Here is a 62869-nt window from a genome sequence, read left to right as displayed (position 1 = left end):
ACCGTGGATGAGGAAGATATATTGATAGTTCATGGCTAGGTGGGGACATGGAAAACTGGAGACAATAGGCCAAATCCTGTTCATGGAGGAGAGCCATTGCCCTCCTCTCATGGGACCAGGTGAAAAAGAGATGAATAAGACCATGCACCCACTGCAACAGAGAGGCTCTTTCTACTGCAGTGTCCAAAATACAAGGGAGTACACCATATTTCCTCAAATAACCACCAATTCAGAGAGACATTGAAGAGCAATGGGAAAAGCTCTGCTTGACCCTGGGAGAAAGGAGATGGCACTACATTATGTACCAACGGACCACTTGATCAAATATAAGCAGTCGTGACAGACAGACAGGATCAAACCCCAAATCCAGTGTATCCATCCTGGGCAGGTCATAACCACATCTGACAACACAGGGGGCTGATGTTCTTATTCTTTTACCCTATGTGAAGCTGGTCAAGCCACAGTTTAATTAAATTGAAAACTGAGTTGGTGCTCTGGCTCTCCCCTCCCCACCCACCTTTTCTACGCCACAAAAGAATCCAGCATCTGCAGAGTGAAGTGCTTTCAACAATATTATGCCCATGATTGTTGCTCACAACTCATGTGGATGGCACTGGGAGCTGCATGACCGGATCATGATAGACTGTGGCCTCATGTTTGGAAGTGAGGCAGCAAATATGAATAAAACCAAATAACTTTTGTGGTTGGCCAATGGAAGTCTCCAGTTCAGCCACCTGGCTGCCCTCTGAAAGGAGAAAATATTTCCCTATGAGGTCACAGAGCTCTGCTGTCTTTCCCTGAAACATATGTCTACTCCATATTCATCATCCTCCAAATGTTGTGCAGCCTTTGGAGCAGTTCCAGACTAATCACAGAGTCAGAATTTCCCTTTTCCTTGCACTGCTTTAGTCACACATGGCTGTCACAGTTTCCAAGAAGCTATTTTCCAGGATTATCATGCTAAAAATTTAAGCCAGTGTTTCAGCTGCTGCTTTTCCATATTCCAAGTTTCTCTGGCTTGAAGAACTTCCAGAATTGTTGCTGCTGCTGCCGCCAAAGCTCAAATATGGGACAGAAGCCAAAAATAAGGTTGAGGAGGAATTACTGGAAGGAAGCTTAAAGTCAAGTTCAATTAATCTTTCGCATACATTTCTGGCAGAGTGATGTATTTGAGATAAATTCCCAATACAAGCAGATCAATGAGATGGAAGCAATGATGAATCAATGGCTAGGATGGGAAAGAACTGACACTCCCCATGCAATGACAGCGCCACAGCCCGAGGAGCCCACTGGCACAGAATGTTTTCATTCAAGACCTTGCTGTTTAAGAATTAAAATGAGGGGCTTTTTAGGCGGTGGGGTACACAGCAGGTTAACTTTGGTTACTCTGGCTCATTCCAGTGGCGAGAACAAGTTTAAAAAACAACACCTCCCCCCCTTTTCTAAACTATTCCCAGAGGGAATGAAGAAATGCCCACATACAACTGAAGGCAGTCTGCAAGGGTATGAGAGTGACCTGACTTTTCTGAAGAACTAACCTGGGGCTCACTCCCCTCAGTCACTTTTTGGCCTACAGCTTTTTAACCACTTGCCAGCATCACCTGCAGCTGTGGCTCTCAACCAGAGGGACGCAGAAGTCTCCCAGGGGGTACATCAACTCATCTAGATATTTGCCTAGTTTTATAACAGGCTACATAAAAAGCACTAGTGAAGTCAGTACAAAATAAAACGTCATACAGTGACTTGTTTATACGGCTCTACGTACTAGACACTGAAAAAATGTAAGTGCAATTGATTCATTTTATAATCGTACGGGAAAATGAGAAAGTCAGCAATTTTCCAGTAACAGTGTGCTGTGACACTTTTGTATTTTTAGGTCTGATTTTCTAAGCAAATAATTTTCAGGTGAGGTGAAACATGGGGGTATGCAAGAAATCAGACTCCTGAAAGGGGTACAGTAGTCAGGAAAAGTAGACAGGCATTGATCATTTACACATACGTTATTTTTAATGCAGCACTAGCATCCTTCAATGCTCCTGCACCTTTTCCCTTCTCAAAACTAGGCCCAAGGTTTCCCAAGGGAGTTGTATGAGAAGAGTGGTTTCCAAACTGGGGTTCGCACAACATTACAGGGGGTTCGCCAGAAAAATTTCACTCATGGCAGCCAGAGGACTCCGGGCATTGGAGGCAGCAGGTGGGACCTGGTTGCAGGGCAGGCAGCCCGAGCCCCAGGGAGAGTGAAGCAGGGCAGTTGGCGCTGGCAGCCCGAGCCCCTCCGTCCGCGGGAGAGCCAGCTGCCCGAACCCTAGCACTCCACACAGGACTGGCAGCCTGAGCCCCCGGCTGACTGGGGCCAGGCAGTTGGGGCTGGGAGCCTGAGCTCCTCCGTCAGCGGGGGAGCCGGCCGCCTGAACCCCAGCGCTCTGCGCGGGGCTGGCAGCCCGAGCCCCAGGGAGAGCAGGGCCGGGCAGTTGGGGCTGGCAGCCTGAGCCCCGGCAGTCAGCGGGACCTGCAGCCCAAGCTCAGTTGACTGGAGCAGTCAACGGGGTCCAGCAGCAGAAGCCCCACGGAGTGCGGAGGAAATTTAAACTTAAATCCCTGGAAATATTCATTTTTAGGAGGGGGTTCATGAGATTTCACAATTTAGTGAAAGGGGTTCGTGGGCTGTTAACGTTTGGGAACCACTGTACTAGACTGGTTTTTCCTGCTTTGGTACCTACTTTGCTTTGGTAGAAAGTATGTTCTGCTCTGTGCCTCAGACGATATGATGTACTGAGCTCTTTTCTGCTGATTCATTGCAAAAGGAAATTGTCAGCTCATACCCTCATTCCACCAAGTTCCTTTTGGTTCCAGTCTCTCCTCTTGACAGGGGCCAGCTCCTCCAATTTTGAAGCTGCATGCAAGTTCCATTACCTCCTTTGGTCAGTTTTGCACAAAAAGTTCATGGGAGCATACCGTATGTATCAACTGATGTTTGCTAGTGGCTGTTATAGGGAAGTACTAGACTGGAGGTACCAGTTCATCAGCTGAAGCATAGCACAGGCAGAGGCTTCTAGAGGCCAGAATGACGTACATTACACAGAAGTCACCAGTTTAGGCCTCCCTCCCAAAATTACTCTGCTAGTTGGATATTGCCCTTGATGGGTTCGTAACCTTTGCACTTACTCATTTAGATTTCTAAGTATAAATTCAGGACCAAAAATTCACGTAATTTGTTTCCCAATGGAAAGCTTTATTGACAAATTTCCCCAACATTCACCTGTAGAGAGAAACAGTTCAATATTTAAGCTCCAGCAGTCCCCCATTTAACTGACACTGTTTTCCCCACATTGCGGGTAATTTCAGCCACAAACAATAAAACCTGGTAAATGACACTCTACACTCCACCTATTTCCTATCACATCTGCCTTCTAATTTTTCATAGTATGCTTCCCCCCAACACCTGCAAAATGGGGGAACAAGCGTGGTTATTGAGGTTTATGATCAGCAGATTCAAATGTCAAAACTTGCTTCTCTAAAGGGCAAAAAAAAACTTATCCTAGAGGAACTCAAACCACAGAAACGAATTTGATATGTATGTAAGCAAACCTAAAGACCTGAGTAAGTCCCACTTAGCCTCTAAGGCACAGAATTGCTCACTCTAGGTTTTTATGTGGAGACACCTTTGCCTAGAATAAGATCAGGCCGTCGGGTAACCTTTCATTCTACGGCTCCTGAGTGATAGTGTCGGACAGCAGAATAGCAAAACATCCAGATGCTTGAGGAATAAGTTAGTCTCCAGGATTCTCTGCAAGTACTGGAAACAAAGATTATGGGTGGAGATATTAGCCAAGAGAATGTACCATCAGATTTAGGACCCTCCAAACTGAACCACCTACACAATGGCAGGGTAGAGACAGGATTCTCCAGTACAGTGCCCACATTGCTAGAGACAGAGTTTTGTCCTTTTCTAATCTGGCCACACTGCTAGCTGCCTTCAGAGCTTCTTCCTTAAAGGACGATGAAGGCATACACCCAAGAACAGAGAAGCAAGTTTTATACACTCAGGCAACAGAGTGCACCACTGAAATGAACACAATAACTGGCACATAGGCATGCTGCTACTATTGTATGATGCAAAACTCCAGTGCTCCAACCCCACTTTGTAACCCTCACATTTCTCTATATATAAAAAGATTATAAACAAATAAAGCATAAGGTGATGTAAGGCTTGCGATTCAACTTCAGCGTCCAAGGTATTATTTCCCTATATGATGCTAAAGCTCTCTCACTTAGCTTTTATTTTTGAAGTTCATTGCATTTAAAAATAAAGATTTTAGTTCTGTTAAAGCTAGAGCATTAGTGTAACAACTAGGCAGTTATTTCCTTTTTGGGAGTCCAGAGAAAATGACTGTTTACCCCATTCCCATCTTAATGGGAGAGAAGATTTCCAATGCCTCTCAGGCCCTGCACCTCTGTGGTAGTGGGAGAGAGCAGTGATGGGAGACTGGGAACTACTTCTCTTCATAAATAATTTAGAACAGAGGGCTGCTGCCAGAAATTGAAGATTTGTGTTTCCCATGCAGTTGGCTTCTTCCATATTTGCTCGTCCCACCCTGCCTAAAGAGACAAATCTTGCCTACTCAAACAACTTATCACTGAGTGAGAAATGCACGTGTTTGGCACCAGAAATGCTATTTCTGGACTAGGCTGAGTAAACTCCATTTTACCTGCTCTCCCAAAAGGACAGCACAGTGATACATTTCATCTACAAACTTTAGTGTAAAATATTTGTGTACAAAACATTTTTATTTTACTTGACTCCAGCAGCAATGTCTGTGTATGGATGTATGGATACTTCTCTTCAGAATGGGAACTGCCCCCTTCCTGTATTTGCACGCTGTTGCTGTTGTGAAGAACTAGTGGGGCTCCTGCAGTTGTGCACAGCCGTGCAAAAAGCCACACTGAGGGGTTAGAAAGGAGCGTTGTCCTGGGGGGACTTGTCACCAGAGCCTGTGGGGGAGTGTGGGTCAGTGCTGTTCTCCCTGCTGCCCACCACTTTGGACTGCAAAGGGAAGAAAAGTTGTTGAAGATGACAAGAGAAGGACACTGGTCTTGTGTCCTCAGTGCAGACAGTTAGCACTTCTCCAAGGGGTGTACTGACATACAGTAAAGTTATTCTTCCCCCCATAATCTATTACCAATTGTTAGCCTTAGAGACTGTACACTCTTAAGAACAGGGGCCCCAAAGTGCTATTTACTGCGGAAGTTCTCTGTAAGCACTAGAGCCCCTTTGACAGTTTTAAGCTAGTTTCACACAGACTGTCTTGCATGGGGATTTGCTTATCATGGGAGTTTAGCAACAGGAGAACAGACAGTTACCTTTATGGTTCCAACTCGGTCTTCAAATGACTTGAAGGTCGTAGAGTTCCTTGAAGGAAAAAAGGCAATGTAAAATCAAAAGGGGTAAGCTACTGGAGCAACTGGTTTTTAGTTTGAATTGAGCAGGCTGAGAATATCAAGCCTGTGAAAGTTCCTTAGCCATTCAAATGCAAGAGCACCACCACCCACAACACACCTAAGGCAGTTATCACTCCAGTCATCTTGCCATCTCCCTGCAAGTTAGGGTTCACTATCTCTAACTAGCCAACTGCATTAGACATGCTATACTTGGCATACAGCAAGATCTGGAAGGCAGATATTTATACCACATTGTATTTTTCCCATTGTTTGAATAAAGGCCACTCAAGCTAAAAACCTAAAATGGCTGAGTTCCATTATGAGTCAACGGATTACAGATTAGGTAAGAGGGGAAAGCCTCATAGACAAAGGAGTGGTTTCTCGTTTATGTAAGAAAGCCATGTTTTTAGTCCAAAGGGGAAGCTGAACATTTTAGACAGGCTTGAAAAAAAGTCTTTCAGCTTTCTACATTACCTACCATTAGGCTGAAAAGGAAGGGCTTCTCCGGAGCAAGAGAGATTAACGGAACATTGAGAGTTATAACCCAACAAGAATACACGGGACTCTATTCTCTGACCACATGACAGAAGTAGTCACTTATGTCAGCGGGAGAGATTTGTGTCCTTTGGTATGAGAACTCAACTTTAGAGGTAAGCAAATAATTTTAATTCACTGTTTGATAAATGTACCCTTTCTGCTTACAGAACGATCACAAATGTTTCAGGAGTAGTAGTCTGTATTGAAGAGTTATGATTTAGCACATATATCATGGGGAATTGTTCCCTCGATGGACTGCAGTGCACAAGCTCTTCTAGCAAGAACATTCACGAGAACAGAATTCAGTTTCTGTTCCTAGACATTGCATACAAGACTCATTTTGAATATTTGCACTCATGCAACAAACTTACCTGCTTTAGTATGCCAGAAATGCAAAAGGTGCGAGTACAACCAAAGCAAAACTCATCTAAGAATCTGAACAAGTGAAAAGGGTCTGCACTCTTTGCCCAGCTCTACTCCCATCATACAGTTCATTCATCCCCATGTGTGGGAATGGAGATTACAGTTTATACCAGATTCTGCTAAATTCTGAAATTTAGCTAAAGTTTTTACTAGAAAATGAGCAGCTTTAAGGATAGTTTTGACTTGTAAGATACAGGATTAAGCTTCTCAACTTTGTGGAGATTACTTAAGAGTGGAAAGAATTTGTATTGCTAACTCCTATGAAGATGAAAACACAAAGGCACATTTCTGTTCAGGGAAATTATACTGTCCCAAACAAAAGTAAACTCATGCAAAGGAGGACTAAGGGAACATTTTTCTTACATGTTAAAACCAGAGCTTCCAATTAAACATTTTCTTGTCAAGAGAAACCAGGCTTTTTAATTAGTTTGTAATTTCTTCAGTAGCTAGTGATCATAAGGGTAGTTAAATTTTGGAAGAGGTTACATGGGGAAGTTGTGAAATCTCTTGCATTGGGGGTTTTTAACAGGTGAGCAAACACTTGTCAGTGATGGTGTACATACACCTGGTCCTGTCTTAGCACAGAGGGATGGACTAGGTGACCTTTTGAGGTCCCTTCCAGCTCTATACTTTTATGATTTTACCACATAAGGAAGACATTGTTCTACTGCAGAAGTCAGGGTATTTTGGCCTGCTGGACCATTAGCTTGTAAACCAAAGATACAGCGGGAGGTCAGAGAGATGTCATCTGCACTACTAGTTACAACTGTATTGAAATTCTAAAAAAAGGATCATAATTCTCTTTAGGGACCTTTGAAAGCCATAAAATTGCAATTTGAGTTTTGGCAGGATTACAACACTTCACTTGACTCCTCATTAAGAGAGAGTCTAACATAGCCACTAATAAACCTATGCAACAGGCCTCAAAGCCCTGAACTAGAGGGGCTGCAGGAGACATTACCCCACAGTGCACATTAGACGTCAACTGAAGGAAACAGTCCCAATACACAAAATGAAAGTTGAATTTAAAGGCCCTAGAAGTGGGTTGGAATTAACTACGTCTCCCACTCATCCCACTTTTATAGACATTTCGTACGTTACCTCATCGCTGGCATACTTATCGAATGGCGAATGGAATAACTGCTACTCGGAAGCATTAAAAGTGGAGAAGGAAGAGTTAGACAATTCAAACAGACATTGGGAGCATATGAGGTTAGGTCTTGCACAATTTCCAGACACGTACTGTACCCAACAACATTAAGGCTGCTGCAAATAGCTGAGGCAATAGAAGTAACCCACAAAAGCCCTTCTCTCCTGCCCTTTGACACACTGTAGTCCAAACTAGTTTTGTAACTATAGACTAGTTAGCCTGAATATCTCTAACTCAAGAATGCAAGATATGGACAGAGTGAATGGTGTTTAGAGGCTTTATGCTTCAACTGCTGACAGATTTGCTTATGTCAGTACAAAGAGCCAAACCTCCCACAGAAAAAAGTTTAATTTAGGAAAAGCTTTTTAAACACCACACTATGCCCAAGAATATCCAGAAAAGGCATCTGGCCCAAGATCCAGGACTAGATTATTTTTATTTGAGAGAGAAGAGATGTTGCAGAGGCACCACACAAAAAAAGAGCTGACAGGGTCTATGACTAGCTTTCTTGCACCAAGTTACTCTGTTAATCAGGGTTTAATTTTAAGAGGCAGGATATTCCCAGAATTTAGGAACAGCAGCAAGAGGTACAAGACGTATGCAGCGAGCCTGAGAATGGAACTGCACTGAGCTGTCAGCTTTCAAATAAAAAAGCTGCTGTAAACTGCCTACAGCCCCATCTACACTACAAATATGACCAAGTCAAGGGACTCAATTACAGCACTGCAATTATTTATGTTCAACCCTCTACCAATGGCAATCTCATTGTAAAGCCAGTCCTGGGGCATCTGTTGCAACCAAGTTCCCTAACTCATCTGTATTACCAGTGCAGATGGCCCCACAGGTCAGCTCTAAGTCTGCAGTGCCTCCTGGAAAGATTAGCAAAAAAATAAATAAGCCTCCTCTTTTAGCACCCCTGGAAAGCATCTTACCTAAAGGAATGCGAGAAGGGATGAGCCCTGGAAGAACCCAATGGCAGCAGCAGGAGAGAAAAGTGAAATGTTAGTTAGGCCCCAGTGTCCAGCTGACTGCCCGACTTAGCTGCCCATAAATCTTGCATACAAATGCCTTAGACAGAAAGCCCACCTATCTACAACAAAATTTGCCTCAAGAGGGATTAAGAAAAGCTGCCCAAGACGTATTTCTTACCCTATGATCTTATATTATGTGAACTGAGGTATGAAGTTTTGCAAAGATCAATAATGGTACTGTCTGCAGTAAGAAGTTAGAGCCAGATCACTGCATATTCCAGCACTACTGAATCTAGCCCCTGCCACAGAGCTGTGTTCACATGCTCAAGCCTTGTCTTCATTAGAAAAAAAAGGTTTTAAATCCACAAGTTGTCAACACTTGGATTTTACCAAGGGTTAGCAAACAATGGAAAACCCACCTCTACCCCCTACAGTGGCCACATTCTAAGCTTTCATTTAAAAAGCTTTGCTAGCCTTGCTGTTGTGAATACTCCTTACAGGAAACAAATGAAAGCCAGGGCACTGTTTTCTTCCTGAGTCTGCAGACATGGCTGGTGAGGGCATGATAACAAGAACTGTTCATCCTTACTATAATTTATGCCATAATCCCAAACTGCCTTCCACCCATTCTTGGGTGCCAAGTCACAACTACTCCACCCCCCAAGACTAAACTATCCTATCCAGGCCCGTGACAGCTTCTACAATGGTTACATGTTACCAATACAAAAGAGTCTAAGGCATGATGAGAACACTGAGATGGCGTAAAATGAATTTACAAAGAAACAGCACTGCGGCTACTCTGATTTCTCTTTCCACTTTATATTATTTAAATGTGGCTGTCAGAGCTTCATCCTTTGCAGCCGGTGCAGTAGAAACTAAGTAGTCTCGCCACGCACTTCAGACAAAAACTTTCCATGGAGAACAAGGGGCTCTGATTACACCAAAGCCCAAGAAGTTAGTCATGCTTTGTGGTTTTGCCCCCAACATATATTAAGGCCATCTCTTCAACAGCTAGAGCCAGAAGCAAAGCCAAAGCCAAAACATTGGTATGTTTGAAAGTCAGAGTTTCTACAACTCATTCCTGTGAAAAGATTAACAGCTTGGACAATATACACAAACATGCACCGCTCCCAACACCGTATGTATTACCACAAGCCCAGCTCAGCCTATTTAGCACCTAAAGCGGAACTTTTGAAGATATATTTGTGCTTTTTGTAGCCCTTTTCCTTCTTTGATAAAATGTCTCCAGATTACATAAATTCAGGAGCTGTCCTGCAGCCAATCATCAGCTCAAAATAATATTTAACAATCAGTATGCTTGTAGTAGTAGTTACAGTAGCAGACTCCTTCAAACATTGAAGTGAAATGTATATTAGAAAACATACATTCTGAAAATTATCCTCTAATGAGGAAGATGGCATTCCCTTAAGATTAGTTTACTGAAATTATACACTACAGTAAAAAGCTGAAAGTAAGAATGCCTGAGACCTGCATCAACGGAGAATGCAGAGATAACAGAGAAAGCTAAACTGGCTAAGACTTTTGTAGCTTTAATAGCAATGCTGTACACTACTTGCAGAACACCCATTCCCATTAATTAAGCTAGCCACCATATGGACTCGTCTCAGAGATTAGGCGGCTGGGGAAGATGTAATAGAGTAACTAGCAACATCAGTCCTCTTATACATAGACAACTTCAAGTACCACAGGTTAACTATTGAACATGATGAATTCTAAAGCTATTAGATTTCAGACAATCCAGCAATGCATGGCAACTAACTGATGTACTGAAGATGTCTCCCAACACAAAAATTATTTTGATTCTATAGTGGCAACGTTTTATACAAGGGAATTGTGACCAAGCATTCTGCATATTTATGTTGTCATTACCCCCTTTCTAGCATTTTTCAGTAGCTAACGAAGGCTGACAAACAGTCTGCAGTATCCCCTTCCATTACCTCAATCCTTCCAGCAGATGGGAAAATAAATGTCTGGATCCTTTTCTTATAACAAATGCAGGATGAAGGGACAATCAGAGATAAAGCCCCAGGAGAATTCTAACAACCAATTACAGTTAAAGGCTAGCACCGAGATTCACTGAAAACAAGTAACATCTCACCCATTCAGAGGAAAACTGCTCACTACAAGAAACCAACCTCACTCACTGTAATCTCTGATCACGTTTCGACTACCAACAGTTTACAGTTCTATTTCAAGGGAACGTTGCTATTGAAGACTTTGCTCCAAAAAAAAAAAGAAAAAGAAAAAAAAAAATCAATTGAATCTGTGTTGAAAGTCTCAGGACCGTATTTTTTCCCTGAAGACAGCAGAGAAGTACAGACAGAGAGCAATATAGGTGTACACACACAACAGAGGAAGACTGGAAGAAGTGTTATTAAATCTTCACAGGAAAGCAGCAAAGGTTACTTTCATCTGTTTTCCACTATAGGACCATAAATCCACAGCAAATCCTGCTGAGTTATTTGGTAATGCTTTGACTGATGTTACATATTTCTGACAGAGAAGCTGCCCACAGACCCACCACTTTGTCTTCCAAGAAGGAAGTGCTAACGGCACTAATGTAGGGTGTTTCCACAACCTTAGTACTGCATGTTTAGACAGGAAATTCAGGAGTTTCTTCAATGTAAATTACAATGAACATGTGCCTTTTTCTATTCACTTTTTCTTGCTGAACTCATACTACACAGCCTATGGATTCTGATGGGGACACTGGCATTGCTCTAGGAAACGTAAGGTTACAGAGTTAAATAGAGAACTAACAAGTTCACACTGCTGAACAAACAATATTTGTGCATGGTTTAGTCATACCAGGTTCGTGGTAGCACAAATGCTCCCAATCAGACTCTGAAGGGATTGTGCTTGGAGGGGACAGAATTCACACACTTCTGCCACAGCTACCACGTTTGGTAGGTAGACCCCCACATTTATTATGCACTTATGACATTGGCAAAAGGAACCACATTTTGCCCATTTCAGTCTGCTACAGCATTAAAATAAATGGGAGAAAGAAAAGAGTTATACAAATTGCGGTGTCATTAGTAGGAAAGAGGAGTCAAATGCACACTAGAAAGGTTAGAAACTGGACTAGTTCTCTGCCCAATTCACACAAGCTGGGTGCTACTGAAGATGTGCACCAATATCTGCTAGTCCAGGAATGCCATGGACAACTCAGTGAGAGTAAATTTGGAATATCCAGTACTATGATCAGAGATTACATCAAATGCTTACCACCTGGGTACTCCCAGCCACAGAGGAAAAGGAGAATCTCTGTGAAGAATGAGAGCTGTGATGAAGCAACTGCCCAATCTGAATTTTGTCAAATGTCATGTTTAAAGACAGTTTTATTTTTGAACCAAAAAAGTTATTCTAATAAACTAGGCAGCTGTGTATGCAGAGTCCAGGGAAGAGCTGATATCCTGCAAAAAAACTCTAGAGAAAAAGTTAAATATTGTATTTTACAAGGTATCTTTTCTGTACACTGTCATTAACTGTCTGGAAGACTTCTAACATCATCTTTCCCCATTACGTTTGGCCCATGCAAGACAGTTCTGGCACAGAATGGAGTAAGTGGGTTTCTGCTGTTCTAACACCTTAGTGCAAACACTTTGATCACAATGCTTTTGCACTGACCCTGTATGCAAAGTACAGCTTTACAAAAAACACACCATATAACTCCCTTAGGACTAATACACATGTAACAGAGTTTAAGAGCAATGGCTGAAGTCATCCCGAGACTCTTTTCCCCCATCCCCCCCAGAGGGGATTACACTCTACAATTACTAGATACTAGTTTTGCATGAAGGTTCTGGACTACATATGGCAGGTTTCAGAGTAACAGCCATGTTAGTCTGTATTAGCAAAAAGAAAAGGAGTACTTGTGGCACACCTTAAAGACTAACAAATTTATCTGAGCATAAGCTTTCTTGAGCTACAGCATTCAGCATCCGATGAAGTGAGCTGTAGCTCACAAAAGCTTATGCTCAAACAAATTTGTTAGTCTCTAAGGTGCCACAAGGACTAAATATGATCACATTTAGTAATCAGCCTTGCAAGACCGAGGCAACTAATACTCAAGCACAGGCAATAATAATATTTAGAGATGAGCTAAAACTGCAGTTGTTCATCTGAAGACCATTGAATTATTTCCACTTGAACCACTGACTCAAATCTGCCCTTATGGTTTGGTTTCCCTGTTAGACACCATACTGATGGGTGCAATATGGGCACTTAAATCAGAGCAAGCACCGCACCTAAAGCCAAACAGATAATTTTTCAGTTAAAGTGTGGCTAAAATCTAATGGGTTTTTTTTAAAACCCGTCTGAACCCTAGTTCTAAGCTGACCTTGAACCTGAAGGGAAGGCTAAACCTTATACAGATTTGAACACTACCTCTTTGATGCATCTGAGTTAGAGATATTGTCAACTTAAGTTACCTAGGAATTCTCTTAGTTCAGTGAAGACTTAACTTGGAACTTCCCTTTGCATAGCTACGAATGCAAAAAGCACTGGGCTAGTACAAGACAACTAGAAACTGACTAGTTTAGCCATCCAAGCCAAGTGAAATGTTAGAAAAGATTCAGCAGAAAGTGAATCACCAGAGTTTCATAGCTCAGTTGAAGGAATTCATAAAGAAATTAAATTACTTTGTCAGTATCCCTTTGAGATAGGTGTTTTATTGACTGATACTTCCTGCCCTCAAAATCAGGTCAAACCAATACTAGATGGCACTTACTGAAATCCTGAGTTGATCGCACATGAATGCCTGGGAATGCCTCATTTCCTAACTTGCATTATTTCATTGATTATAGCAACCTCAAGTCATTAGAGATATTTATGAGGTTAAATATCCCCCATATCTAAGTGAAAGACAGCTGAAATACAGTTGGTTTTGTGCTCCAATGGCTAATATGAACCCTGGCTTATCCATAGTTTCTAAAGCCACCTTCTGCTGTCCCAGGGAGCTACGTCCTCCACTACACGGTGAGACATTAGCAGCCTTCCTGGTACAGTAGCTAATACAAGTGTCTAAAACTTATGCAATAATCTAATATTAGCTTTTACATCTAAAGATGTGAGAATTTTGGGTAAGTGACATTAATTCTAGATCTTTAAACAATTCCTCCTGTTCCCTTTCACCAAATTAGTGGGTTTATAAACCTCTGTAGTTACTGAACAAGGAAAGGAAAAGTTCTAGTCCATATTAGTAACAAACATCTGGACTGAGTCACTTCCCTTATTAAACCCCCCTACCCCCAATACCCATTCCCCACTGTGCTAAGTAGTTGTGCCCATCAGCAAGGAATTTTAATTTTCCATACATCAGAGAACTGATGCATATTATTTTCATTGCATAATATTACATGTCCAGTTTTCTCCATCTTGAGGTTCTCTACATCTCTGATGGAGCCAAAGAGCTAGACTCTATTTTAACGCCAGCATAAGAAGTGAGAAAATGGAGTTCCATCTTTCTGCAGAAGAACAGAAAAGGCTCCCCTCAAATCTTTTCAACACCACTATTCGAAGAAGATGAATGAGCTGCAATGGAACAATATGGTACTTCTTCCCGGTATGGGGGAGACTACAATATTTTATCAGTTTGTGGAACAAGAGAATCAGATATTTAAATGTTCTGGGAACTGTTGAAAATTAAAGCGATAAGTGTTAGCAAAGACAGACCTCTCAGAACACTGCTGGGGAAAGTGATGGAGAAAGGATTCCTGAGAATGAAGCTCTGACCAGAAATAGCTTAGAAAAATATGTATTAAACCCTGAGCGATATATACCGGGTCACAGGGAACAGCTGTATCAGATTCATTTTGCCATTAACTGCAGTGCACAGAACTGAAAATGGAAAAAAACTAGGCATGCATTCCAGATGTTTAAACCTCAACGTTGTGTGAATCCTGGACTCCAGTGCTATAGCAAAAGTGGAACAGAGCTCTTACCTCATGTCACCAAGTTTACGGCTGATAACAGAGCCCACATTGGAAAGGGCAGCTGAAGTCTTCTGTCCTGCCTGGGACAGGGTTTCCTGAGTCTTCTTATAACTAAGCAGAAAGAAGTTGAACAACTGAAGGTTAGTGGGGGAAATATTACAAGCAGCAATGTGAGCAGCACCTGCCAGCATTTTGGAAAAGATGCCGAGGCAAAGAGAGCGGGGCACTAGGTTAGCAAGTTGCACTGACATGGCTGAAAGCTACTCTTCTGGTCTCATATGTACTTACGGCTTTGAATCTTAGCAAGAAAATGCAAGTAGATTTAATTTATTTCTTCATATTTACTCTATTTTTTACGATGTTGATATTTTAGTTTCTCTAATCATTAAATCTGATTAACATCGGATATTTCAGTGAACATTTCGAAATTTCCAGTTTGGGATTTTTTAAAGTGCTTATAGCTCCCCACTCTTCCTTTTCTCCTTTTAAGGAAAAAAACTGCCCCCTTCAGTATTAAGTAAATTGTTCTCATAAATAAACTTTCAGCCCTGAGTGAAGAGAAAGCATTTTTGTTGCAGAATTCAGTATGGAAGAAGAAACTGGTAATACTGACATGTTACAAAATAGATAAGAATTGCAAGAATGAGCACCACCTTTGCAATTGCAGCTTAGAACCAATAGCTAGAAAAGTTTCCAGTCAGTTACCTTTAACCACAGGTAAATGAGAAGTCTTGGACAGCTTTACATCAGTTTGATTTTATACATATTTGAAAAGTTCATAAGAGGGGTCAAGAGAAGAGGCACTTCAGAGCCTTTCTATTTCAAGCCATGCTCTGGGACCACAGGTGAACGAATACATGCTAAGCCACTTGCACAACTGCATCCTATCCAAGTTACTCTTGGATTGGCAATTAGCATCTAGATCTACAGCAACTTCAACTTGTGAGAGAGAGAAAAAAAATTAGCTACATACAACAACAAGAGAATATTAAATTTGGGGTAAATTAAATCTGGGTTTTCTGGCTCCTGAATATTTAAGCCTGAAGTTATCCTTCTTATATAAACTGTGCTAGAGTATTTTGGAACAGGACGTGTAAGAGTCACCCACTACTCTCTCAACCCTCAAATACCAAAGCAAGAAGCAACAAGTTCAAGTAGGCAATTTAGGCTGACAGTTATTTCTCTCTCTCTCACTCTCCAGATGGGAGTGTGGGAGTGAGAACACAGTGGCACTTTGAGCCAGATTCCAAGAAGTCCTCTTAAACTATGCTTTTTTAAGCCCAACAACCCACATTCTGTAACATGAACAGGCCTCTTGACTCAACTACACTAGTTACTGCACATGCCTAGTACTTCACAAAGCTCAGTAATGAACCAGCTTTACTTCTTCACCCCCAGTCCCAACAAAAATAACTATTCATATTGTGTAATCTAGTCATTTGCCAAATTCATGCCCCCCAAATTCAGTCAACAAAGACATAAAATCCGCGGGACACTGGATGTCTAACATCCAAGTCTTCCAGCTTCACTCATGATCCTTCTCCACAGCACAGTTTGTTTTGTAAGAAGTGGTGGTAATTATATGATTTAAGGGTGAGAGATATGTATTGAATGCTGTTAGCTTTAACACAGGCTTTTGGGCATTGTTGCAGCTAATGAATTTACACCTGACCTGCAGAGTCAAAACTTCCTTGGAATACAAGGAATTCAGGCCCATCCCTCCTGGGTACTGGGCATCTCCCTTGACCAGGCTGTCACACTGTTCAGTAGTGCTATCCAACAGAACTGTGACAAGAATTGAATCACACCACACAATTTTTGGACTCCAGTAATGCCCATAAATTGAGAGGCCTTAGGCTCCACTGCAGGTTGCACATATTAATGAAGACCAGTACTATGGCAGTGGACACATATGCAATATTATACAAACTTAAATTGGCCCCATATTTCATTTTTATGAAATTGAGAGCGCTGGGAGCATTCCACATGTTTAAGATGTAATCTTCCTTTTTTAAAGTAATGCTGCAACGTTTGGGTTTCCAACACTGCAGCATTAGGAATCTGAAAATAGATCCAATTAACAAAAGTTAGAGGCATCATTAGTTTCCATTGTCCCAGTTGACAGAAATGCAAGAGTAAACAGTGTAATTAGGAACAGGAACATTTTTACCGTTAACCCTCTAGTCATAATAAAGCTTAACAAACGACTTCAGTAGACTGCCTCCAGTAGGGACAACTCCGTCCTCACTCAAATAAGGGCACGTCTACACTTTAGCTGGGGGCCGAATACCTGTGCTAGCGCTGAACAAGCTCAAGCACTAAAAATAGAGCGTAACCACAGAGGTGCAAGGGGCTACCCATCCCGAGTATGGGCGTGTCCAAGAAGCTAGGCACACATTCAGGGCAGCTGGCCCCTCCTGCTGCAGCTACACTCTTCAAGCTAGTGCGCTAAAATTATCAGAGCTAGTACGGGTATGTCACAAGCTGGGAGTTACAAGCCCTGCTCAAAGGGTAGATGTGCCCAGTTACACCCCACCCCACTTCACACAAGCCAGAGAAAGATGGCCTTGCACTGTACTATAAACAGGTCAAAGTCAGGCACTGTCAGATCAGCAGAGAGGGGAGCAATTCCTAGAAGAGAGGGCAGGCCCTTTAATAAGTACACTGTCATCCCCCTTCCCCACCCCAATCAGTTATTTAAATACGGGAACTACTACCTTGAGAGCCCTTGATGTTCTTAACAGCTGAGGTCAAAGGCAAAAAGAGAGGTAGGTCTCTCAAAGAGCCAGGACTCAACCTATACAGGACTTCAAAGTAAAAATTTTATTGTACCTGGAAGCGATCAGAAAGCAAGAACTATTGAAGAACTGGTCCAATATGTTCCGTGCAACTGACCCTGCTAGGCAGCAGCAAGTTACAGCTAGTGCAGAATGCAAATGGTCTTAAAAGGGAGAACACATCAGATTATTACTATCTGCAAGCCAAAAGCATGAACTACTGTAGTGAGGTATGGATCCTGAAAACAGACTTGCAAATTGATGCTATATGCTGCTAAAGGGAGGTAGTTTTGCATATGTCAGATAGGTATCCAGGAGTATCAAGGATGTAAGAGCACTTTTGAACTGCATACCTCTTGGACAAATCCCTTCAACACAGCGAAGGCTTACATCTAGACCCATAAAATCCTCCCCTCTCCCACTAGCATCACCTCCCCCTTGCTTGCTCCCATCCAGCTACCAGTGTGAAAGACAGAGAAAGCAGAAATCACAGAACGTCTACAGCTGCCACTGACAGTTCTCTCATCTGACTAAATGATTCTGCAATCTCCTCCACCCACCTCATGTACACATTAGGCAAGTGCACCAGCTTCTACCCTCTCTCCACATTGCATGCTTTGATTAGATGGCAAACCACGCTCTGCATCAAGGACTGGAAGCTAAGAGAAGCCTCTCAACAATGCACAAAGGATTTCTCTTCGAAAGTGCTACAAGTGTCATAGGTTAGGTCTTTGTTTTCAGTTCAGTCAGGAAGCTTGTAAGTTATGCTGCCTAGCAGCTCACGCAGTGGTACAACAGAAGATGACTACTTACTCAGCAGAAGAGTCCCAAGAAACCTGGCAGGAAAAACAACCTTGTATTTCTTGAATCTGACTACTGGCATTTATTTAATCCTAGATTGAGGAAATGGGAATTCTGCACTTGTTTCCCAGAATGCCCTAGGAATATCACTTTTCATCCCTTCCACTTTATTTTAAATTTGTGTTTAGCTTGCTAGAGTGAGACAAGGCAGATGAGGTAATATTTTTAATTGGACTAACTTCTGCTGGAGAGAGACAAGCAAAAACTTGTCTCTCACCAACAGTGGTGAGTCCTATAAAAAAATATTACCTCAGTCACCTTCTCTCTCTAATATACTGTGACCAACACGACAACAACATTGTCTAGCTTGCTAGCATTCCAACTGCCAGATAACATTCTTTCCAGTGCCAATCCAAGCAGGAAGACTGGCATGCAAAAACTATTTTAGGTGTAAACAAACAGCTCTTGAACAAGCTACATAGGCAAGGCTTCCTACTGCCGTTTACTGGCAATTTATTATCAATGACTGCAAGGAAACAGATCTAACAGGAAGTTTCTTATTCTATGAGAACACACCCATGGACTGAACTCTGATTAAATGCTATCAGGGAAAGTTATTCAGTGACTTAGGTCATAACTAGCGTTTAAAGAACAGTGCTCAACATCACCAAGTAACAGAACAGCCAGTGTTTACTCTCATTTTGTAATACAAGTGGACAGTCTACTTGGAAAGTAGAACCCCACACTCTGGTAAGTTCTGATGTTTCTCGCCCCCACACACAGTCCACACTGTATTACACAATGAAAAAAATCTTCCATTTGCTCCCATGACAGGAAGCCACCTTTACGCTGACACACACACTGGCAGTTAATATAATTCAAGTTACCAGAAAAGAAACTGAATTCCATACCATGAAGTACAGAAGGGAGTTCAGCTACAAGTGACCCATGACCTACATCTGCCTTTATCTAAGCAAAATTAAGGAGAAAATTAAGGAGATCCTACCTACCTCTCATAATCTACTCAGCTACAGTCCATTACAAATGGAGATCGCATTAAAAATGTAATAAGCAGTTTGAGGGCTAGGGATAATTTTTATATTATATTGGTAGCATTTACTCCAGAGAAAACTTCAGTCAGCTAAGCAGAAAAAAATAAAAAATAAAAAGTAGTCTAATTTAATATTCAGCTCCAACCAAGGAAACAAATTATATAAGAACTCCCGCAGTCAAGCTACTGTGCAAGCAGGCAATTTTGGCCATACTATGACAGGCAGCAAGGCTATTATGCAAGCTAAGCTAAGTTTATCTTCAGAAGACAGTAGTTACTAGGATTCCTGAGGAGTGAGATGTAACAGTCTGCTTAGATATGAGTTAAGCTCACAGGTTAGACCCAGATTTTACTGCAGCACTGTTAACACCCTAAAATTACCATGGAAAGGAGGAACCTCAACCCAAAGAAGGGATTGCTTAACATCAGAAGAGTGATTACAAGGGCTATTTGAGATTGACAGACAGAATACAATAGCTGTGGGGTTCGTAAGCTTTTAACATTTACTCGATGCTCTTAAAATGGTGTACTGAATGCCTTGGAAACTGAAGCCATATTGATTCTGAGATCAGACACCAAATAGGAAAAAGTGCATGCTGCATCACAACGACCCATTACTACCCCTCACCATATCTAGGCATTAGATAGCTCAGTCTGTGTCTTCAATCCATGGCTTGTCAGGTCAGACTGACAAACCCAGTGCCAACTCTGAAGATGGTCAGAGTGATATGGATCCCGTCCACCAAAAACTGGAATGTATCAACTCATTTCTCCCAGGTCAGCAGACAGATGTTGGAGGGTAAAGATGTCACTACTGACCACAGTTGGATTTACATCAGTGACTTGAATATGAAATGTGTATTTACTGCAGGGGCGGGCAAACTTTTTGGCCTGAGGGCCACATCCGGTTTCCAAAATTGTATGGAGGGCCGGTTTGGGGAGGCTGTGACTCCCCAAACAGCCAGGCGTGGCCCGGCCCCCTGACCTCTATCCAACCCCCCCCCCCCGCTTTTCGCCCCCTGATGGCCCCCCCGGGACTCCTACCCCATCCAACCCCCCTGTTCCCTGATGGCCCACCCCCAGGACTCCTGCCCCATCCACCACTCCCTGTCCCTTGACTGCCCCCGGACCTCCTGCCCCTGACTGCCTCCCACTACCCCATCCAACCCCTCCTCTCATTCCTGACTGCCCCCCCGGGACCCCTGCCCCCATTCAACCCCCGTTCCCCACCCTCTGACCACCCCGCCCTCTATCCATCCCCGCCCCCGACCACCACCCCAAACTCCCTTGCCCTCTATCCAACCCCCCCGAGCACCAGTGGCTGGTGGCGCTACAGCCAAGCCGCCCAGATGGAGACAGCCATGCCACCACGCAGCTCAGAGCACCCCGTCAGGCCAGGCTCTGCAGCTACGCTGCCCCAGGAGCTTGCTGCCCTGCCGCCCAGAGCATTGGGCCAGCAGCGCAGTGAGCTGAGGCTGCGGGGGAGGGGCCCGTAGGCCGTAGTTTGCCCACCTCTGATTTATTGGGTAAACATAAAAGGGTTTTGTCGGTAGTACTTTATGGGACTAGTCAAAGCAGAAAATTGTTAGCTTGGGACAGAGTGTGTTAGTGACAAAGTGCTTTTTTGAAAGGTGGTTTACACTAAAGGTTAAAACACTCACGCTTCTGATTGGGTTAATTTTTCATTCCAGTCCTCCAGTGTGCTGCTGGCTGAAAGATATCTACAAATACAACGGAAATTAGAAAAGGTGCCAAAGCTTTCAAGACTGATGCTCTCCTTCCTGGACCTTCCACATAACTAATGCCTCTAGATGTTTAAGGAAACAAGTGCTATTCCCATGTGATAGACGGGGGGAGGGAATGGCTATTAGAGGAAAGAATTATAAAACACTTTGTTCTTTTAGATGTGGGCAAACATCCAAGCCCAGGTTTTCTCTTTATTCAGATAACTGTTGATGGCAAAGAAATTGCACAGATTTAAGCTAGGAATACAGAGGATATCAGGCCAGTTCAAAGTTGTACGGTCTGCCACTTTGCCTCCTGTGGGGAACCACTCCCTCCCCTCCACACACTATATAGCAGCTACACTGCAGCATGGTATAGCACAGAGCATAGGAACCAGGAATTTGAGTTCTGTTTCCAGCTCTGATACTGCCTTGCATGACCCTGTGCAAGTCATGTAACTTTCATCTCCATTTCCTCATCTTTAACAGGAAATTACATAAATCCAAAAACTTACAAGATCTCAATCGCTAGAAGTTCTACTACATGGCATAACCTACATTATTTTAGAACTAAGATCAATGAATGCCTAAGACAGATGACCAAGTAACTAGAAATGCATTGTAAGAACTACTGTCTGCTAGTAATTGAATTTCTACCACACCACACCAACTAAAATTCACAGCATCCTAACCTATACTCGCATCCAACAGATTAACAAAAGGCCCATATTTGTAAACTGTCAAAGTCACACGAACATGGTAGCAGCTACCAGTAGCTGACACATACATGCCCAAGTTTGTTTGGCCCTCATTCCTCCTAGGACTGAACACATCCAATTATCTTGTCTACCTTTGTGGCCAGAAGAATGGAGTCAGTCAGCTGGTCCCCAAAGTGTTTGCTATGATTTTTATGGAGCGAAGGGGAGAAAGTACAGATTAACTTTAAAACAGGAAATGCAATGTTCACTCTGATACAGCATGGGACTTCATTCACGCTTTGCCTAACAAGGGCTAGCTGACATGCAACAGTAATTCTTAACATTTCATGCTTCATTTTATGTAAAGTGTGTCCTGGTAACTGATTGGAATTTTACTTCAGCTATGGCAACAGACAGCTAAAGAGATGACAGCAATATCTTTTGCTTCCATCATCTCTGCAGCCGTTGAAAGTCAGGTACATTGTTAATAAGCAAGAGCTTTGAACAGGACTTCACTGTGCCCCAAGCATACAATCAACCCCTTAATGCCTAAAAGAACAAGAAGCTCCAGTACAAATTGGAGAATAGAGTGAGGAGCAAGTAGGTGGTGCTGATGACCAGAGGAACTCACAGTTCAGACTGTGTCAGTTTCTCATTCCATTCTCCAAGTTTCTCAGATGTTTTCGTATAACTAGAAACAAAAAATCTGATGATTAATCATATTTTAAAGTGGGAACATTTTCATAAGGATAAGTCATCACTTTTGAGATTTAAGTGACATGTTGAAACCAGCCAACGATCAAAGAAATGGGGAGCAAGATGTAGAGCAAGAAAGTCCTTCCCCACATGATGGTATTGTCAGTCAGTTCAGATTCTAGTTATAGTCAACATGAGAACACTTATATTGGATAGGGTTCCTCTGGTTGCAACGCCTCCTTTCCCTCTTGATCATACTCCTAATGGCAGTCAATGGTGGTGCTCTTAACTCACCTCGTTTGCATGTGCTTCGTACTGCCAGACACAGGAAAAAATCTCAGTCTCAACACTAGTAGTACCAGTCAGGGATACAGTCTGGAATGACTCATTAGGCTGTCTAAACCATGACCTCACATCTTTTCGTGAAGTTTAGGTGCCTCACTATATTCTGTTCCTGGGTGCAGTTTGCTATAAGTAGGGCCCTACTAAATTCATGACCTTGCAGCCTCCCACAACTCCTTTTTGGGTCAGGACGCCTACAATTACAGCACCGTGAAATTTCATATTTAAATAGCTGAAATCATTAAATTTACGATTTTTAAAATCCTCTGACCGTGAAATTGACCAAAATGGAGCGTGAATTTGGTAGGGGCCCTAGCTATAGGACTCAAAAATTGGTGACCTGAAGCAGGGATTGAGTAAACTGTGGTTTTCTACGTATTAGAAATGCCTTGTGCCCTTCCCTCTGAACAGTGAGGCTTTCTCTACACTATCACTTTTGTTGGTCAGGGATGTGAAAAAAAGCAAAAAAACCCACCCCAACCAACATAAATTCAACCAGCAAAAGTGATGGTGCGGACAGCGCTATGTTGGCAGGAGACGCTCTCCAAGAGGTATAAAAATGTAAAGAGATTAGACTGTTCTGTTTAATAAAGGAGAGATCTCTGCAAGTTCTTTAATAGCAAAACTATTACGGAATGATTCACCTGAGCTCACAGGAGTGATATTCCATTTAGGATAAAATAACTGGGGCAGTTGTAGCAATGAGATTTAGAGCTCAATTACAGTTTGTTTCTCTTCACCTCTGTGTGTCATCAAGTGAACTCTACTGAGCATTACATGCACTAGGCCATATGCACTATAAAACCAATTCCAATCCCTGCTAAAATATGAAATTAAGAGCATTAAGCTTAACCAATGGAACACAGATCCAAATTGAGCCAACATATTGGTTTACATTACAAATACTGAATAATAGCATTTCAACGTTTAAAAAGAAAATACTTACTCCAGGACCATTCCAAATGATCAAGCCTCTGAACTATGACATGCACTCATTAGAAAATGCTTTACCCAAATCATTTCCCTGACAAGTGATAGATTTCTGGTACTTTTTGCTTGGCAGTCACATTTTACTATGACAAGCAAATATTGTGAGTTTCTTTACCCTCTCTCCACTAAGAAAGTCACAGAGGAACCTCACTGGGAAGAAACTGCTTTTTACAGAGAGTTATATACATATATATGTTTGAAATCTTTGGCACAGGGAACACCTACGCATTGGAGACTTGGACATCATGCCAGCTCTTTGACAGGTTCTGCTTCAGCCCATCAAAAGTGGTCAAACCCAGTTTTCTCTTCAGCTCTCCACAGTGCCTCTCTTTGGCAGCCAATACCTGACGTAAGGTACCAATTTCCTCTTCCACCTGCAGGACAGGTTCCCAGTTAGAAGCATGCCTTAGTGTTACAGAAATTCAGTTTGATCACAACTTTTAATTAAGTGGTTAAACATGGAAAAATAGGCAATAATTTTTCACAGCTCGCTCAATATAAATCTGATATATTTATATACTGAAACTCTGCTAACAAAAATGTGAGAAGAAATCTAAATTCCACAAACACCAATTAAATTTGATTTTAAAATTTTAGACAGTTTAACTTAAGTATGCCACTGGTAAAAAAAAATTGGAGGTTAAGTTAGGAAAATTTCCAGAAAAATAACCCTACTGGGCCACTTAATGTCACAAAAAAGTAACAGAAGCCTTTTCCAGGGCTGGATCCTCAGTTAACAGTAGATTCTATTAACAGATTTAAAAATCTGCAGAATCCTGCATACAAGGAAAATGGTTTGTTTTTATAATTCTGTTCCTTTGTTTTTATTAAGAAACTAAGAGCCATCTTTTCCTGTGGTTTATTTTCTGGTTTCAATCCTGTTTGGCATCAGAACTATAAGTGTCAGAAAATAAGTAGTGGCAGAAGGAAACAAATCTTAACAAGCCACAACTCAGTACCTCTGGACTACTTTGCATTATTGAAATTGCGTTCAAGTCAAACAATCAGACTAGATTTCTACATTGAGTTCAGAAACTACAAGAAAACAGCTGTAGCTCTCACTTCCTGTTTTGTTTCAGGTGCAAGTTATAGACTGACATTTAAAGAGGTCACCTTCATTATTTGCCCATTCACATTTGAGTGTAAATTTGCAAATCCGCAATATCTTAAAAGCTTTTAGATCCAAAGCCATTGCCTATAATGGGAAGGAACATTAAAAGGAACTCCATGTCCTCATAATTCAAGGGTAGTTTCTCCCCCACACTCCACCTGTTTTCTCACTCTGAATGGAGCTTGACATTAAATGGCTTTTTGTTTAGCCTCAGTTTGGGGAAAACCATTTTCCTTGTAACTTTGATGTCAGGAAAACTCTGATAAAGGTGCTAAGTGCTATAGCAAAACCAGAAGGGAGAACATGAAATAAAGCATATTGTTAAAGTCTACAAAGTTAGCAATTAATTTTATTCTTCAGCAGTGAAATGATGGATTTAGATTCCAGAGGAGAGACTAACATTACACCATCGCTGAAGTGTCCCTTAAGCTTTCTTACAGCGGATAGAATTACCACTTGTCTCTCTTACTTCTCTCAGATATAGAGGCACAATCTAAACAGAAATGGTAGCACCATTTTACCTTGGCAAGCTCAGATCTTAACTCCTCTTCCTCAGCTTCAGTCAGCCCCTCTGGTGCAGAGGTCCTTGCACTAGCAGTATTATCCACGGGTACGTCTGTCATGGTATCCGACAACAGACCTTTGTTGGGAGAGTTAAGGTTGATATCTGTCACAGACAAGAAGCAGAGTGTGGAAAAAATAAGCTGCTAGCAAGCAAAGCATATTATGCAAGCAGATGTGCTCCAGAGTACATACAGATGGAGTCCCGGGGAGAAAAAGAGGAAGAGAAACTTCCCATCTAATAAAAGACTTAGCATCTTTCAGAAGTATCAGAAAAAAAATTTATTTGTCAAAAATATTTTAACAGCTCCTTGGCCTAAAGTAACACATTAATAATCACTGAGCACATGCATTGCTAATATACAAGGCAGGGTAAACAAGGTGCATCTCTCTACACAGGAGTGATAAGATCTGGATCAGAAGTTAATCATAAACTGGGCAATCCATCGGAACCTATAACACATCAGAGAGAGACAGTTCTGCAGGGAACATCTGTGCCAGTACGTCCCCTGAACTAGCTTGAAGCATATCTCTCATTTACGGAATGTGTATAAGGGAAGGCAACAATTCAGCTTCCATTTAATTAACCAGTGTCATGACCTCAACGACTAGTTTAGTGATCTACATGCACTACACTGCAGCTGATACTGTTAGCATTGCAGAGGCAAGAAAGCTTTGAAGCCACTCCAGCAAGCGTGCTCTCTAGAGCAGCATGGCATCTACAGATTGACAGAATCAAACCATAATTACTACAAAGAATGGAGTCAGACGCCCTCATTCCTACAATTGCAAATACATTCGTTTACAGCCTCATCCTCCATTTCTCAGTCTATTAAAAATAGGGGTGGCTCCAGCTCCAGGTGAGTTTTCTAATATATGAGAAATCGTAGAAGTTAAGACATTTCCTCTTCCACAGAGAGTTCAGCCGTGATTCTTCCGGTCTAGTGTCTTCTAGATAGTATCTCTTGGGTTTCTGCCTAATGCCAGACAACATAATCAGGGTAATATCAGACACCCCCTCACTCAGCCAGGCAGGGGGATGGGCTTCCCCAGGGGAGGCCTTCTCCCCCGACCATTACTGCCTCGGGCGGGGGCTCATCTCCAGCGGGACCACGACTGTGGCTGCCAGGTTACCGGCGCGGCGTGCTGCGGGCGGAGCAGCCCCCGTACGCGCCCGCGACAGGAACAGGAGCGTCCAGCCCTTCCTCACTCAGCCCCGCCCCGGGCGGCAGGTAGGGAGCCAGGCCGGGCCTCAGCAGCCAGCGCCCGGGCACCCTGACCCGGACAGGGGAGGGGGAGTGGGAGGAGGCGGCGGCGGCGGGGCACCCCCCCCTCTGGTCCCCCCCACCCACCGAGACCCGGCCGAGCCGCTACAACCCTGAGAGCAGGCGCCGCCTCAGCTCAGCCAGGGGCGCCCCAGCTGCAGCCGGCCCCCCCCCGAGCCCGCGAGCCCCCGTCCTCCTGCCCCAACGGGCGCCCCTCCCGTCAGGGCGCGGCGGCCCCGGCGCAGTACCCTGGCTCGCGCTCTCCATCTCGGGCCCAGACCCGCTGAGCGGCTGCTGAAGGGGGAGCTGCGCCGCCGCCGCCACCCAGCACGCAACCCGCCGCGCGACCCCTCAGCCGCCCGCTTCCGGGGAGGCGCGGGCCCAGCACGTCATCAGCTACGCCACGTCCCCGGACCGGAAACGGCCGCTTCGTGGGTGGGGCCACGAAAGGGATGACTCGGGCGTGGTGGGCGGGGCACGGAACAGAGGAGCCGGCAAACGTCATGGGTAGGGGGCGGGGCCAGAAGGCACCCGGTGACGTCAGGACGAGGGAGAGGGGAGCAAAGGTTTAACGGGTCGGTTGGCGAGAGAGGTGGGGGGGCGCTCGGGGTGAGGGGACCTTGGGTAGGTTGAGAGGGGTCTGATGGCCTGATGGGAACTTGGGGGGCCAGGGACTGGGGGGGGGGGCTGAGGGGATAATGGGAACTTGAGGGCAGAGAATTGGGGGCTGGGAACTTGGGGGACTGGAGGGGCTAGGGGTTGTTGGGAACTTGGGGGGCTGGAGGGGCTAGGGGTTGTTGGGAACTTGGGGGGGCTGGAGGGGCTAGGAGTTGTTGGGAACTGGGGGGGCTGGAGGGGCTAGGGGTTGTTGGGAACTTGGGGGGGCTGGAGGGGCTAGGGGTTGTTGGGAACTTGGGGGGGCTGGAGGGGCTAGGGGTTGTTGGGAACTTGGGGGGGCTGGAGGGGCTAGGGGTTGTTGGGAACTTGGGGGACTTGGAGCAAAGGATGCTCCTGCTCCTCTGCCAAGCAAGCGGCTACTTTGTGGCTGTGTTCGTGCCAGCACAGGGGTACCTCTGGATAGTTGACTGCCCTGGGGAGCTTCTTGAGTCCATGTGGGGGCACTGTGCACATCTGTAGCATTTTTCAGCCTCTGCAGGCCATGGCTTTCCTGCATATTAGACCCATTAACTTATCCCACAGTGCAATCGAGTTGGGCTCCAGCCCTGCATGGGCTGCTCCCTTCTGCAGCTGAGTAGGCCACATTGAACCAGAACAATATGCCACTCCAAGCCCCACTGCAGAACTGAACGGGGCAGCAGTGGATGGGGAATCAGCACAGCCCTTGGGTTCTGTTCCTAGCTCTGCATGATCTCTGGCAAGTCTCTTCACCCCTGCGGACCAAATTCAGCCCACTAAAGTCACTTACACTACAGCTGAATCTAGCCATCTTTGCCTCTGTTTCTGCATCTCTGGAATGGTGCTAATGCTTCTCTGCCTCAGCGATAAAGCTTAACTCAGATACATTATGCTCAGAAGTGCCTAGAGGCAAAATATCATCATGTTCTGCTGGCTTGCAACCTGAGCAGTAGCCAATGTAAAGGCCGTGCCATCAGAAATACAGTTAGCTTTCTGTGGGCCTGCAGCTTGTCAGGGTGCTACTGGGAGAGGAGAATTGACAGCTCCCACTATATGCTGTCTGAGTAGTTATACCAATTTCCCAGATTATGAAACAAACCTAACAGCAACAACCCTATAACGCAGTTGGGACACCTAACATTTCAGTTTGCTATTCTATAGCCCCAAACTAGCACTGATTATCAAAAACACCCTATCAAAGAAGTATGAGATGGAAGAGATACATTATGCCATTTAGAAAAGGAGTCCTTGTGGCACCTTAGAGACTAACAAATTTATTTGAGCATAAGCTTTCGTGAGCTACAGCTCACTTCATCGGATGCATTCAATGGAAAATACAATGGGGAGATTTATATACATAGAGAACATGAAACAATGGGTGTTATACACACTGTAACGAGAGACTGTCCAGTTTGATCAATGTACATGGCAGAGGGGCATTGCTGGCACATGATGGCATATATCACTTTGGTAGATGTGCAGGTGAACGAGCCTCTGATAGTGTGGCTGATGTGATTAGGCCCGATGATGGTGTCCCCTGAATAGATATGTGGTCACAGTTGGCAACGGGCTTTGTTGCAAGGGTAGGTTCCTGGGTTAGTGTTTTTGTTGTGTGGTGTGTGGTTGCTGGTGAGTATTTGCTTCAGGTTGGGGGGCTGTCTGTAAGCAAGGAACGCACTGAATGCATCCGATGAAGTGAGCTGTACCCCGCAGGGCAACATACACATTCATTAAAGCTGATACAATAATAAAAAAAATACTCTTCCCAAATCCATTAAACCTTGTTTTTAGGCCCAGTGTGTAATTTTCTTTGCATTTTTAGGAGATACATTTCATACAGAAGACACATTCATCCAGCCCTCCAGCCATGTCTGGCTGAGAATTGGGAGGCGGAGAAGAAAGGGCAAAGCAACAAGAACTGGCCTCGGCTGTTTTTCTTTCAGCCTCTTCCAATTCTTGCTTGCTATGTCCTTGTTTGAAGGGGAGGTGGCAGCACCAGCAAGAGAATCCTCTCTGTCCACTTGCCAGGACAAGTGCTATTTATGTTATTTTTATTATTGTTCCACCCCAGTTGTGACCTAGGTATGAGCCAAAGCCATGATGTGGTTCCGTTTAAAAAATCCCCACCTTGTCCTTCGTCATTGGAAATACCCCTTCTTCCACCACCCGAAAAAGAATTAATAGGAAAATCCATTTTACTCTTATCCATATTTCCTTCTCTGTTTTCAAAGGGCCCCCTTGCACCAGGTTAGTCATTGCATAACTACTGTAAGCCGTCTCTTCCTCTGTAAGAACCCTTCACAAAGGAGTCAGACCCCAGCACCACAGAAAATAGCAAAGCTCTCTTAATCTAGGATTTCACTTGCCACAAGGAGAACCCACAGCTAGCTGTTGGCTTCACATCTTGTGCCTTCATTATCAGCCTTTATGCAGGACCACAAAGGTCATTTCAAGACAACTTTGCCGTTAGCAACCATATGGCTTCCATACCATGTGACCGCAAGGAGACAAACTTCTTCCCTTCCAAGTGGAATTCTACATTTCCTTCCCAAGAGGGAATGAACTCTCAGGGTGGCTCATTAATTCACAATGAAACATTTCCAGTCATCCTGCCCATTAGTCGCCAGAGGATTTGGAACTCCCATAGTGATCAGGACCTCCCTAAGAAATGCAGATCCCTTTGCTAACCCTCCATGTCTTAAGGACACACAAACATCCAACGAGAGAAAAAAATATCTCTGAAAAATGAGGTTTTTGCTCTATGTTTGTATGTGCGTTTGTGTGTGACATGTGCAGAGACTCTATATGTAGGAAATACCCCAGTTACCGAGAAGCAGAGCACAGAATATATAGCAACATGCTCTTCTGTATCATACCAAAAGGCCACTGCCAGGTCAGAAATTTAGGTTTTGTTAAAAAGAATGGCTTTATTAATAATAAATGATAATAATACTTATAGAACTTTCCAGCTGAGCATTTCAGTGCTCTTCACAAACATTAAAGGGGCATCAGTGTCGTGAAAATCCCACTTCTATCTAAAAATGCTCTATTCTGGTTAGAAGTAACACAAAGCTGCAGAGAACTGAAAGGAGTTAGCAGGAAAAGAACACTCTTTTCTATTTTCACTGTATTCCCTTTATGCTGTTGGCAGCACTTTGCTTATACTCGGTTTCATGGTTTCCCTGTCAAACAGGTCGGCTGCAACCCTGCACATGTTTAACTTTGATTTCCGTGGGACTGCTCACAGGCTTAAACTTGAATACGTGCCGAAGTGTTTGCAGGATCAGTGCCTCAGTCAGTTTCTCCTTTGCTGAAAAGAGCCTGATAACAGTTGAGAGGGGATCAGGAAAAGGCTAGTCGGTTGCATTTTTCTTTATTTTTGCCATTTGGTTTGTTGAAATATCTAGTCAGTTGTATTTTTGTTTTTAGTCAGTTTCACGTTCTGATTTTCTGCCACTAGTCTGTTTTCATTGCCCAAGATAAGGCACGTGTAAAAAGGCAAGCAAATAGAAAAGGTGGAAAGTGCATTCGTTCTCCAACATTATTTCCAATAGTAACACATGCAAGGCTACATGATGGTGCAGTGGCGTATAAAAGTTTTCTCAGGATGAGTTTGTAATAACCCCATTATTCACAAGAGGCGAGGTCACCAAGAACTTATGCAGGTCATCCCAAATGAGTGCCCAGAACTCCTTTATGCCACATCAACACACATCCTGCACATGCTGGATAATTTACAGAAAACTTTTTTTAAAAATGTTTTAGGGAGCTTAACATTTTGTATTGGGACTATTTTTTGCATCCCTCCATCGATGTAGGTATGTGCCTGAGTTAGTATGGTCCCGATTTTAAAACAGCCCAGCACCCAAAAGCTCCCAATGAAAACAATGGGAGGGGGCCACTGAGTGCTGAGCCCTGTTGAAAATCTGGCCACTTCATTGAGATGCCTAGTCAGGAACTGAGCTCTTTTGAAAATCTGGCCACATGAACACAGATGTACAGGGCTCAGGAGGAGCCATAAAGCGCCCTACCATTACCTCAGATAACTTTGCTGTACATATATGTACTACTTTAAAGTCCAGTATCTCCAGAGGTAGGAGCAAGAGCTGTGTGTCCCCCACTGGGAAGCTGGGACTCTCTCCCTTTCCAATGGTATAAAGCTTCTGTTTCTAGTTTCACTGGATCTCAGGACATTGGGCCTTAAATCTGTCCCAGGTGCTGCACTGATTAGTCCCTGTTCTGCCCCACTGGACGGTGAACTTTTGAGGGAGGGAAGGTGCAACTCCACATCTGGGGGGGAAGAAGAAACCATTTTTGTGCCAGGCTGATTTTTTTGTATTTGAAATGGCATCTATCTGAAGCCTCTAGATGGGCTGGAAATGAATTTGTGGGCAGAGTGCAGGTGACCCGACCAGGTTGCCTGGTAACTACAGTGTATCCCCTGGCTTTGCTGTCTAACTCATCTCCGCAGGTGGGATGGATATTGATATTGACAGCTAGAGCTGTAACCAGATGAACCTGACAGGGTCCCCTTAAAGCTGGTTCCTAAGAGCACAGTTTACTCCAGCAGCGCCCAAGATGCAGGGCAGCGAGCACTGTGCAGTGTACGTGCCTCCCCTTTGGGATGTGCTCATTTCTAAACTTCCAAACAGCCCTTTTCAGAAGCATTAGCTCACTCTCGCCACCACAGACCGGCTCGCTACAGACCGTCCCGGAGTTCCCTTTTTACTGTGGTGGCGTTTGTCATCTGTGTGGGTTTGTCGCCTTTTCTGCTATTCAACAGCAAACTGTGACATTTGCATCAAGCCTGGACCCTGTTGTCTTTCAGTTCCCTGCGCATGGGGCCATGAGCAGAGAATGTATAATTGATAGATTTATTCCTACGCCCCCACAGGAGCGGTGTGTACTCTCCCCTTCCACACATCTAATCCCCGACACACACATGCACACACAGTGCTTCCCAACTGCGCAGTGCGCTTCAAGAGCAGCTGGGAATGGAGAGGGAGAAGGGGGGGAGGCAAGCCTTGAAGGGCAAAGGGAACATCCCATTGCTTTCTGAGAGGCAGATGGAATCTAGCCCACGTCCCATGGGCCTGCTACATGTCTAGAGAAAGCAGAGGGCACCGCGGGGCAGCACACCTTATGCCAGCCCTGCTCAGCCAGAGTCCAGCCACAAAACTTCCTTCTTCATCAGATATGAGACCTGTTTGTTTTCTAGCTGCACTAGCTGCAGCAAATGAAACCCACAGCCTTAGGAGTAGATGTGCACTGCGCTTCTGCCACCTGCCCCCCATCTCTGAAATCAGAAGCCAGTGTTTGCCCAGGGCTCAGGCTCCTGTTGGCACCAGCTGCTTCCAGACCATGGGACAGACCCAGAATCCATTCCAGGTGGGCACAAGCCTTTCCAGTCTGTCATTTCTCCGCGTCTGTTCTGCGCTCAGACAGACTCTCTCTAGTCTGTTGAGTCCCTTGGAATCAGAAATGAATTGGGCTCAGTGCCCCTCTAAAAGAAAACCCTGACCTAGATTTCACTGCCCATCCAGTACCGCTCTCTCCCATCCTTCCCCCTCTGCTGGAAAGGGCGAGGGCCTGATAAGGGGCCCTATAAAGCCATCTTGGCCTGCACTCATAAAAGCAAATAGAGAAAGTCCTGTCGGCTGATAGGGCCATATCACTGTTACCTAGCACTGCACATTTCCAAAGCATCTAAGAATTAACTCAACATCTCTAAAACACCAGTGTGAGGAGGGGGAGCAAGTGTTATTATCCCACCTGGGATGGGGAAACTGAGGCACACAGTGGTGGATGGCCATATCTTCTCACTAGCACACAGTCCAGGGGAAGGGGTTCCATGCTGGGGAGGTCACAATCTCCCCATCAAGGCAGCAGAGCCACTCCCCAGCCACCACTAAGGCCTCTGTCCCTTTCCCCCAGGATATGGTTTGGCTGGGAGATCTGCACGGTTCATGTTTGCAGCATTCTGGACCTGCTGCAGTCCCTATTTGGGCCACAAGACTTGGCCCTAAGTAATTTTTCCAGCACTAGGAGCGGAACTCAGCAGTCCCTGCCACCAAGGCCTGCTGTACACAATCCTCTCTTCCCTGCGGACTTCCCTGCACCCTGTCCTCCAGCCCGGAACCCCAAATGGCCTCTCCAACCGAAATCACACTCTCTTTACCCTGCTGTCCAGCAGTGCTTCCCTTCTGCTCCACCCACGGGTCTTTAGTGGCCCTGTCCTCTTCCATCCAAAGCCCCAGTCTCTTCGGACACTTACCACGTCTGCTGCTCCTGCTGGTGGCAAGCAATCGCAGCTGCCTGCTACTGCCTAGAGGGGGCAGGGGAGTGATTCCCCACATGAGGAGCTCTTGCTCCCCCAGAAGAGGCCGCAAGATGGGTTGGTGGGTTCCAAAGAGCTGCCAGCCACCTGTACCCACTCCTTGGCTGCAGCACGAGATTCCTGCAGTGAGGGCAAAGATGTGGCAGGCTGCTCTCGGTCCACCCTGCTCTCCCCTCTGGCTACCCCGGCTGCCTCTACCCCACTGTCTCCCCTTGGGGGCCAGCCAGCCCCCATGGAGACTCACCATGCCCTTTGTGACAGCATCAGCTCCTGTAAGGTGCCTCCGATACTCACCCCCTCCCTCAGGCCCTGCAGAGGCTGCCAGGGTGTGGGTCGTGCCTGGGGTGTTCCATCAATTATGTCTAGCATTACGGAGCAGCTTTACATGAATGCGACTTTTAATGTCACCCTGTCTGGTCTTAAAAAGCTACATCCTCCCCACACCTCCCTGAGACCTTCATCCCATTCCCTAGAGAGCCCCAGTTCTCCCCATCTCTCCACTCCTCTCCCTACAGAGATTCTCTAATCCCCCAGGTCATCGCTCTTGCTCCTGTCTCCTAGAGCCCTGTGCTGAGCACTGAAACTCACCCCACATATCAAGTCTTTAAAACTCACCACCCCCATCACTCACATACACCTCCCACAGTCCCACACCAAGGTTGCAGGAGGCGTTAAGCGAATAACAGGCCCTAGCGTGAGGACAAACTCGTCTCTTTCCCATCTATACCAAACGTTGAGTGGTTTATACAAAATCTGGTGCTTCAAATGCAATGTGACAATTAGCTGCGAAATATTCCAACCACAATAGGCGTCCCATCCAGCTTAGACCCCTCCCATGTGATGATGTGGCTCTGCCGTCCCACTCCCAGGAGGCCACATGCCCAGTGGGAGAAGGGACGAGCAGGGGAATGGCAGATGGACGACAGAGTGGGTGGGGTAATTCACCACTGCTGTCCCAGTCCCACCACTCAGCACAGTGATGTCACAATCCCACCTCTCAGGTCTATGAGTCACAACTCTATGCTCAACAACACCCTGTCGCAGGGCAGCAGCTGAGAGGGCGGGAGGTGGACAAGGTGGGTAGTTGGACGGGATGAAAAACCAGTCAGCTCCTCCTCCCCGGCTTGCGACACGTTCCTAGAGACCCGCTAGTAGTTGCTAATCATTTTCAATGTCGTGTAATCTTTTAACCACTTTATTTTGCATCCATCCACTCCCCGCTGGGTGAAATAAAGCCCCTCGGAGCCTGCAGAGCTTGTCACTTCACCTTTACTGGGTGCTCAGATGGGAATAACTGGAAACGCACACAATGAGTATATTGAAGAGGGAAACCCAGCTTGTTAAGTCCCTGTTTCTCTCTCCTGGGAAAATCTCCCCACCACTCCCCAGCTACAGCTTCCAGGGCATCTGGAATTCATTGGGCAGTAAGAGAGACCAGTGTGTGGCCTCCACATTCTTCATGTGCTTCCTGGCCAGAAACAAGGCCAACTGCTGCCTTCTCCTGGGGGTCACATCCTTCCCGACCCTCCAGGGGAAGCTGTCTTCACCTCCGAGACAGGATTTGTAGCCTTGCAACTTGCTGACACACCAGTCATCATCCACCTCGAAGCGCCTGCAGACGGCCTCTTCCTGCCTGGGGTTGGAGGCTCGCAGCCAGTGGCGGACGGCCGCCTCCCCTTCCCAGGACATGACTTCGGGGTAGCGGTACTTCAGCAGCTGCAGGAGCAGCTCATTGCCTCTGTTGGACCTGATGTCAGCGAGCTGGTCCACGGCACTGATGCGGGTGGTGGTGACTTCATCCTCAGTCCTCCGGATCAGCAGCACCGGCCCCGGATAGCGGCAGAGCTGCTCAGCCACGTTGAGGTGGAAGTGCTGCCGGACCGTCCGGACCACCAGCTTGGTCCAGCTCTTGGGCATGACCTTCAGGGCCAGGGGGAGCAGGTCGTCGAAGGTGGCGTCCAGCACCAAGGCCCCCAGCTCCGGGTAGGTCTTGGCAGCCCAGGTGGCTGTGTAGCCCCCCAGGGACCAGCCATAGAGGATGATGTCTTGCACCCGAAAACCCAGGCGGCAGATGGCATACTGGATCACCACGTCCACAGCGTTGGCATCATTCTGTGGGAAGGGCAGGCCCGTGCTCCCAGCATAGCCAGGGTGGTTCCACCCCAGGGCCGAGTAGCCAGCCTCCAGTGGGGTGGAGAGACACCCCACTTCATAGAAACCAACATTCCCCTCGCAGCAGATCACCAGCTGCTTCCCTCGCTGCTCCTCCTCCATCCCCGAGCTCTTTCTCCTGTCCACAAACATGGTGTCGATCTCGTTCCCATCGCGAGCCACCAGCTTGGCCCGCTTCCCGTGAAACTCCTCCAGCAGGCGAGCCTGCCCCTTCACCAGTAAAGGCAGCAGGGCTTTCTGCATGAGGTACAGGGAGCCTGGGTAAAGCAGCCACCGGCCTAAGGAGTGAGCCACCATATAACAGACCAACTGGCCAGGCAACTGCTTCATCTTGCGGAGGTAGTTACACTGGGTTGTTCTAGGCCCTCCATGCAGAGCTGATCCCAGCAGACCCTCTCTGGCTGTGGTCTGGGATGCAGCCCGGTGGCCAGGGCTGCTATCCTTGCCGCCTGCCTCATCCCATCGGAAGTCCACGGGCCAGCTCCTGAACTCAAAGTTGTAATTGGCTATCAAATATGTTTTAAACACATGGCCAAGAGCTTTAGTGAAGCATATAATGCACATAGGGGGAGCTGAGGACCTCGTCCATGCAAGAAGGAAACTTGAAAGGGCACAAGGAAAGGGGCTCCAAGAAAGCTAGAAATCACAGGGCAAGTTGCCGCTGAGGGCCTCCATTGGAGAGGTTCCCCAGCAGATGTCAGCGGCAGCTCCGGGTTAATTAGCTGGGTTACAGCCCTTCCGCCATGACGTGCCCCTTTAAGCCGATGTAAGCCCAGCAATGTCTCCGAGAAATGCACAGGGCACTTCCTCCATGGTCTCCCCATGCCAGGTAATCAAGGCAGCGTAATAATGAGTGGGGTCAGTCTCCACTGTGAGCACGCGCTTCACTGAGTGCGAGGCTCAGCTATCAACTGGCAAACCAGGGGTGCAGTTATCACTGAATACACTAGGTGTCTTCTAAAGGCACGACCACGTGGGGTGTGGATACACGAGAGTTACTATAGAGGAGATCGATCGATCTATCTATCTATCTATCTATCTATCTATCTATTCCCATACACCCTTTTTATCTATCTATCTATCTATCTATCTATCTATCTATCTATCTATCTATCTATCCCCATACACCCCTTTTATCTAATCTAATCTATCTATCCCCATACACCCCCTTTATCTATCTATCTATCTATCTATCTATCCCCATACGCCACCTTTATCTATCTATCCATCCACATACGCCCCCCATCCATCCATCTATCTATCTATCTATCTATCTATCTATCTATCTATCACAACAAAATGCAAAACTGCCCCGCTCAGCCTAACAGCAGCTCCTGGCACATGCCTGGCAGATCAGAGACAGTTTTAATAACAAAAGAAGCCCATTATTTTTACAACCCATACCCCTTTCTTTGATCTCCAATAACCCTGTCCAGTGTAAGAGAGCATTTGCCTTCTGTAACCCTATATAATGCTGCTGCACAGAGCTACATGTACCTCTGTGCATCAGTAACGAAGGCATTATTAGACTCAACAGGAAAACAAAAGTAAAATTAAAAATGGATTTTTAGAAAAATGTTTTATTGTTCCCCCCTCCCCATAGCTGCTTGGGTGCTGCTGCTGTGATGTCCAAAGAGACGGCCCAGAAAAGAAAAGAAAAGAAAAGAAAAGAAAAGAAAAGAAAAGAAAAGAAAAGCATCGCTTTTTGAAACTACCTTGTTATTTGTGCTCAGATAAAGGTCATGATCCTCAGACATACGGATCACCCCCAATTCCTACTGGAATCAACGCGTGGCATCTCTCAAGATCAGGCCCTATGTTCAGGAAGTGCCACTGAAATGCAGCCCTCTCTGGGTGGTGGGTAGCAGCCAGCACACAGCACGCTAGGGAGGGGGAGGAAACATTTTGCCCAAGGACATGGGAGCAAACCCCACTCTTCAAAACCATGATATCTTTAAAGGTCACAGAGAGCAAACAGGAACTGGGTTTTTAATTGCTCATCCAGCCTGGTACTCAATTTAGTTCCCTTTGCAGGAGGAGAGACTCCTACTCGGCATTCAACCAGAGATGCTAAGGGGTCTGGACATTTCCTGCCTTATGCTTAGATCACTGTGTCACCCTGGGTCAAGAGCCTTCACACTGAGCAGAGATAACACGAGCTGGATCTATTGGGAAGTCACAGGTTTTACTGGCTGGAAAACCCCCCTTGTGCATCAGGTGAACCAGATCCTCTTTTCTTTGTTTAGCGCCTGAACTTCTCTCTGCTTCATGCCGGGAGGCTGTAGCCTCTGTACCTTTCAGGCAGGAGCCAAGAGGGAAGTGCCCCTGTGACTGCAAGAGGCGTTCCTCTTTCTCAGACCTCCTGACACCCCTCACCACTCCACTGCAAGGGTATCGCCTTCCTACTCCTCAAAACTGCCGCTCACCAGACGCAATCTTCCTCTTTTCTCAAAACCTAAAATAACCCCAAGCCCCACCGGGGAGACAGCTGGGGGTCACGGTTCCTCTTTCAGCACACCCAGCATGGGGGAAGAGAGCAGGATCATCAAGTGGGCCCAGAACAACGTGGGAGGGAAGGAGCTAACCCAGAGCCAATACAGGATGCCTGACAGCTTCCTCCATCTGACAGTGTTGCCTGAGACATGGGTCCTCATGGGGGGTGGGGAATAACGTGGGGGACCATTGATGTGGACCCTTGTAATTCCATTTGGGTTGTGAAGGGGTGCACTGGGGGGGGCGGGGGCTAGAAAACAATGTGTAGCTCCAGTCTCCGAGGTGGAACGTGGCAAACCTTCCTGAAGCAGGATTTGCGGGTTACTGGCTTCTTAAGAGGGACTTCTCTGCGCAGCAGGCAACTGGAGCTTGCCCAGTTTCTATCCGATCTCCAGTTTGTGAGCCATGCAGATTCAATATCCCCAGGTTCAGAGGCACCTGCACTGCCCTGAATATGCAGGGCCCTACTGAGACCTCACACCCATTCCAAACCATGCTCAAGGCAGACAGCAAAAACCACCAACACTCCCCCGCCCGGCGAACAGCAAGAAGCAGAGGAAATTCCCTCCTTGAAACCCTCTCTTCCCTGGAAAGACTCAATAACTCCCCAGCCCAGGCCTGTGTTTTCCCAGCCCTGGGAGAGCTTTCAGTAGCTTGTGTTCTCATTTGCTAACTACCAGCCTTGGGCAGGATTCTGTTCTTATTTCATTTGCCGTGGATAACACTGGCATTTACGAGGGGTACTTTCAAATCAGGGTGCCTGAAGTCAGGCTCCAGAGACCAGATATAGGCTCCTCCCCTCAGCAGGTGCTCCTGTACCTCAGAAAACCAGGCAACCTTTATTGAGGGGCAATTCAGGAGTCTAACTTTGGTCTGCCAACTTTGCAGGTGTTGGCCCTAATTTCTCCTTGATTATCACAACTATTTTTAGTCCTGTGTCCAAGACAAATTTTTCAGTGGTTCTCAGCTGCAAACAAACCTGCTTCTGCTGGAAGAAGCGTCTGTCTGCCGGCCTCTCTGTCACCAGCCTATCATGTTTCTCCTGCGTCCTGCCCCTGTCTGGGGGTTGCGCTCCTCCTGCTTTTAGTTTACTTTGTTTTGCAGCCTTTCAATGGTTTTAACCATTTGATGGCTGTGCATTTCCATTCATAGCCATGGGGTATTTTTTTTCATCAGTTTTCAAAGGGAGGTTGATACCGAAATTGACCGGTTTAAATAGAATCCTGCCAGGCTTGTCAATACTGTAACAATTTCCTGATCGCCAAACATAGTCGCCAACTCTGGCAAGGCGGGTGTGGGTGCTTGCGGGAAGAGCTGACTGGGTGTGGGGCCTGGGGCAGAGCAGGGGTCGAGCAAGTCTGAGTAAGTCAGCACCTATGCCTCCAAAGGAATGCACAATTGGTACTACACTGCACACCGTGGTCATGGCATCAGCAGGCACAGAATTTAGATCTTCCTGCTGCAGAGACATAGAAACCTTGAATGAAAGGAGAACATGCATTAGCTGTTAGCAATATAGGGACTATGACACACAGCTGAGCAGTTCTAATTCCCTCCAATAGATGGCGATGGTGCACATACAGCTGAGCCAATTCTATATAATCTATATAGGCGTGGATGCTACTTACTGCTCTCCCCAGCTTTGAGACTTTTCTGTCGCTTCCCTCCTCCCACCTGAGGAATTTCACAAACGTCACTGTCCAGACCTGGGTTTTGTTTTTACTTCACAGTTTGTGGGTTAAGGGTAAAGTAATCAAATGGAAGAAGAACTCTCTCTTTCAAAGGCTGAACCCAGGCTGTGTTCGAATGCTTGTGTCTGAGCTGCAGGCCACAGTCTGGGGGGGGGCTCCCAAAGCACAGGCCAGGAGCATGCTGAGTCGTATCCCATTCACAGCTCCACCCACAACCTCCCTCATCGACACCAGTGGGGTGGTGCCACTGAGCAACTGGGGATCAAAGTGTTTCTCTCACAGAATGGGAGGTTGGAGACCTAGTGTCAACCCTGGAGCCTCAAAGTATGATTAAAATACAGGGACTGTCCCCTCCCCGCTCCTGTGCAAACCAGCTTTGAACGGAGGATCTAAGATGGGCTGGGCCTAGGAAGGAATCCCCCCACGGCATAGCACTGGACACATCTGTACAGCCCCTCGCACCGATAGGGCCCTGGTCCATGCCTAGGACTCCTGGGTTCTACAATCATACAAATCATAAATAATAATAATTAATAACGAGGCAGCTGCTCTGTTACCACAGCAGTTATGGGCTGAAATAGTAGCTGGGGCCTGGGCAGGGGGTTATGGCAGTGGATCCACGAGCAACTTCCACTCACCCCTCTCTGCCATGCCCCTGAGCCGCTGTGAACAGAAGCACATCCACAGAGCGAACGGCTTGGGGAACCCACCCTGGGCGGTCTCCACACATCAGTCCCCCATTACCCTCTGTGCAGTGGAACCGGGTCCATCCTGCCACATTTCGGAGGCTTCCACCTCCACAGCGGGGCAACTCCTGGGACCAGGGAGAGCTTCCCTGAAGCAAAGCAAAGCACGGAAGTCTGTCTAGCTAGAGAAAGGGAGGTAGTTTGAGAAACTGTGGGGGTGACCGGGCCAGGAGGGGAACAGAGCAAAATGGGATCAAAGAGTAAAAAGCCAATGGGTGGATCAAATTCATCAAGGGGAGGGAGGGATAATTGATGGGGGAGAAAGGGAGAGGGAAGGGTCAGCCGGGCTCATGGCGACAGCTGGGAAGGGAGTGGGATGGGAAGTTAGCAGGAAAATAAGAGATCTGACCTGAAACAGTAAAGAAACAAGAGCTCAGTGGGGAGGGGAAGGGAGGGGAGGTCTCCCCTAAACCCTGTTCTCAGGCCTGTTAGTGGTACTGGATTCCCCAAAATCATTCCTTGAGGCTGGACCCAGAGAGGTCACTGAGGTCACTGTTACTTAGTGAACTGATGTAAGAAAACACCGGTGCCTTGAGTGATTCTCCCCAGGGACAGGGCTGGAAACGGAGACTGGCTGGGGCTTCCTGAAATCTTTAGAGCTTTATCACCAGCCCTTGATTCTCCCCCTGGAGAAATTACTTCGCGTGCAACAAAAACATGTTTTCCTAAAGGAATGAGCCGAGTTACCTCTCGCTACAGGAAAAAATAAAATGTAAACCACCCTGGACTGACCATTCTTCCCCAGCCGCACGGCTCCTGCGAGGCAGGGAGCGGGGGGCACGGAGGGTGGCAGGCAGGAGAAACTAAAACCAGTTAAACTTAAGAATGTGAAAAAGGAAGAGGGATGGTCGCAGGGTCAAGATACGGGTCTGAGCCATGGGACATCTGGAGTCAATTTCTGGCTCAGACCCAGCCTCCCTTGGGAAAGTCACATGGGACCAAGTTTCCAAGAACTCCACACCCACTGTTGGGGCTGGGTTTTCTACAGAGCCTCCCATGTTTCTGAAAATGTGATTCCTTATTTGCGGGCCTAAACGTCCTTCAGTCCTGTAGCTCAGTTCCCCACACTTGTAAAACAGGGAGAGGACAACAATGTTTCCCTTCTCCCACCCTTGGTCTGTCTTGTCTAGTAAAACCATCGGCTCCACGGAGCAGGGACTGCTTCTCCCTATGTGTCTGCACAGCAAGGGCCCCGCTTTTGGTGGGAGCCCCTAGATGCTAGTGAAATAAATTATATACTAATAAACCCAGAGCACTGTGACGCTGCAGGTAGGCCATGAGACGGGGAGGCTGGGTGCTAGTCTTGACTTTCCCCCTCACCCCCAGTCTGCTGTGTGACTTTGGACACATGACTCATCTCCCCTGTGCCTCTATAAAATGGAGGTGATGCTCATTGTTGTAAAGCTCTTTGAGATCTACAGCTGATTTTCCCCTGGCTCAGGTACCAGAAGCCCCTGGGTCAGGCACTGCCGCAGGGATTCTGGGGAGCGTTTGATGAGTTCAGGCGGTAAGCAGCTGAATTTGAGTCATGATATGAGAGTCGGAGAACCCATGACCACATTGTCAGACCAGGGCCTCTAATTCTGCACAGGTGGTTCCAGACATGCTATGATGTGCATGTGCTGAATCATCAGTGGCTGGAAGTGCAAAACTAGAGGCCAAATAAAGCCTGTTTGGAAATTTGGCCTAGTAAGGTAAATAGGGTGGCATCTTCAAAAGCACCTGCGAGACTTAGGAGCCTGTGTCCCACTTCCAGAAGTGACTTAGGGTCAGATTTTCAAAAGAATGTAGGGAACCCCAAAGCCGCCGATGAAATCAGTTGGAGTTAGGCCCCAAGGCACTTCTGAAACTCTCTCTGGGCACCGATCTGAATCTAACTACCTTTGAAAACCTGGCCCTTGGCACTAGGAAGTTAGTGGGACTTAGGCTGCTATGTCACTTTTAGGCTTTTTGAAATGTGACCCTTAGCATCTGGAAGTCCTCCAGGTATGAGAACATCTGCACCCACCACAGGAGGTTCAGGGAAATACCCTATAAACCGTCATTTGCGGGTCCTGTTGTAGAACTTGTTCGATTTAAATCCATTTCCTCTCTCTCTCTCTCTCTCTTTCTTTTTTTTTTACTTTTTTGATCTAGGGCAATGGTTGGTCTCCAGCCTTCTCCCCCATCCAGCTCACCTCACCTTTGGAGCCATCCAGCACCATCTGCCACTTGGAAAAACCCGGTCTGCTAATCTGCTCTAAGCTCTCTGAATCCTATCTGCTCCCTCTAGTCTGTACGGTCTGCCGGGCGGTTTGATGGAAGAAAATGTCGCTATCGCCCAGGTTTGCTGGGATATATGAACAGTGACAGCCACAGCTCTTCAAAGCCATCCCCGGGGAGCGCAGGTGGAGTGTCTGCCGATGCTGCCGGGCTCTGCAGTGTCAGCTGTAATTAAGGTTCCATTGGCATTTCCATTATAAATGGGATGGTGTAGGGAGAGGATCAGCTTGTTTTATTTTAATACCTCAGGCATCCCAATCTGCAGCTCGCGGACACCCACCCACCCCACAGGCTGCCAGCCTGCATCTTTCGCTTTAATGTAAAAAAAAAAAAGGACATAAATTCTGCAGACATTTTTTGAGAGCAGGAAACGCAGCTCTGGATTTCAGCCCTCGCACCCTTTCAGCCCTCGCAATGACTGTTTCGTAAACAGTGATGGGCCAGTTCATCCCTTCCCCAGAGCTAGGCTCTGATCCTCTATTCTGGGACATGCCAGGAGCTGCCCTTAATTGCCCCCTAGCTGCAATACCCCTTATGGGCTGTTCCAGCTGTCGGGAATAGCCAGGGCGTAGGAATGCCCCAGTTATGTGTCCTCTCTCCCTGCCTCATGCTCCAGGGAGGATGCCACATGGGATGGCATGAGGCTGGCTATCACCAGCTGTGCCTGTGCCGGGGTCTGCTCTATGCCAGGGCTGCTCCTTAAGCATCGTTCTAGGGGCTTTGTGGCACCTTTCCTTTGCAGCCTCGCCAAAGCGAAGGGGCCGCAAGGCTGTTTGTCCCTTTGTGCTTAAAGCAGGCTGAGCAGTCATTATAACTAATCAAGCCACACATCTAAGGCCTCATTCTCCCTGGACCCTAGAGTCACTCCGGATTGACATCATGGTCATAGAGGAGAATCCTACCCTCACGTTGGAAAATTAGCGGCTGGAGGCTAGTTCCCTGCATTAATATCACATTGAAAAATGGCTCAATATGGCATGAGAGGCCCTTTTCCCTGTGCACCTCCCGCAGCTCCAGCCCTAGCCTCCCACCGCTCTGCAGATGCACCTCAGGCCTGGCCCACAGCACCTCCTGCTATTCAGAGCTCCAGCAGAGACAGCTAATCACGCTTGCTTGTGCTTTAGGGAGCTCTGCTCAAGCCCATGCAATCTGGAGAGAATCTGGGCGGTTGAATTCCTCCCTGAGTCGATTCTTTCTCAGCCAGGTTCAGTTTTAAACCAACCAGCCCTTTATTTTCCAAGTGGGTATCTAATGCCAGCCCCGATTGGGTACCGGCTTATGGAGCAGCTTCATTCTCAGCTGCCTCCCCATAATCTGCCACCTCGGCTTATTCCCCAACAAAAGGTTTTTCCAAGCAAGGCTGTCAGAAGAGAGCTGCTCTGGGGGAGCCTTGGCTGTGCTGGGTTAATGGTGGGTGACCTTTGCTTGCACTCTATCTCCCTTTGCTACTTTTGCAAATGAGTCCGTGATTCCCAACACCCAGGGTTAGTTAGTGTCACTTCTAATCCCCTAATGATCCCTGTAATTGTGGAGGCATATGGGGCCTCCCACTGCCTTGCCAGATGACCCTCTCCCATCCCCCCACACCGCTTGCAGGATAGCGTCCCCTTTTGCAAGGCTGACTTTGAACGAAAGCTCTGGACCCTGCTTCCCAATTCTGCCAGAGTCTGTTGTGACTATCAGATTCCCCCCGCCCTCCAGCTCTGAAGCACCCATCTGCCTCAAACATGAGGTCAGAGGGGGTAGGGCCAGCAAAGAGCTGCTGGCTCACGTGGGTCCATTTTCCAGCGCACCTCACGGGAAATGTATCGTGCAAGAGCAAAGACACGGGCCTGAGGCTGCAGTGCCATCACAGGTAAAACCCTCAGCCACCTGAGTCCGGAGCGCAGGCTTGGCCCCTTGAGAGAACCAGCCGAGGAGAGAGGGGAACAGAAGGAGAGAGACCTACAGGGAGATGGAGAGGGGGGACATGACTGAGAGCGAGAGAAAGGGACAGATAGAGGGAAATGGGGAGCAAAATGCAGCCGGAAGGGAAAGGAAGAGGGGGAAGGAATTAGAAAGAGAGGTGGGAGCCAGACAGAGGGAGAGCGGAGCACAGAGAGAGGGGCAAGAACTGAATTACCGTGAAAACTGTGCCACTCAGGAAGCGGGGGCTGGAGGAAAGGTGGGGAGAGGCTCCCGCCTCGGAGGAAATGCAGGGGAGCTCTTCCTAGAGGATGCTGGGCTGGTGGGGGCTGGAGAGGAAACAGCTGAGGCAGCTGCAGAACATCTGGCAGGAGAGAGTACTCCCCAGGGACCCCAGAGGACAGTGTGACTGGCAGGCAGGCAGAACAGGGTGGATCCCGCCAGCTCTCCGCTTCCTGCGCTGGCCTTGTTTACCAGATGTTTCTCTCCATTCATCCTCTTTGCTCCCCAGCCCCCACCCCCTTCATGTTGAAGGTGGGGTGGGAGACTCCCCAGTGCTGCTCTGGGGAGGGCTGTCAAAGGGCGCTGGGAGGGGCATAGTCAGGGGCTGGGACAAGGCCAGGTGGCCCCTTTTGGTGCATCCTTCCTCATGCTGAGTCAATAGTTCCACCCAGCCTCTGTTTGCCTCCAAACACTTGCCTAGCGCCAGCCTCCACGTGCAATCCCAGCTGATGCAACCACCCCAGAGTGAAACACTCCCCCCCATCACCCCAGGGTAAAACAGCCCCCACTGCCTCCATCATCCCAGGGTGGCTCCCCCACCCCCTTTTCCCCAAGGAGAATCATTCCCCCCTGCCACCATAACCCCAAAGTGAACCTCCCCTCCATTAACCCCCATGGTGTAACAGCCCCCCACTGTCTCCACTACCTGAGAGTGATGCCCCACAACCCTGGGTGAAGCACTCCCCTCCCCATTGCCCCAGCAACAGTCACACTCCAGCTGTCCTCCTAGCACCCCAGACTAATAACCGAACCCCCACGGCCAAGTGACCTCGGGGCAGCAGCCTAGTCTCGTTGTCTCCTCTTGGTTCTGGGTAACAAACGTTTATTTGCTTAGGAGCCTTTCGGCTGTTATGGGCCTTGGGAATGGTCTCCTGCTGAGCCCCACTCCTTCCCGGCCCCCCAGCACACTGTGTGAGCTCTGGTTCCAAGGGTCCTCACTGGGCACAGCCCTGATCTCCGCTTGGAGGTGGACTTGTTCAACCAGCGCCCCCAGCATGGTCTTCTGGGGGTGGGATTGTGCTGCTGGAAGAGCTGTCTTGCAGAGATGTGCATAACCTAAGGGTCTAGTCCTGGAACCACTGACTGTGGGATACAGCCCCTTCCCTGCAATGGGATTACACTCCGTAGCAAGCACTAATGCAAGCCAGTGAGCATTACACTGTAGTTAGTGTCTGTAGAGTTGGACGCTGTCATGGCCTGCTTATACTCTGTCTTGTTGGATACAGTGTTGTTAGCTCCCAGTCCTGACCTGCTGCTTACTCCTGCCGAGCGCTATGAAATGGCAGCTGTTTCCCACCCCACAAGGAATTGATTTTGGTGGTGGATGAAATCAGGTCAGAAGTCCAGTCAGGTGCTGCCCCTGTATATGGAGAACAGTGTAAAGGAGAAAGAGCATCGATTGAAATGAAAAGGCTGTGGATTTAAAACACATATGAGGAAATGCCTTTTATACACAAGGGGTAGTAATCCCATGGAACTCACTGCCACCTGATTATTGCAGCAAACAGCTTGGTAAGATTTTTTGTTGAAGGATTAGACACACAAATTAAAAGTAGCCTCTTTCCTTAAATGAGCTCAGAAAAAAAATAATAACCAGAGTAACCACAGCTAATGATTCAGGGACTAAACTGATCACCAGCTGGGATCAGGACACTCTTCCCCCTACAATATTGCACAATTAGGTGCATTATGGGGAGCTTATGTCTTCCTCTGAGCCATCTGGCACTGGCCACTGCCTAAGACCAAATACCGGTCTAGCTGGCTCATTGGCCTGTCCCAGCACAGCAGTTCCTGTGCTCCTGGGAGACCGTGTTAATGGGAGTTATGCAAACTAAATCCCCTCACTCTGCTGAGCATTTACTCCTTAGTGTCCAATCAGTTTGTTTTATCAGGTGTTCATTTAACCCAGGGTTTCCCATCAGTCTAGGGCATCCGTCCAACCTGCTGCATAGAACCTTTAACTGGGGTTGAGCACACAGTCCATTCCAGACAGGCCAATAGTCCAGTTCAGGTTACTTTCCTCTCTAGGCTGTAAGCAGAGTCAAAGTTCCAGATGGCCTCCAAAATCCAGTTATTCTCCTCCCTAGAGCAATCCCTAGAGGCCATTTCCGATTGCCCCAGAAATCCAGGGCAGGATTTTCCCTACCTCAATCCACATGAAGAAACAGGCTGCGAGAGTCCTCTACCTCTCTTAACCCTAATGCAAGACTTAACCAACGTGCTTCCTGCAGGACAGTCAAAGGTAAATCCCAGCCTGGAGATTTGCTGGTTTCCTTGAAAGAGATTCGAGCTGGTCCCCCGCCTATCTATCTTTGCCATTCTGCATAGACGTTTGCTGGTACACCCCCGCCTCCAGGGGACTGTCCCCTTCTCCTTGGTGGTACTGCTGCCAGTGGAAAAACCCTGCTTGGGGGTAATTTTCATGTGAAGGGCCAGGCCCTCTTGGGGAATGCTTCCTCTTTTTCTGGATCAGTATTTAAGATTCCTTTAGCAAATGTACTGCTCTGATCTGTACTCTCTATTGGCTCAACTCCCCGGGAGTTTCGCGTCAAGTTACTGCGAGAGCGATAGTAGCTCCGAAGGGAAGAAATAGGGAGTAAAAGTCAGAGAGATACAATTAAATTAAAAACATCTATTCTCTAATCCAGGGGATCCAAGGGGGGGAAGAGAAAAGCTGAAGCCGCTGAATGTTCACCTGCAGCACATTCCTAGCAGGATTTGTCTGTAGGCAAATTGCATCTCATATTCACTGTCACTGCCTAGCTGAAATCTTAATCCAGGCACAGCAGTGAGGGGAGGATTCCGAAGGAACGCAACCGACTCAGGGATTTTACCAGGGCTTCTAACCTTCCTTCACAGCCCTTAAGAGTCTCCTGCTTTAGCTGTTTTTTTATTTCATCCAGAATGCTCTGCTCTGCGTGGCCTTACTCCTTGAGGCGTTAGCTCATCAGCACTGACACTAAAACTGATTAGCCACAATTTGCCTACCTTTCACAGCTCGTGCTTGATCTTCCCTTGATCCCATGTGAGGCAGGAGAGAGGAATTTCCCTAAAGTCACAGGAAGCAGGGGCTCCTTGCTCATGTTCCTATTGTCCCCCAGAGGCCTTTACATACACGCAGGCCTAGTCAGGTCCCTGGGATGAAAACTCACCTCGCAATCAGCAGCCTCCCCTCACGCAAAAGGCCGACAGATGGCATATGGCAGCTGCCTCGCTCTGATGGTCACTTTAGGGTGGCATAGAGGGTAGGATAAAGCGGGGGCTTTCAAGGCCTGGTCTGGGGGAGCCCTGATTGTGGCAGTTTGGGGCTCTCAGTTCCTGTGGTTGTGGGCAGGGGAGGGGAAAGGCAGGAGACGGTTGTGTGGGGGGCAGAAACCCAGGGCAAAAGATCCAGTCTAGGTGCCCTGGTTCCATCTGTATCTGTCAGGTGACAGGCAAGGATTCTGGTCTTTGGTTCATGTTCTCATGTGCAAGATGAGTGGTATATAAAAAATAAGCCACCCGTGTTTCCATAAAGGGCGAGGGCCCTGATTTTGCAACGTCAGCAGAGTCCTGGGTTAGGTTATGTCAGCCCCTGACTGAGGACATTCACTCATCCGTCACCATCAAGGTTCACGGCTTGGGGGTCCAGTTAGATTCCCATCAGATAACATCACTGACCAGCACAGCTCTTATCCATCCGCATCCAGTCAGGAAGCTGTGTCCTTTCTTCCTGGGTGGACCCATGCTGCCCACGCTCCATATCTTTATCACCTTGAGGCTGGATCACTGCAATGCTCTCTGCCTGGGGCAGCACCTTAAATCCATGTGGAAGCTGGTGGAGAATGTGGAGACTCGCTTGTTAAGAGGTGTATCTGGCCAGGGGCAGGTGACAACCATGCCCTCGGATCTGCACTGGCTGCCGATTGGCTCCAAGTGGAGCTTAAAGTGTTGGTGTTGACCTGCATAGCCCTAAGTGGCCTGGGGCCATCCTACCTGAAAGACCATGTCCCCCATCACCCCATCTAGCACCACTTGAGGTCAGCGGAGGGACTCATGCTGGAACTTCCAGGGAGAGGGGGCTGACAGCGGGGTGTTCTCCACAAGGGCCCCCTGGCTTTGGCATTCACTTCCCCTCCCTTGATCCCGTGCAGGTGGAACCTGCTGCCCTTCAGAGCTCACTGTTGTGAACCAGTGTTGTTGGGACGGGGGCTGAGCGTGCTCAGGGAATGTCTCCACGGGCGCTGGAGGGCTTCAGATGGGATTGTGCTCTGGGCAACTCACCGGTCCTGCCACTTGCCCTGCTGCAGCTGCACTGCTATTTGTAGTGCACGCCTTGAATCGGCGCTAGAGCTGATATGGAAACCCCACCTCCAGCTCCAGTGTAGACGTACCTTGGTGGAAACCCAAGGGGTCAGGAAAGTTTGTGCGGCAGTGTTTCCCTGGCTGTATGGTGTGGACGGGGGCGGGAGTTTCTGCTGTTCTGGTTTTACTCTCCTGGATTGTATTTTGAGTCAATGGTGGGGTGTCTGCAGCTTGGGAGAGCCCCGGTATGTGCGCCAAGCTCAGACAAACAAAGGATGCAGGATCTGAGCTTAAGTCCAGGGCTCGGCCCTACATTCTCCAACCCAGCAGAGCTGGCCTCAAGCACAAGCAAGGCAAGCCCCTGCTCCTTGGCAGCAGACACAATGACTCACAGGCCATTTCCCCTTTGAGAGTTCAGGCTCCTGCCGGCCGGGAGGAAGGGCAGGTTTTGGGCTGCTGGAGCAGAGCAAGCAGATGAAAGTAGAGGTGGTGGGTTATGGGAACAGGCTAAGCCACGCTGCTCCTTCCGCGGGGGCCCAGGTGGCCACACACCATGGGAGGCAGGACCGTGGCGCTTTCGTCAGTTTCTTTTTGCAGCAGCTGGGGGAGAAGAGTGCGCTCTGCCCCCCTCCCTCCCACACCAGTAAAGGGCACCTGCTCCTTCCCCAACCCGGCTCTCTATGGCAGTTTTGTGGGGACGTGTGTAGCCTCAGGCTTCCTCCCCACCCCCAATAGTTGGAGAACGTCTTTTGGGCTAGACTGACGTCCCTCTGCCTCTCACAGCAGGAGGGTCTTTTCTCGGACAGCTCCCTGGGAGGCTGGAGGTGACAGTGCTAAAAGCCCAGCTGCGTGCGTTAGCAAGCCCCACTCCTGCACTGAGCTCGGCCTGGGCAAACTCTCTGCCTGCGAGGCACTCAGCGCAGGATTGGGGCGTAGGCAGGGCCCGAGGTGCTGCAGTTACATCCGTCTGCTTCTCCACCAGGCACTTTTCCTCCGTGCCGTCCCGTGTTCATGGAACACCCTCCCCACATAGGTCCAGGAAGCCAGCACCTTCTCCTCCTCGTCCAATTGCTGCCAGCGGCATTTGGATTACGCCCAGAGATGGACTGGCTTGTGCGTGATCTTGTCAGTGTCACCTTCCCCTGAGTCTATGTCACATCTCCTCTTATGGTAGATTGGAAGCCCTTTCGGGCCTGGGCTGTTTGCAGAGAGTCCCGCACGCTGACGGGGGCTGCTGGGAGTACTGTGATGCAAAGAGTAATCAACGAATCAAAACAGCCAGATCCCATCTGCTAGGTCATCAGTCAGCATTTCACTTTGATAAAAAAATCTGCCCCACACATACATCCCTCCCACTCAGAACAATCCTCCAAAGGAATCGCCAGCCTGAAGGACAGTGGGGTTTTACCTTATGTGACGAAGTGGGGATTTTCCCTTGTTATGTTGTATGTGAATCTAACTGTTGAGCCTATGTGAGTTTTACTGTTTTGCATGAATACTGTGTGTGCCTCAGTTTCCCTGTGTGCTGCACCAATACCTCGGTGGGGGGAATAGGGGTGTGTGACTTTGGCTGAGACCTCTAGGGCAGGTGAGGCGGCTCCAGCTTCCTGCACATATGCTATGACCAGTGCCCTTTGTAACCTGAGACCCAGGAGGGGGATGCGACCGCGTGATGACCAGGTGACTCTTTGCCCAGGAAGCGAGACACAGACAAGGAGGAAGAGCAACGGAGGTGTCGGAGATCGGGTGGCTGGAAGCTGGCAGTCTGCTTGGGGGGACTGGAAGAGGGGAAGTCCAGGGCTTCTGGCCCAGGACTCCCCAAGATGGACTCGGCTGAAAGTCATTGATTTCTGTGTTAACAAGTTCTGTTCTACTCTGTATTCCTGTCAACTAATAAACCTGTTTTACTGGCTGGCTGAGAGTCACGTCTGACTGCGGAGTTGGGGTGCAGGACCCTCTGGCTTCCCCAGGAGCCCCGCCCGGGTGGACTCGCTGCGGGAAGCGCACGGTGTGGAAGGGGATACTGAGTGCTCTGAGGTCAGACCCAGGAAGGTCGAAGCTGTGTAAGCTTCCTGCCCTGGCCACAGTATGCTCAGAGAGAAGAGGCATGCTCCCCCGGAGTCCTGACTGGCTTCTTATGGAGTAGTTCCAGAGCATCGTCCGGGGACTCCGTGACACCTTACATGATGGAGGAAGGGAAGGTATTTGTGAGATAGAACAGGGAAATCAGCAGCACCCAGGTCCTTTCCTGCAATTTTGGGAAGAAGGCTCAGGTGGGTGGGGGCAATACTACCACAGTGAGTGTCTGGGAGACAGCTTCCTCTTTCTAGCAGCAACTAATAACGTGCCTGAGCCACTCCCTATGTTCTGACTTTGAAAGGAGTCCCCAGAAGGAGCCAGCTGCCCAGGGCTACAAACACCCAGGAACGGTTTCAGAAACCCAGGCCAGTGCTGGCCCCAATGGGACATCAGGCAAGCAGAGTCTCTCTGTGCTTCAGTTCTTCTACCTTTGACATGATCAGAATGATTCTTACCATCCTCTGGGAGCTGGGGGGAGAATTCTTGCCCACAAAGCTCCTCGGAGGGTACTGGGCTAAGTACAAAGCATCACCATCATCAGTAGTAAACACGAGTCACCTGCACGGCAGCTGTGACTTTCTGCGTCTCCTTTGCTGTATCACTGGAACAGAGAGAGCCGTGAAGGATAGAATTAAAGAAGGGATCACCAGGAGGTGTAAATTCAAAGCGTAGGCTCACCCAGAAACCTTTGGCATTGGACAAACAGTAGAACCCATTGCAACCCGTTGGCTTGATATAGGAGAGTCCAGGAGCCAGATAGTCACTCTCTGTTGAGAGCATCACCTAAAGGGTGACTCGATATCAGAGCAGTGAGGGTGGGTCAGCTCTGAAATCCAGCTGAGGTTGGTGAAAGGTGAGCCACAAACCAGACCTTCGTTGTCCCGAGAGATTCCCGGTCCAGAAGCAAAAGAACCTGCAGTGAAAAATTAGTAATAGGGCAAAGCAGCGCGGCTCCTCTTTCCCCAGCACATGAGGATGAATTGATCACAAGGGCTGGCTCACTAGAGGAAAGTGGACGTCATTAAAGACAAAGGGCTATGTCGGGTGTAAATGATAACAAAGGGGAGGTATCGTGTGGCGAGTGTCAGGAAGAGAGAGCTGTTTCTTTATCTCTCTAGCAGTGTTGGCAGCTCTACTGATTTTATTATAAGTCTTTTAAAAAAGAAAAAGAAATCAGTGTTTTCCTTAAAGCCCCAGCTCCTGGAGTCATGGGAAAACAGGAGAATTTCAGCTTGTTTAGTGGCCAGAGCATGGCAGAGCACCACCCTCTTTAGTTCTCCATTGTGAGCCTTCAGTCCTTCTTCTCACCATACACAGAGGGACCAGCCAGCTGTAGCAGCCACTGCCAGTGTCCACCTCCTGACCTGAGCCGCCATCTCTCAGCCTTGACAGGGCCAGGATTCCCGGCTTGTGGGCTGCAGATCTCCCCCCCCCCACTCCCCCGAGTCCTGTCAGCTGCCATCTCCTAGCAGAGTTCTTGTGGCACCTTAGAGACTAACAAATTTATTTGAGCATAAGCTTTCGTGGGCTACAGCTCACTTCATCGGATGCATAGAATGGAACATATAGTAAGAAGATATATATATACATACAGAGAACATGAACAGGTGGAAGCAGCCATACCAACTGTAAGAGGCTAATTAATTAAGATGAGCTATTATCAGCAGGAGAAAAAAAAACTTTTGTAGTGATAATCAAGATGGCCCATTTAGACAGTTGACAAGAAGGTGTGAGGATACTTAACATGGGGAAATCGATTCAATATGTGTAATGACCCAGCCACTCCCAGGCTCTATTCAAACCCCAGTTAATGGTATCTAGTTTGCATATTAATTCATGCTCAGCAGTTTCTCATTGAGGTCTGTTTTTGAAGCTTTTCTGTTACAAAATTGCCACCTTTAAGTCTGTTACTGAGTGACCAGGGAGGTTGAAGTGTTCTCCTATCGTTTTTTGAATGTTATGATTCCTGATGTCAGATTTGTGTCCATTTATTCTTTTGCGTAGAGACTGTCCGGTCTTCAAATCAGCGGGCACTCCTATGGGTACCCGCATGGCCCCACAGTATGCCAACATTTTTATGGCTGACTTAGAACAACACTTCTTTAGCTCTCGTCCCCTAACGCCCCTACTCTACTTGCGCTACATTGATGACATCTTCATCATCCGGACCCATGGAAAAGAAGCCCTTGAGGAATTCCACCATGATTTCAACAATTTCCATCCCACCATCAACCTCAGCCTGGACCAGTCCACGCAAGCGGTCCATTTCCTGGACACTACGGTGCTAATAAGCGATGGTCACATAAACACCACCCTATATCAGAAACCTACTGACTGCTATACTTACCTACATGCCTCCAGCTTCCATCCAGGACACACCACACGATCCATTGTCTACAGCCGAGCTCTACAATACAACCGCATTTGCTCCAACCCCTCAGACAGAGACAAACACCTATAAGATCTCTATCGAGCATTCTTAAAATTACAGTACCCACTTGCTGAAGTGAAAAAGCAGATTGACAGAGCCAGAAGAGTACCCAGAAGTCACCTACTCCAGGACAGGCCCAACAAAGAAAATAACAGAATGCCACTAGCTGTCATCTTCAGCCCCCAACTAAAACCTCTCCAGCGCATCATCAAGGATCTACAACCTATCCTGAAGGACGATCCCTCACTCTCACAGATCTTGGGAGACAGACCAGTCCTCGCTTACAGACAGCTCCCCAACCTGAAGCAAATACTCTCCAGCAACCACACACCACACAACAGAACCACTAACCCAGGAACCTATCCTTGCAACAAAGCCCGATGCCAACTCTGTCCACATATTTATTCAAGTGACACCATCATAGGACCTAATCACATTAGCCATGCCATCAGGAGCTCGTTCACCTGTACATCTACCAATGTGATATATGCCATCATGTGCCAGCAATGCCCCTCTGCCATGTACATTAGCCAAACCAGACAGTCTCTTCGCAAAAGAATAAATGGACACAAATCTGACATCAGGAATCATAACATTCAAAAACAGGTAGGAGAACACTTCAACCTCTCTAATCACTCAGTAACAGACTTAAAGGTGGCAATTTTGTAACAGAAAAGCTTCAAAAACAGACCTAAATGACAGGTTTCAGAGTAACAGCCGTGTTAGTCTGTATTCGCAAAAAGAAAAGGAGTACTTGTGGCACCTTAGAGACTAACCAATTTATTTGAGCATAAGCTTTCGTGAGCTACAGCTCACTTAATGGTTAGTCTCTAAGGTGCCACAAGTACTCCTTTTCTTTTTGAGATCTCAATGAGAAACTGCTGAGCATGAATTAATATGCAAACTAGATACCATTAACTTGGGTTTGAATAGAGTCTGGTAGTGGCTGGGTCATTAAACATATTGAATCGATTTCCCCATGTTAAGTATCCTCACACCTTCTTGTCAACTGTCTAAATGAGCCATCTTGATTATCACTACAAAAGTTTTTTTTTCTCCTGCTGATAATAGCTCATCTTAATTAATTAGCCTCTTACAGTTGGTATGGCTCTTCCACCTTTTCATGTTCTCTGTATGTATATATATGTATATATATATATATCTTCTTACTATATGTTCCATTCTATGCATCTGATGAAGTGGGCTGTAGCCCACAAAAGCTTATGCTCAAATAAATTTGTTAGTCTCTAAGGTGCCAAAAGTACTTCAGTTCTTTTTGCGGATACAGACTAACAGGGCTGTTACTCTGAAACCTTTAAAAAAATACAATCCCAAGATATTTCTAAGTAAACCTTCCACACAAACTTCCTCATGGCTGGACTTTACAAAAACTAGACAAGCCATTTACAACACACACTTTGCTTCTCTATAAAAGAAAAAGGACCCTAAACTATCTAAACGACTACATGCCACAAGGGGCCACAACAGTGGTTCCCTTAACCCACCCAGCAATATTGTTAATCTATCCAACTATACTCTTAGCCCAGCAGAAGAATCTGTCCTATCTTGGGGCCTCTCCTTCTTCCCCTCCATCCCCATGAACATGATACAGTTCTGTGGTGACCTAGAATCCTATTTTCGACGATTCCGACTCAAGGAATATTTCCAACACACCTCTGAACAACATACTAACCCACAGAGACCTTCCTACCAAAACTACAAAAAGAAGGATTCTGGGTGGACTCCTCCTGAAGGTCAAAACAACAGACTGGACTTCTAGATAGAGTGCTTGCACTGACATGTGCGGGCTGAAATTGTGGAAAAGCAACATCACTTGCCCCATAACCTCAGCCGTGCAGAACACAATGCCCTCCACAGCCTCAGAAACAACTCTGACATCATAATCGAAAAGGTTGACAAAGGAGGTGCGGTCGTCATCATGAATAGGGCGGAATATGAACAAGAGGCTGCTAGGCAGCTCTCCAACTCCACTTTCTACAAGCCATTACCCTCTGATCCCACTGAGGGTTACCAAAAGAAATTACACCATCTGCTCAAGAAACTCCCTGAAAAAGCACAAGAACAAATCCGCACAGACACACCCCTGGAACCCTGACCTGGGGTATTCTATCTGCTGCCCAAGATCCATAAACCTGGAAATCCTGGATGCCCCATCATCTCAGGCATTGGCACCCTGACAGCAGGATTGTCTGGCTATGTAGACTCCCTCCTCAGGCCCTACGCTACCAGCACTCCCAGCTATCTTTGAGACACCACTGACTTCCTGAGGAAACTACAATCCATCGGTGATCTTCCCAAAAACACCATCCTGGCCACTATGGATATAGAAGCCCTCTACACCAACATTCCACACAAAGATGGACTACAAGCCGTCAGGAACAGTATCCCCGATAATGTCACGGCAAACCTCGTGGCTGAACTTTGTGACTTTGTCCTCACCCATAACTATTTCACATTTGGGGACAATGTATACCTTCAAATCAGTAGCACCGCTATGGGTACCCGCATGGCCCCACAGTATGCCAACATTTTTATGGCTGACTTAGAACAACGCTTCCTCAGCTCTCGTCCCCTAATGCCCCTACTCTACTTGCGCTACATTGATGACATCTTCATCATCTGGACCCATGGAAAAGAAGCCCTTGAGGAATTCCACCATGATTTCAACAATTTCCATCCCACCATCAACCTCAGCCTGGACCAGGCCACACAAGAGATCCACTTTCTGGACACTACGGTGCTAATAAGTGATGGTCATATAAACACCACCTTATACCGGAAACGTACTGACCGCTACTCCTACCTACATGCCTCCAGCTTTCATCCAGACCACAGCACATGATCCATCATCTACAGCCAAGCTCTACGATACAACCGCATTTGCTCCAACCCCTCAGACAGAGACAAACACCTACAAGATCTCTATCAAGCATTCTTAAAACTACAATACCCCCTGCTGAAGTGAAGAAACAGATTGACAGAGCCAGAAGAGTACCCAGAAGTCACTTACTACAGGACAGGCCCAACAAAGAAAATAACAGAACGCCACTAGCCGTCACCTTCAGCCCCCAACTAAAACCTCTCCAACGCATCATCAAGGATCTACAACCTATCCTGAAGGACGACCCATCACTCTCACAGATCTTGGGAGACAGGCCAGTCCTTGCTTACAGACAGCCCCCCAACCTGAAGCAAATACTCTCCAGCAACCACACATCACACAACAGAACCACTAACCCAGGAACCTATCCTTGCAACAAAGCCCATTGCCAACTGTGTCCACATATCTATTCAGGGGACACCATTGTAGGGCCTAATCACATCAGCCACACTATCAGAGGCTCATTCACCTGCACATCTACCAATGTGATATATGCCATCATGTGCCAGCAATGCCCCTCTGCCATGTACATTGGCCAAACCGGACAGTCTCTACGCAAAAGAATAAATGGACACAAATCAGACATCAGGAATCAGAACATTCAAAAACCAGTTGGAGAACACTCCAATTTCTTTGGTCACTCGATTACAGACCTAAAAGTGGCAATTCTTCAACAAAAAAACTTCAAAAACAGACTGCAGGGAGAGACTGCTGAATTGGAATTCCTTGCAAACTGGATACAATTAACTTAGGCTTGAATAGAGACAGGGAGTGGATGGGTCATTACACAAAGTAAAACTATTTCCCCATGTTTATTCCCCCACCCCCCACTGTTCCTCAGAAGTTCTTGTTAACTGCTGGAAATGGCCCACCTTGATTATCACTACAAAACGTTTCTCCCCCCGCCCTCTCCACCCCCGCTCTCCTGTTGGTAATAGCTCACCTTAAGTGATCACTCTCGTTACAGGTTTCAGAGTAGCAGCCCTGTTAGTCTGTATTCGCAAAAGGAAAAGGAGGACTTGTGGCACCTTAGAGACTAACAAATTTATTTGCGCATAAGCTTTCGTGAGCTACAGCTCACTTCATCGGATGCATTCAGTGGAAAATACAGTTTGGAGATTTATATACACAGAGAACATGAAACAATGGGTGTTATCATACACACTGTAAGGAGAGGTTTCAGAGTAGCAGCCGTGTTAGTCTGTATTTGCAAAAAGAAAAGGAGTACTTGTGGCACCTTAGAGACTACCAATTTATTTGAGCATAAGCTTTCGTGAGCTACAGCTCACTTCATCGGATGCATACTGTGGAAACTTATGCTCAAATAAATTGGTTAGTCTCTAAGGTGCCACAAGTACTCCTTTTCTTTTTGCAAATACAGACTAACACGGCTGTTACTCTGAAACCTGTCATATTTCCCCATGCTAATTCCCGCCCCCGCCGCCGCTGCCCACTGTTACTCACACCTTCTTGTCAACTGTTTGAAATGGGCCATCCTGATTATCACTACAAAAGGTATTTTTTCTCCTGCTGATAACAGCCCACCTTAATTACTTGGTCTCCTTACAGTTGGTATGGCAACACCCATTTTTTCATGTTCTCTGTTTATATATATCTTCCTACTGTATTTTCCACTGCATGCATCCGATGAAGTGGGTTTTAGCCCGCAAAAGCTTATGCCTAAATAAATTTGTTAGTCTCTAAGGTGCCACAAGTACTCCTCGTTTTCTTTCTCTCTAAGTCACTTACACTGATTAAAAACAGCAACTGTCCCAGCCCTGACCCCAAGGGACCCCATTCAAGGCTACCTCCCCAGCTCCTCTCACAAGTACTCTCTGTTCTCTAGTTTAAGCTGAGGGCTGCTGTGACCCTCCCACTCAGCACCCCCCCTCCATCCTGCAGCCCCACACAGAGCCTGGGGCTGGAGGGGTCTGCCGCAAGCATTATCTCAGTGTTCAAAGTCATCCCCTCCCATGGAAGCCAAGCTGACCCCACCCTTATCCTCTCCCTCCTTGTGGTTTCTGGAGGAGGGGGCATGAGAATTGCAGAAGTGGGAGGCTATTTATGGGGCGGGGGGAATTGCAAGGTCTGGCCAGGCTACATTCTGCAGCCCCTCCCAGATCCAGCCCCAGCACAGAAGAGCAGACGACCCAGGACAGCTTCAGCTGTGGCATAAGCGGGGGCAGCTCCTAATGGCTTTGCTGTGAGCTGCACCCACATATCCCAACCATGGGCTTGGCCTGATCCACCTGCCAGCATCAGAGCCAGAGAGGGGCCTAAGTCTCACTATTCACGGCCAGAGCTGGACTGGAAGCCTCCCAAAGCTTGGGGTGGGGTTGGATCTGGGCTTGGCTTGGCCCACTGAAGTTCTGAGCCAGAGTTGCAGATTGAACTCCCGCTCCCCACCGAGGAGGGGGAAGGAATGGGTTTGGATCTGGGGCTTGGTTCAGCTCCTTCTGTAGTTAACCACAGGGGACAGACACGTGTGACGATCCCTGTGTCAGGAGAAACTGACGGAGTGCCCTGTGCGTGGCCAGGGACACGTACACCGCTCAGACAATCACATCGCACCCTAAAACCTCAAAGGGATACAGTATTGATATACTGTTAAACAGCTGGCCTGTGCCACCCCAGACGTGGGTGCCTTTCAGTGGTGAGCAGAATGACCTCCCTACTTCCCTCACCCACCTCCCTGGGGTGTTGTGAGGTGCTGTACCATGTCTCCACAGCTCGCAGAGCCACCTGGGGACAGGAGACGCGTGGCTGTGATACAACTGTATTGAACGCAGCTGACTGACGACCAGGAAAGCAGCATTCTCAAGCTGTCTCAGCAGCTACACGCTGTGGGTGCTGAGATGTGATATTTAGATGGGGGCGGCAGGAGACAGGAGTGGGACCCAAGGTCCACTCATTGCTGCCAGCACCCCCCCAGAACAATGGAGGCTGGGTGGATCCTGCATGCCTGGCTCTCCCCAGGCCCCCACAGCCAGCCATCTCTCCAGCACCGTGGCCCCTTTGGGACACCATAGGCTGCCCCCAGAAGCTGCCCTCTGTGCCTGGGAAGGAGCAGCCTCCTCCCACCCCCTTTGCAGGGAATACTCAGGGGCTGCAGAGCCCCCAGCCTCTGCCAGCAGAAAACATTTTAAGGTGGCTCCAGTTGTAGCCCCAGGTTGGGCAGCCGTGGGAGGGGAGTTGGAGGCCTTGGCTCCGGCAGATCCCAGGGCTCTGCACCGATGCTGGGGGAGCTGTTGTTTGGGGGCGGGGGGGCCTCTGCTTTTCCCATGGAGAGGACGGCAGGATTCAGAGGAACCTGGAGTTTTCTGTAGTGGGTATTTCCAGAGAGTTCATCGCTGTGGTAGCCATGGTAACTCCCTTCCTCCCCCTGACCCCTGTGGTTGGTTTGCTGGAGTCTGGTTCAGGAGGGGCAGCGTGGCAGATAATGAACAGCACCATGCATTAACTCCACCCATCCCCCGCAGCCTGCGGGGCTGGGGAAGGGATCCCAGCACCAGGACACGCAGAGCAGGGAGACGAGACACAGAGGTGACTCTGCCAGGGGTGCACGGAGCTGGGGTTCAGCCTGCCTGGCTCCCACTCCACTGGGACCTGCTGACCAAGGCGTGGCCCTGCTAGGTGGGAACAGTCCCATCTAATCCCAAGCACCTCGTGGAGTGAACATGGGCTACAGAATCAGGCCCCAAGGAAGCAGCCTCAAGGGGGCTGGGTAAATTTCCTCTCGCACAAGAGGCCTTCCCCCACTCTGTTCCCCACTGGGTGGGATTCGAGCCCCATCCAGAATGGGACGCCACTGGCTGGAGTGGATGAGCTGGGGCCCCTCGCCTGTACGGCAGGGCCAAGAAGGGAGCAGGGCGTGCAGCTGGCCTACATGCAGGCTGCAGCTCACAAGGCGCCCGCCCCAACTCCCTGCAGAGGAACTAGCCAAGCGACCACAAAGGCAGAAGGGGCCCCAGGCTGCTTTGGTGCGCCTGGGCAGCAGGCACTGCTAACCGTGCGCCAGACAGACCTCAGCACACTGAACCACATGCCCCGCTGCACCCAGTGCCCAGCCTGCTCTCAACGGTGATTCCTAGAGCAGCACAGGGCGCTTTGCAGCCGACGGGTAGGCCCTCTCTCGGGCCCACGCCACTCAGCATCTGATGGTTGCTTGTGCTCAGATCTGGGGAGAGAGGCACGAAAGCCAGGCAGACAAAACCAGCAATGGGCCATAAGGGGCAGGGCCGGAGGTGGCATCACAGTGGCTGAGCCTGGGGTCTTGCTGGGGGCTTCTCCATCATCATCATCCCTCAGGAAAATGGCCTCACTTGTGCCACAGCCGTCGGCACTGCGGAGCGCTGAGAGTGGGGATGTAGCATTAGCCTCACCTGGACACCAACACCCTTGAGCTTGGGGCTTTGCACACCGGGGGCGCAGATGCCACGCTTGACTCCGCAAGCCGGATCGTGGGTCCGGTTCCGTGCTCTGGGCTATTTGGATGCTGGGGTTGGGTTCCAGCTCATCCACCCTGGAGACCCTCATGCTGTGGCCGTGCAAGGCGGCTGATGAGCCAGGCAGGGAGACCCGTGCGCTCCACGCCTGCGGATGCAAATGGGTTAATGCTTTGGGCAAATTCCTCAGAGGCCTTTTGCATGTTTGCCTCCATGTAACTGGAGCTCTCCAGAGAATTGTCGTCATCCCCCACCCCGCAACTGGCATTGCCCCAGCCTCCCCTTGCCCCCCTCTCCCATTTCAGCTGCCCCTCTCCCTTTCATCTCCCCATCCCCCAGGGCTCTCATTTCAACAGCCCCTCACGCCTCCGGCCCCCATCTGAGCGTGAGAAACCCTCAGTGCCCTCCTGGCTTGCCCCTCCCCTGAATATCCTGCCCAAAGGCAGAGAGATTAAAGCTCAGTTTGCAGCATGCCCGGCCTGCCTGCCTCCCACATCCTTCCCTGTGAATTCCTCTCCCTCCTTCATCTCACCAGGGGAGCCTGGCTGCAGTTATCAGCACAGCAGACCCAGGCTGCAGGAGACCTTCGCATTTTCCCCTCTGTTAAAAATAGCCTGAGATTTATTTTCTGGCAGCATGGAAAGCCCCCGGGGCGTAAGAGAGGAAGCAGACAGGCTTCTGCAAGCCGGGGAAGGTGGGGGGTGGGGGGAGAGCAAAAAGGGCAGGAAATAACCCCCCGGCAGCAGCAGCCCTGTAGAGGGGAAAATGCTCAAATGCAAACAGTATGTGGTTAATGTGGAAACTCCCAGGGCAGAGACAGAGTGGCCTTGTGTATCCTGCTGTCCAGTGAAACAGCCTCTTCCTGCACTGGGCCCGCTCCAAGACCCAGGAGCAGAGGCCCTGCCCAAGCCAGGCAACACAGGCAGCTTCCACCTGCAAGCTCTGGGAGAGCAGGCTGCCTTGGAGCTCACACGCACCTCTGGGCTTTGCTAGCCGGCTGGCCCCCCTTCTTTCCCTTCACAGCCTCTGCCCTCCTCCTTCCCTTTGCATGGCGCACTCTTGCTGCCCCCTTTTCTCTCTCCCCCACCCCCACTCAGGGTCATGCTCTGGATACAACCCCCCCCCCGGGTATTTTGGGGTGTGTGCGCGCAGCGGGGAGGGGGGCTAGAGTATGTCTGATGCTCTTTAATAACTAGCAGATCACAGACTTTGTTGCTTCTGCAGGCCGAGCTTCTTGCATACAGCAGGAGCTCCTTGTCTCCCTCCATTCCCTGCCACCAGTCCCCTTGTGTACCACCCTCCCATCTCCCTCTGTTTCAGGGACTCCCTGCAAACCCTCCCCCACTACACACACACACCCCCTCCCTCATGGCAGGGGCTCTGCGTGTCCTCCGTTCTCCCTCCTCCATACCAGGGTCCTCCATTTCACACCCACCCCCCATGCCAGGGGCTGCAGTTCCCCCTCTACCACGTGCCAGAAGCAATGTGTGCCCCCCCCAGCATATCCCCCATTCTGTCCCCCCATGGCAGGGGTTCTGTGTGCCCATATCCTTCCCTTCATGCTGTGTGCTCCCCTCCAATTCTCCCCCCGGGGTCTGGGTTCCCCCCTTTCCCCCCACAGAGCTGCTGGCTTGGGAGGGAGAAGGGGGAGAACTCTGGGGGCTGGCCCCACTCTCATTTCTTTACTGTCTGAGAGAGAAGTCAGTCAGGG

The 62869-nt window shown here is 47.9% G+C and overlaps 2 protein-coding genes across 11 annotated transcripts; both read right to left on the bottom strand.

Moving 5' to 3' along the window:
- Window positions 1-4588: 4588 nt before the first annotated feature.
- Window positions 4589-26943, bottom strand: TPD52L2 (TPD52 like 2). 10 transcript variants are annotated; one of them, XM_074969238.1, is made up of 9 exons: window positions 26742-26943; window positions 25189-25307; window positions 23782-23930; window positions 22160-22219; window positions 14487-14588; window positions 8482-8508; window positions 7501-7542; window positions 5362-5410; window positions 4589-5044 (listed from the first exon to the last, which is right to left on the bottom strand). In XM_074969238.1, exons 1-9 carry the CDS (start codon window positions 26758-26760, stop codon window positions 4952-4954), a joined length of 660 nt encoding a protein of 219 aa, XP_074825339.1. In that variant the 5' UTR covers window positions 26761-26943; the 3' UTR covers window positions 4589-4951. The 10 variants fall into 10 exon arrangements, with proteins under 10 accessions (XP_074825339.1, XP_074825335.1, XP_074825336.1 ...); XM_074969234.1 differs by having other exon boundaries at window positions 25189-25334; window positions 26742-26938; XM_074969235.1 differs by lacking the exon at window positions 22160-22219 and adding an exon at window positions 20768-20827 and having other exon boundaries at window positions 25189-25334; window positions 26742-26938.
- A 7912-nt stretch (window positions 26944-34855) lies between these two features.
- Window positions 34856-36202, bottom strand: ABHD16B (abhydrolase domain containing 16B). Its single transcript, XM_074969697.1, has one exon. It carries the CDS (start codon window positions 36200-36202, stop codon window positions 34856-34858), a length of 1347 nt encoding a protein of 448 aa, XP_074825798.1.
- Window positions 36203-62869: the final 26667 nt, after the last annotated feature.

This window comes from Natator depressus, chromosome 13 (genome assembly GCF_965152275.1).
Source record: "Natator depressus isolate rNatDep1 chromosome 13, rNatDep2.hap1, whole genome shotgun sequence".
In the NCBI taxonomy this organism is placed as follows: Eukaryota; Metazoa; Chordata; order Testudines; family Cheloniidae; genus Natator; species Natator depressus.
The sequence above is the reverse complement of the archived record's forward strand: the minus strand, read 5'-3'. Positions and strand labels throughout refer to the sequence as shown.

What these genes read in the sequence shown, in the direction of transcription:
- TPD52L2 (XM_074969234.1), bottom strand. An exon ending in CGTAAACTTGGTGACATGAG is followed by an intron (nt 8,509 to 14,486) that starts GTAAGAGCTCTG and finishes GGGTTCTTCCAG; the next exon opens with GGCTCATCCCTTCTCGCATT. An exon ending in ATAAGTATGCCAGCGATGAG is followed by an intron (nt 5,411 to 7,500) that starts GTAACGTACGAA and finishes TTTTCCTTCAAG; the next exon opens with GAACTCTACGACCTTCAAGT.
- ABHD16B (XM_074969697.1), bottom strand. Translation starts at nt 36,202, where the DNA reads ATGTGCATTATATGCTTCACTAAAGCTCTTGGCCATGTGTTTAAAACA.